This window comes from Megalops cyprinoides, chromosome 12 (genome assembly GCF_013368585.1).
Source record: "Megalops cyprinoides isolate fMegCyp1 chromosome 12, fMegCyp1.pri, whole genome shotgun sequence".
NCBI classification, from domain to species: domain Eukaryota; kingdom Metazoa; phylum Chordata; class Actinopteri; order Elopiformes; family Megalopidae; genus Megalops; species Megalops cyprinoides.
Window position 1 is genome coordinate 10,969,240 of NC_050594.1, and position 70,679 is coordinate 11,039,918.

General features: G+C 42.3%; 6 protein-coding genes across 6 annotated transcripts; 4 read left to right on the forward strand and 2 right to left on the reverse strand.

Annotated features, from left to right (window-relative positions):
* Positions 1 to 6,305: 6,305 nt before the first annotated feature.
* On the reverse strand, positions 6,306 to 8,437 carry LOC118787311 (tribbles homolog 2-like). Its single transcript, XM_036542827.1, has 3 exons — positions 7,995 to 8,437; positions 7,229 to 7,521; positions 6,306 to 6,905 (listed from the first exon to the last, which is right to left on the reverse strand). Exons 1-3 carry the CDS (start codon positions 8,262 to 8,264, stop codon positions 6,434 to 6,436), a joined length of 1,035 nt encoding a protein of 344 aa, XP_036398720.1. The 5' UTR covers positions 8,265 to 8,437; the 3' UTR covers positions 6,306 to 6,433.
* Positions 8,438 to 11,017: 2,580 nt separating this feature from the next.
* napba (N-ethylmaleimide-sensitive factor attachment protein, beta a) lies at positions 11,018 to 18,526 on the reverse strand. Its single transcript, XM_036542961.1, has 11 exons — positions 18,318 to 18,526; positions 16,640 to 16,719; positions 16,279 to 16,395; positions 15,841 to 15,887; positions 15,434 to 15,511; positions 14,963 to 15,018; positions 13,886 to 13,970; positions 13,606 to 13,710; positions 13,435 to 13,503; positions 12,876 to 12,926; positions 11,018 to 12,480 (listed from the first exon to the last, which is right to left on the reverse strand). Exons 1-11 carry the CDS (start codon positions 18,413 to 18,415, stop codon positions 12,379 to 12,381), a joined length of 888 nt encoding a protein of 295 aa, XP_036398854.1. The 5' UTR covers positions 18,416 to 18,526; the 3' UTR covers positions 11,018 to 12,378.
* Positions 18,527 to 19,388: 862 nt separating this feature from the next.
* mcm8 (minichromosome maintenance 8 homologous recombination repair factor) lies at positions 19,389 to 30,294 on the forward strand. Its single transcript, XM_036542207.1, has 18 exons — positions 19,389 to 19,611; positions 19,962 to 20,054; positions 20,413 to 20,495; positions 21,252 to 21,401; positions 21,711 to 21,814; positions 22,133 to 22,331; positions 23,263 to 23,348; positions 23,764 to 23,912; positions 24,900 to 25,098; positions 25,330 to 25,360; positions 25,494 to 25,634; positions 25,768 to 25,909; positions 26,566 to 26,761; positions 27,474 to 27,693; positions 27,951 to 28,160; positions 28,687 to 28,763; positions 29,563 to 29,752; positions 30,091 to 30,294. The coding sequence occupies exons 1-18, from the start codon at positions 19,389 to 19,391 to the stop codon at positions 30,181 to 30,183; spliced, it is 2,586 nt and encodes an 861-aa protein (XP_036398100.1). The 3' UTR covers positions 30,184 to 30,294.
* Positions 30,295 to 31,439: 1,145 nt separating this feature from the next.
* On the forward strand, positions 31,440 to 35,568 carry crls1 (cardiolipin synthase 1). Its single transcript, XM_036542698.1, has 7 exons — positions 31,440 to 32,525; positions 32,869 to 33,006; positions 33,211 to 33,340; positions 33,731 to 33,816; positions 33,971 to 34,039; positions 34,769 to 34,860; positions 35,180 to 35,568. Exons 1-7 carry the CDS (start codon positions 31,848 to 31,850, stop codon positions 35,268 to 35,270), a joined length of 1,284 nt encoding a protein of 427 aa, XP_036398591.1. The 5' UTR covers positions 31,440 to 31,847; the 3' UTR covers positions 35,271 to 35,568.
* A 17,075-nt stretch (positions 35,569 to 52,643) lies between these two features.
* Positions 52,644 to 53,869, forward strand: gdf3 (growth differentiation factor 3). The gene is made up of 2 exons (XM_036543095.1): positions 52,644 to 52,920; positions 53,022 to 53,869. Exons 1-2 carry the CDS (start codon positions 52,644 to 52,646, stop codon positions 53,867 to 53,869), a joined length of 1,125 nt encoding a protein of 374 aa, XP_036398988.1.
* A 1,606-nt stretch (positions 53,870 to 55,475) lies between these two features.
* Positions 55,476 to 60,894, forward strand: bmp2a (bone morphogenetic protein 2a). Its single transcript, XM_036542111.1, has 3 exons — positions 55,476 to 56,239; positions 56,882 to 57,251; positions 60,020 to 60,894. The coding sequence occupies exons 2-3, from the start codon at positions 56,894 to 56,896 to the stop codon at positions 60,862 to 60,864; spliced, it is 1,203 nt and encodes a 400-aa protein (XP_036398004.1). The 5' UTR covers positions 55,476 to 56,239; positions 56,882 to 56,893; the 3' UTR covers positions 60,865 to 60,894.
* Positions 60,895 to 70,679: the final 9,785 nt, after the last annotated feature.

The window sequence follows — 70,679 nt, forward strand, 5'->3', positions numbered from 1 at the left end:
GGATTGGCTGAAACGGAGGACCCAGTGACTGCAGTGCTTTTAGCTGTGGTAGTAATCATCACAGCACATGACCTCTATAGCATATTTTCACAGCCATCAATGTGGATGTCTGACCCACTTCTGTTAGCTCTGCATAAGCGTAGAATTCAAAATACATCAAATATCAGTGAATCTGAAAAGAATCTCTGCATAATCAGTGCAATGTGATCACCTAGAGCACAGTCTCCTCCTCACTGATGGGTTGTTGTTAATGGCCCTGGCCTTTGTCTGTCCTTGACTCACCCTTCAAAACCCTGCTGGGCTTCTATAAGGCCCATTTTCCCCCCTAGCAATCAGCATCACTGCTTCTGAATGGGAGTGCTGGGGTGAACAGCGTTAATAAGCGCCTAGTGTCAATGGTAAGTGTGGAGTCTTGGGTGAGCCCAATTAAGTCTGACGTAGCAGGACTGAAGCAGAGGAAGGTCACGTCACGTTGCACGTTTGTTGGTCTCAATCTGGCTGACGAACAAAGATAAATAACTGTCCTCGCAGCAGCAGGAGGAGGGGAACTTCTGGTTTTCACACCACTCCTGATTTTAATCTCCTCAGCCCTATTTGGATGGCCGGTTTAGGTCTGTTCTGTACTTTAAAAACTCGACCTGCATTCTTATGTGCTCCTAGCAGCACAACGCCAGCCCCCCACACCTCCAAAGTGGGAGACCTGCCTGTGGCGTACATCCTTAAGGTGTTCCACTCTGCATTTAAGATCTCTGAGTTTAAAAAAAGTGTTAAAATACCAAAATTGTCCAAAACAGGCACAAACAGGACATTGGAGCACAGAGCAGGCAGACTCACAAGGACAGAGAGATGGAGAAAATAAACTAAGAAGCATAAATGGCTGGAGAGATTTTAGAAGAAGAGACAATTAACACTGCTGCCTGCTATTGTGGCAGGGCCTTCAGCATAGTCCTAAATTAGCACTGCAAAATTACTCCAAATCTACTCCAGCATCACTGGCAGAAAAATTGCAGTGTTACCATGGTAATACAGAGCTGTCTCTCACTGCTCTAGAAAGAAGAAAGATCCAGGGAACAAAAAATCAAATGAAAATAATGATTAATACTCTTAGCTGTATTTGACAGCTGACAGAAGTGTGATAGATTGCCACATTGCAGTACAGTATGCATGGGGGAGGAAACCATCTCATTTGCTAGGAAAGAAGCGTTTGGATGTTGGTTTGAGATGAATACCCATTTCAAGCAGCAGAGAGACAAAGAGGAGATTGCAGGTTTGAATCCCAGATGAAACACTGTTGATGATCCCATGAGGAAAACAGCTTTACCACAGTAAACATCCAGCAGTGCCTATCAGCAAGAACATAAGCTCTGTAAGTCATCTTGAGCGGACCACATACTAAACTTCATTCATAGTAACAACAATAATGCAATGCTTTTACATTTTTACATTTAAGTATGAGGTGTTTCTCCAGCATTACCAGCCCTACCATATTTCTTTGTCTTTAAAACTGTTGTGTTTTTGTTTGGTTTTTTACATTCATGAGCACCATCTACTGGTAAAAAATGTGTCACTGCAGAGTGGGAGATAGTACAGGCCAAAACACCAGGCCCTTGCTTTACTGCTCTCTCTTATTTTGTGAACAGATTCCCACTTATAAAATTGCCATAAGTCAGCTTGTTGGACCATAAGAATGTCTTTCCCATAGTTAACAGGAACTTTTAAATACTTTATAACATCAATGGTTTGTGAGTCTTACACTGTAGTGTATCAGGTTTTCATCTGAACACTGTCCCTAGCAGACAGGTGGTTTATCTTGGAGAAGGCTGCAGGAACCAGTCATTCATAGCAATATGCACATTAATATGTGCTTTGACAAAAAAAAGTGTTTTTGGCAGTCTGTGTCTTTTACTTTGTCTAATAAAAAAACAAACCATTCTCTTTATTTTTGTTTTAGGTTTGGATATCCTGGCTTCAGAAAGTCTGGGTTACACCATATTGCTCATATTTGCAAAATTGCATATTGCTCAGTTTCTCATGATTGTATAATGTGAAACCATGCAGATCCACTGTCTGTCAGGATTACTTTATTATCATTATCCTAAGTCTAAGGACCCCTACAGCTTGGCATTAGTGCCATTATAATACTATGTCCTTAAGTCCAAAGGTTGCTTTGCACAGGCAGTGCTTCCTAACCAAACAACCTGCATATTTTGAGAAATGCTCCCTGAAACATTTTTTTTCTGTAGCAATAAATCAGCTAGCTAACCAAATATCTGGAAAACCGTAGCTAGAGGCAAGTTAATGGTGTACATATTTATTAAAAGTCATTGACAGCCACCTGTACCAAAGGGTTTTTAGTATTTTTCAGCTTTTGCTGACAGGAAACAAGACAGCCATACTGTAGAACCCTTCAGCTCATATTTTACTAGTATGGTCATTATATTTGTGCCTCAGTCATTTGTGTATTTTTACCTTTAAAAATCCACCAACGGGCAGCACTTAGCCCATAAGGGTTACTTAACATTGATCTCTCTTGCACACACCACTTTACAACTTTTGCCTGGCTGCAGCCATGGAAACCACCATACCAATGTTTTACTGGAGAGAAGGGACACTGGTCAGACATACGGCCACGTGTATGTGCAGACATATGAGTCTAGGATATTACACTCATCTTCCAATGTGCTAGACAACACTGACTCATCCAATAGACCCTGACAAAGGTCTATTCCAGCTAAAGGAAACAGCAGAAAGCACTGAATGTTTCATCGTCTGGATTCTACCTGAAAATCTGTTCAAGTTGGAAACTGTGCACAAGTATGTGCTTTTGTGCTTCATGTGGTTTATCTAGGGCCATTAATGGCAGTACATTCAGCATTTTACAACATGCCTTAAGCGCTCCATACTGCTGTGCAAGGTTGTACCATGTTTGCGTGTTTGCAGACTACAGCATTTCTCCTTACAGGGTCTTTAATCCCTGGCTTCTACAAAGCTGTGATATGGAGGGACAAACATAATCAAAGTCCTTACATTCAGCAAAGTCAGAGGAAATGACCTCAGCTCATAAATCTTTAAGTTTGTATCTGTGGATTAACTGCCACTACTGATTTAGTCAAACTCCTCTCTCACATATTTCACAAAGACCACTTCACTACGCAGACTTTTTTTTTTTTAAACAGCACATTCTACCAGACAAATACGAAGAGAATATATTACATTCCCTTCAGAACACATTGATAAAAGTCCTCGAAGACCTTAATCCAATATTTAAAAGGTGAAGGAACAGAATAAGAGTGATACACAAAGACAGTACATGAAAAAATGTATACAAGCTCTCAAACGTTTCATCTTTTAAATCTAAGACTGGTGTTGTAAAACAAAAAATATCCTGCAAGGCTAAAAAAATGAGACCATGCTTTTCAATGTACTGCTCCCAGTTTATTTACCAGAAGAAAGTTGGTCAAACCATTAAGCCAAACACTTCACAAGCCCAGAGGCTGTCATTTCGTTTCATGCAGGTTCATTCCAAAAATAGAATCAAAATAATACCTTCAACATTAGCAAAAACTTCACACAATCATCAGAGAAAGCAGCTTGCCACATGTGTCTGGGCTGCAATAAAATTCAGTATTTAGTAAAGAGAAATCCACTGAGAACTGAAGCATTTTTTTGCTTAAATATATACTTTTCTCTAGCTTTTCCTGCAGGGCAGGCTGTAGCATCAAGTCCAAGTGCCAAGCTGTACACACAAGCCTCAGACAATAACACACAAATTCAAGTAACACTGAAATACTACAGGATGTCCACATGACCCTGCCCAGTACAACACCAAAACACACACATTGTGCTGGCAAAAGTAGACTAACACGAGCTACATTAAACAGTACAACAATATTGCCCAGACCACATTTTGAACAAATTTCAGAATTTCCAAATCTTGAGATGTAGTAATGTTTTATTTTAAATAATGACGCTATTTTTGAACATTGTTTGGGTCTATATGCACACTAGTCTAGTGCAGATAACAAGTACTGATGTGTGCTTCCATTTTAGTACCGTTTTCGGCTTGATGCTTACTTACTGTGTTACTGACTGCTCTGCACAGTAGCTGTTGCTTATTATTCTTTTCACTACTGTGATATTCAGCTAACATGGCTCCCCATGTTCATCCCGCAGGCCACACTGGATAAGCACATCAGACACATGAGCGAATACATATACTACAACTATCCCTAACTTGAAGGTGTTTTTATTTAGCAAAACAGATGACGGCATGGTTTGTCTTGATAAAAGATCAGTGTTCACACCCAGAAAAGCTAATTGTGTCTCATCATTTCTCTGCCGCTAAACAACTCCGCCTTTTCTGAATTCTCTCGTGTTTACTAAAAGCACAGTATAAGCATATAGTACATTATGAGCCATGTAGTAGTCTGATTCCTGAGGTGTGTGTGTGAGAGAGAGAAGTCCAGCACTTGGTTGCATCAGGACCTTCCCCTGTGTTATGACCGGATTGGGTGACTCAAAGTGCAGAAAAAAAAAAACCCCTTTCCCCTGTTTTCAGCACCCTTTCAAAGGCTCTGAATGAATGCCATGTCAGCTGTGTAATGGCAGCTTATCAAATAACAATCATTTAGTCTGTTAGTCAGTTCCCTGTAGTGTCTGTAATATGAATATGAGCAGCAGGTGTGTCCTTACTGAACATCCAGACAGAAAAGGCTAGGCTGTGGGGGGTGAAATGGTCTCCATGCAGACTGATCAACACTTTCCACGAGAATATGGAATGCCCAATCCACAGTTCCCCCTTTGCATTGCAACTGCATTTTTATGTGGAGAAAAAAAAACATTTAATTATATATAACCCATTCTCTTTTGCATTGTAGGCATTAAATGTATACATTTCTTTGGTCAGGCTGCCAAAACTGGGCTATTTAGTGGCATATTTTCAGCCAACATTATTTTGAGCAAACAGAATGTCGGATGTGATGAACAGGTGATCCCACTGGTGTTCAGTGTGTAAATGCACCATGTGATTCTTCTACATACCAACATTTTAGAGAAATTCTAATATATTTTTAGTTGCTGCTTCTTTCCTATGTTGTGTTTGGTATTGATCCCACAAGCATGTGCACTTAACCACAGATAAACACTACTGATTCTGCCAGAAAACAGATGGTCTTATCAAACATATCTGACAGCCTTTACATCATAACTGATGCCCTTGTCTCATGTTCTGTATGCATGCAAGTAACATATAATAAAAGGAAGAGAACGACCTGTAATTTCTTCAAGTAGATAACTTCCTTTAAAGAAACATACATTTACCTTACCTAAATTATACAAAGCCACACAAAGACTGGGTAGGGAGTGGAACCCTTTATAATCCCATCTGATCAAAGGAAACTGAAGAAACGTTCCCACAGACTTTAGATTATGTTAATGTCTTTACTGCTTCATAGATTGTCATCTGAGCAGCAAGGCTGCCAGATTAATAAATTGCTTCCTGCTTTGGGAGACGATATTTTAAAAAAAATGCTACAAGATGAAAAAATTCAAAAATTCAGAAAATTAGATGTAAATAATGTCATGAATAATGCCTCTTTACTGACAGCTAGAAAATACTGTGCTTTGCAACCACATTTGATGGATCCCAGTGCACCACAAAACACGTCATTTTGCTTAATAATGGCAACAAAAATGAGTCCCTGGGTGGGATCAAACTAAAAGACATAACAGTACAAAGCCACTGTTCATCGTGACTCACCAGCCATTATAACACAAAAAGGAGCCACACGCTGCAGTCTGATTGACAGGTGAAGCCTGCAGGCTTTATTCTGTCCTGCTTGTTAATATGAGGAGCGGCAGCTCGGTCTACCGCCCTCTTTGTCTCTTCTGTATCTCTCCTCTTTTCATCGCCTGACATCAACCTAACCTGAGAGCACCAGTTTGGGAGATTTGCTACATTACACATGCTCCTCATTCACCTGAGGTGAAGGGACAGCGTGGCTCTGCGAAACCCATAATGAGTGGAGTTACCATGTGCTGTCTATCATTGACTTGTATTAACCAATCAGGAGACTTTGGTCTACATTAGACGCATTGACTGGTTCAAGCCAATGAGTCAATGTGTGGATAAGCCTTGTCTGTCGGCGTACCCTGGGCAGGTGGAGTTTGTACTTCTCTACCCATCATGTGTTTCATCAGTTACAAACCCCACACCCACAGTATGCCGGCAAGCAACAAAGTGCACCCACTGACAACAAGTGATAGTGCCCCCCCCCCCCCAACCCCCCTTAGTCTCTCTTCCCTGTGCAAAGAAACTCCCATGTTGAGCTGGCTGGAGTCAGGCTGATCTGGGTTTCATAGAAAGTGCAGGAAGGTATGCCTTCCCACGGTGGACCGTTTTAGCACCAGACTGGGCCAGCCGTTGCCGTGCTGTTCACTGTGAGACCTCATCCAGCTCCTCCATATTCACATCCGGAACGGCCTGGTCCAGCACCTCCCTGTTGTCCGCGTGGTGCCTGAACGCAGACGCGTGGATTTCAGAGGAGAACCAGGGGTGGTCCAGGACGTCGTGGGCCGTGAGGCGGTGGGTGGGGTCCCTTCGCAGCAGGCTGCGGATCAGGCAGCGGGCTTTCGGGGTAAGCGCCTCAGGCAGGCTGAACTGCGCCCGCCGGATCTTGCTGAAGAGCGAGCCAGGGTCCACATCCTGGAAGGGGTAGCGCCCCACCAGCATGGTGTAAAGCATGACGCCCAGGCTCCACACGTCCGCCGCGCAGCCCGAATAGCTGCCACCGCCGCTCACCATCTCCGGGCTCACATAGGCCGGGCAGCCGTGCTTCTCCCCCAGCATGTCGTCCGCTCCCCGCATGACGTGCACTGCCTCCAGGCTCTCCAGCATAATCATGGTCCTGCAACAGCAAAGAGAGGCATTTGCTGTTAGACGATAAAGAGGCCAGAAACTAGCATCTCCCCTAACAGCTCAGAAGGTGCTCAGCCCCACATACTGATTACTTTAAAAATATAATCTTTTGATCTAACAGTTTTCACCGTAACGCAATACAAGTAAGTTTTTTTTTTCTCCTGTAATGTGTAATAAAAAATAAAAAAAATAGCACGCTCAAATATCAACGTAATATTCTTGCAACATTGGAGAGTCCACTGAATTTATGTACTTAACTAAACAGTTCTTTTACTAATCAGATAAAGTCAAGACTGTCTAGGTGCATCTCACCTGTCTTCATTCTTGAAGACGAATTTCCTCAGTTTAAGGTCTCTCAGCACCAGTCCGTTACCGTGGCAGTGTGCGACAGCGGACGCTATCTGGTAGAACAGTCTGGTAGCCTCGTCTTCGCGCAGCTTCTTACAGGAGCGCACGTACGAGTGCATATCCCCATAGCTCTTCGCAAAGAACACGTAGGCTTTCGTGTCCCCAAGAAGGATCTCCACTATTTGGTTTATATTTGTGTGTGCAGCGAGGCAAAAGTAGGCCTGTAAATCTTCCCGATATCGACTGATAGCCAACACCTACAAATGAAAGGAATGGTAGGAAAATTAACAAAATTCGTTGGCCTATATACGTATAATACTCTGTTATAGCTAGATGTTATTATTACCGGTGTTTAGCAGCTAATAAACTTTGCAAGAGTAAAAACGTTCAATATGCATTTCATCAAAAATGACTGACAGTAGGTCGGAACCACGATTGAAAAGTAATTCATACAAGTTATATTGAATATAACTATCTAACAAGGAATGTGAAGGTCTACCTTAATAATGCCCAAATGAAAACACAAGTGCAAATATGTAACGTTTGCTAGCTAACGTATGTTATAGCTACTTGGCAATTGATTGACTTTCAGTAGCGGGTGCTACTAAAAGTATTGCTTTTAGATGAATTCACAGTGCAGTCGAGCAAGTCATCAGTTACGTTAGATGAACGGTTTCTGGCGCTGTTCTTGGGACCATGGCACAGTCCAGTTAAAGGCTTAACAACTCACCTTGCATACGAGCTCTTCTCCACTGTGCAGGTTAGCTGCTCTGAAAACGTGGTCTCCCTCAATTAGCTCCAACAATAGGTACTTCCCAATGCGAGAAATGCAGTGCGAAGAATTGATAGTTTCTGGAGGATTTGGGAATCCTAAATTGGGGCTGAAGCTTTGAATCGATTCGGTGGCCTTCAAAGGAGACACTTCCTCGAGGTCGTGTGATTTATGCCTTGATCTGCCATAACGCGTTATGTAAATAGGATGTGACCTCTGTATGTTCATTGAGTATTCGACAGTAACTCGCTTTTTCCAAGAAACTGGTATTCGTGTGAGAGGACTCCACTTAATCTAACCTAAAGAAGTGAAATGAAACCTGAATTGGTTTCATGTAGGTGTTGCGAGCGACAAAACTAAACCACGCATTAGACTGACTTTGTAGATTCGTTTGCTACCGTATTTTCTTTAACAGTCACGTCGAACGTTATAGCAATTGCAAAAATGGCCAGTTTTAAACAACAATAACACACTGGCATGCAATTCTACACGACCTACCAATACAGCCAAAGGTGAACTGGGCTCGGGGTGATTCAATCATTGAATACTTCAAACTGGGTATAAAAGCATCCCTTTAGTTGCGCTCGTAATGGCAGGTAGATATCGCTAGTAAACCCTTTGTCTCGTAAATAAAGTTTCTGTAAGATTACGAGTGACTTTCATGATAGTTTTTGGTGATAATCAATATTTTGGTGACAGTACAAAATCGATAAGAAACTAGACTACAGCAGCAACGCAATGACGAATGAAGCTCTGGCCGGCGAGCTGTTTAGCTGCCTAGCTGCTACAATAGCTGGTTCATTGATTCACACTGCAAGCTTCACAGAAAAGCCGTTGTTGGAACAAACTAGAAGCTGCAGCCGGTGCATTTGCAAGAAAGATGGATATAGCTAGCGCGAGTCGTCAAAGGACAAACGGTCCGCTTGCATGCTACATAATTTAAATAAACTATAATGACAGGTGCAAACACAGAAAGGATTGGGTTACTCAACCAGCTAAGAATCGTTGACGTTGCTGTATACGGTCGATATTTATGGTGCTGGCGGGCCTCCTACAAATAATGTCGACGCAGCATCACTGGCCCCAAAGCTGACGAAAACTATGTCACTAGCTGCGAGTCCTTTTTGATTTTTAGCATTTCAATCTCGTTCTCTCGAAATTATTACGGCTTTCGCATGTTAGGGAAACTAACTGTATTCAGGTGCGAATAAAGGACGGCCGGTTTTCCCAGGCCTAGCCCCTCATTTCAGCTGGGCATCATTCCTTTCGGCGTAGCTATTTATAGTTGCTACTTACGTGGCTGGGAAACTACTCCATTCACTGTTATGTCAGCAGCGCCTTCACACTGGACCTTGCTGCACGCACTGACTTCATTGCGGCTCTCTCCACCCACTAACCTGATGCTATTGGTCCTGCCTTTTACCGTCACGCAACTACATGAGTGCTATTGGTTTTTCCGCCGGGCGTCAATAAAAAAAAATCAGGTAGATTTTGTTTACCCGGTACAGCAATATTTCTATTACTCTTCTTTAGCCGAATTAAAACCGATTTTTTTTTCTGACACCGAAGGTGCCATTTCTGGATCACCTATAAACGGTGCTTTCTTAACCTTCATTAAAGACCTAATCACTCTTACAGCAAAACCACGAAACTTTAGGGGGAACCGGGAGACGCCCCCAGGATAACAATCAAAAAGCATGATGAAGTCCTTACTAATGCCAGTGTGATCTTCTTTGGTAGGTTCCTGTTTAATTAACCGTAATTGCTTTTGCATCGACGGCACCATGAACCGTAAAAATTCTAGGGAATCCTTCATTGCCACGTTCTTCACTTTGTGACAGTCGAAACAATGACTGAACCTGAAATGCTTCAAGTTAAATAATTCTCAATCCATATAAATGGATATACATATGTTAATTGTAAAATGTTTTATTCAGACGGAGTCCCTTAGAACCTAAGTCTGTAATTACATGCAGACCACCTCTTCCAAAGTTAGTGTAATGTAAGGTCAGAGGTGACATGCTTTACTGGGACTCAGAACTTCCCCTCAGTGAGAAAGTAAAATTTATGTCCATATAAAGTAAGACCACTATTATGGCAAGACCACTTTTTATGGAAGAGGGCTGATAGGAATGGAGATAGGAATGTCAGCTTCCCCTCCTGAGACCTGCTGAACTTTCAGTGCATCTGGACGATCTATAGAGATATGCTGCCATTGAAAGGCAGAGTTAAATGCCGTTTAAATTTTGGTGCTGTAGCTTAGCTTTGAATCCATAGCAACCCCCTTGCCTTGGAGAAGTACCAGACAATGTAATTTTGCAACAAATGTCATTATTTTTATTGCATTTGTCTAACATAATCAACATTGTAAGCCTGATTCTCTTTGCCTCACTGCCACTGCCTGAGGGACAGAGCAAAACACTGACCCTGGATCAGTTTCAGCTTTAAAAATAATGAACGAAGATGATTTTATGGTTAGGGCTGGATAAGCAGATGCTGGATCAGCTAATGGGGATAGGAATAGGGAAAAAAGCTGTCACAGAGCTAAAGCTTCATTCTGGCTAATCACTTTATGATGGAAACACAAATCATTTTCAGTCAAAGCCAGGAATTTTACATACAATAGGGAGAGGGGGAGGCTTTGTGTTCCTTAAACAAAGCTTCAGGTATCCAGCAAATGGAAAAAAAGAAGTTACTTGTACACACATTGTACGGTGCAGGGACCAAGCAAACTGCATGTTTAAACAGAACAGTTGTCTAGAGCAAGCTCCAATTTGTCTGTATAGAATACTGAACAGCAGTCATTGCTATGCAGGAAGGGGACAGTCCATATACAACCAGTAAAATGACTACCCATCCTTTAAAGATGAAAACGATCTCTGAGACAAGTAGAGTGACCTGGTGAACCCAGGTCATGTCAGATGTAGACCCCCCATCTTTACAACATTCACCACAGTGACAGCCTCAGTTGACATGTCCTTTATTACAGTAAAGTTCAGCACAAAATGACACACAACAGATGCACAAAAGACCAGGTCTGTTTTGTTGTTTCTTGACTGGGATTAATCCTGATTTGCAGATTTACGGTCCCTTCCCTGGCCCTGTGAAAATCTGTTAAGACTTCACAATTTACAGTACAGATAACACCATGCTTGCTGGGGTGCACGCGCAGAGCTGACTCGAATAATTAGCACACATTCATAACACAGACATTTAACACAAGAAACATGGTGTACACAACTACAGCTTACAAGATTCAGCACATTGACAACATCAAGGGAATTGTTACTATTGGTAACTGTGCAAAAATACTTCAGAATTCCAAGAACAAAAACTGATTCACTTAGCATAAGCAGAGAATGGAAACAGTAATATACAACCATGACACAGCCAAACGACTCAAATTACTTCAAATGATTAGTGGAAAACCGTACCAAATACAGCTGGACGAAACATGAATTAAGGACTAATGAATCAGAACTGCCAAAAGTCAAACTGGGAAGTAACGAATCAGAAGTAGATGCCTTAAGTGTTACCATTAGCACTATAAACTCAGACACAATATCCAATAATCAATTCAACATCATCAAATATAACTGATCCAGTAGCCATTTTCCCATCTAAGGGCCACATTTTGACAGGGAAATTTTAATTGAAAAGCCCATTTCCTAATTGCATATAAAAGTTCTCTAACCAATCAACCATGTGCTGTGGTTTTTATGAAAACACAGAACGATACCTCATTTCGGCTTCATTCCTTGCCATCAGCCATAAGAGGGTACAAACAAAGCCCCAGGAATTGACAGAATGAGAACAGAAACAAACCAACCGCCTTTATCAACAGGCTGCTGGCCAACAGAGACAAAAAGAATAAAATCTTTGCTTTAAAAATAAATTTATAAATAAAAATACTGAATATGTGCTCTCTGCCTACTGAATAATTACAACTGTACACCACGCAAGACCTGCACTAGAACCATATAAAAAGTGATCACAATTTGTGAAAATCCTCCATATCTATCAGTCTTCTGGAATGTCCTTGGCCTTTATTTCTATAAACCTCCTGACACCTCCTAACCTAGAAACTGAATTTTAAACCTATTATAAGTCCCCAAAAAGGTCATGTATTAGAGATGCAGCCTATGGGGAAAAGTATATGAAGGGCAAACTGGGGAATAGCACACCCGATCCTGACTTCATTTAAACAACCAAAAATTCAAGTTGTTGCTTATAATATATTGATATATGCGTATAATATTGTAGCTATTTGTACTGAAAATATGAAGAAATCTAAACCGGGACTTTGCACAAAAACAGTACAGAGAGAGTCTGGCAATACAGGTCACTTCAGATCCCCAGCATCACCCTGGATGGTCTTTTTGATGCGCAGAAGCATTGTGGTCAGCCACTGGTCCAGACGGGAGATAGAGTCAAACTCCTTCACCTGATGGACAACAATAAAAAAAAAAAAAAAAAAAAGACATACCGGTCAGGTGATCAGCTCATCATCGCTCTAGGAATACTTCAAATGACTGCGACTCTGTGACAGAGTGTGGACAGGTTCAGAACCATTTCAAACCATATTCGGAAAAGGTGGGTGTATGGAGTTCTGCCAGAATTAATGTTATGGTCACCAATGTTGACATTATGTCTTATGCTTTACCATCCAAACTGCTGGTGTTAATGTTATAACCCACATTTGTCAATGTCAGTGTTCCTGTTGTGATCCACAGTGATTATGTTAATCAGAGCTGACCCTGTATTCCATTGTGCTGATGTTAGTGTTAATGCTAGTGCTGCCATTAGGATGAGGTGTTTCCATGGACGGAGACCACTCACAGCCTCAGTAAAGGCTTCACTGTTCTGCTCCTCGTGAGCTTCCAGAAGTTTCTGAGGACAGAAGAGAGGAGAATCAGACCCAAACAAATAAATAAAAACACAGGACCTTTAAGTTCTGCATTTTTCAGTCCTTCACAGCAAATGACAAATACATAGTTCCCAAAAGATGCAGTCAATAAATGAAATCTTGATGACTCATCCTTGATGTCTGTATGATATCAACTGAAACGCATATGTGGGCCTAAGGGGAGAAATACCGCAAAGCTCTTTACTACAGTGCTGATCATTAGATATTCTGCACTTGTACTCCAGCACGCATCAGGACAGCCCATGTACATATACTCAAACATTCACACTTCTGCCATGAAAAACATTAAGTCTCTTTTCTAAAACCGTGTGTACCAAAGTACTGTAAAGCAACACATTTCAAATGAATAATAGGAAAAAATGAGACTAGGATCCAAGGCTGTTACCAGCTTTTGTGGGTCTGCAATGACTCGTCCATCAAAAATTGCACCATTAACAAACCACCAGAAGATACTCTCCTTCCTCCACTTACCTTAAGCAGCTTGCATTCTCTGGAGTCTGAAAAGGCGGGGAACATCTCCTCATACTTCTCAACAGCCAGCTATGAAACACAAAGAGACGCTGAGCTGCGAAGGGGGCCTTTCCTCCTCTCTCTTATAGCCAAGGAGAATCTCTCATCCAGTCTAATAAAATTAGCTCTTACCTTTGCATTCAGTTCATCAACAATGAAGTGGCAGAGTGAAGCCTTGAAGAAGTACTCCTTGGCACTGTATTTCAGCAAGGGGTTATCCATAGTGTTGGTGCCGACCTGAGAGGGGAAAAAAAAAAAAAATATATATATTTTTATATCAGGGCAGGAATGGTGATTTCAGCTGGAATGTGTGCAAAGTGTTAGAGTGCTGGTGGAGGCTGCAGAATCTGATAATATATTTCTATGGCTTTCTGCCAGAGTGTGTTGAGAGTGTTGGGTGGAGGATGCTGACCTGCTCATATATTTCGATGGCTTTCTGGTACTGCTCCAGCTGGGCACTATAGGATGCCACCTTCAGCAGGCACTTGTTAGCAGAGCTTTTGTGAGGAGGAGGAGGAGAAAACAGCCAATGTCACATTCAAACCAACACCAGGTTAATTCCTGTAGAACTTGTCACATGCTGTTCCCATTTAGGGGAATTTAATAAGGTTGTTCTCTGTTGATTCAGATTTTCTGGAGTCCCCAGGGTCATTCCATGTGAAATCAACCTCACTATAGCATGAACGGCTTACATTTGGCACACAGAATTGTCCAGCTAGACCTGCATACTCATTTCAATAACTTGACCTGATGGTATTTTTATGATACCTGAGGAGCACAGTTTGAGAATTTCCAGCCCCTTTACCAGTAAGGGAAGAAGGTATCATGTCAGAAGACAACATGGGCAAAACCTCATAAACATGCAATTACACAACACCAAGACAATGTGTGTGCTCAGGAATCCTGCATTATACCCTTTTTGTCCAAAGACACCCATTTAGGTAATGGATTGAGATTTTTGTATGTACATTCAGAATCTCATATCCCTTACTGAACCCCCATCACATATTGATCATAGTTTTTACACTGGAGTGGGATCTGTATTCATTATTCAAAATTTTAAAAATCCAATATTGTCTTTTAGAAAAATGCATATTCATATTACTAAAAAGGGGAGACCACTGTATATATATTAACTATTATGGTGTTAACTATTAGTATTTGTCCAATGCTAATAATCCTTTCATTACAGCACTGGGGCACACAATGATGTTTAAATAGTATGTCTGCAGCATGCACGGACTTTACAATGTTTTCAAAGAAGCCAAGGCAGGCACAAAAATGGCAAAAAAATCATATCTCAGACCTATTTGAGGTATTAATGAAAAATTCCCTCAAACCCAAGATAACTGCTGTCCCAAATCTGAGGAACATTTTAGAGGGTCGGGTTAATTTCACCCAGAATGCACTCATGTCGTTTCATGAATGGGGGTAATTGGGGGGTAATTAGCGACCGTCCTCACGGCAGAATGTAGCAGAAATCCTTTACCTGTTTGACTCCTCCCCTTTGTAGTAGTCTGCGGCCTGTTCATAGTGTGCAATGGCCTAAGGACACAACCCCAGACAGAAGATTCATAAGAGGGAAAACCATGGCACACAGGTGTAGAAGAAAGCATTGACACTTCACACTGCAAATCAAGGGACGTACCCATGCTATTTACCCTCAATATGCTGCATACACTTATGCAAGACCAAAATCAGGACTGAACATGCACTGTGGGCATGTGTGTAATGCACCCTTGCACAACTGACTGGTTAAATGTAGAAATCACACAGGTCACTGGTATACAGGTTTAAAAAATGAGGAAAAAAAAAAAACACAAGAGGTTTTGATTGGTTATAGAATTTTAAAGAGGACACAAGTGCAGATTCCACGAAGTGAGCTGTCACATTCAGTATGCCAGATATTAAATTCCCTGTGGAAGTGTTTCTTCATTAAAGAAATTAATATAATCCATACCTTCTCTATGTCGACCAGCTCCGACTCGTAAACCTCGGCAATGGTGATGTGGTGCTTGGCAGCGATGGTGAACCTTCCCTGAGACCAGAGAAGACAAGAAATTCATTAACAAAAGGTTCACACACAAAACTGTACACCGCTACTTTTAACTCATTTCAAAACATGAAAATTTTTCCCTATTTATTACTGTAAACATCATAATGCACCTTAGTTTTGGAAAAAAAAAAGAACAAACATGGCAACAGTCCCATGTTAAGTTGCAGTTACCTTAACTTCCCCCAGAGTGATTGGCTCACTGCACAGCACAAGAGTAACAATTGCAATAAAATATGAGGTAACAGAGCCGTGAAGTGGTACCCCAAAAAATGGTTTTCCATCCCCTTGGACTAAATAGATTTGTTTCTTACCATGTCTGTATAAATATCGATGGCTGCATTTAAACAGTTGATAGCCTCTATTGCGTGCATTAGAAAAGAGGAGGGAAGAGATAAAGAAGTTGAAAGACAGGTTAGCACTACCACAGACGGGTGACCAACAGAGCAGGTCTAGAGGTGCGAGTGTTCCTCTCCACTGGAGAGAGGCATAATGATGTAAAATAATACCACAAAGATTTGTAAGTGGCAATCTGTGAGGTGGTTACACTCACACCTATGATTTGCATTTCAAATCTACCCATCATTCTGAAACCGTTAATCCTCTGAATGGGCAGAACGTGCCTCCTGAATGATATGCGTTTAAGGTGAGAAACGCTAAAGGAAGGAGGAAACAGATCTGTGTCTGAACAGAAGGCCGCTAAAGGCGGGAAGGTGCGGGTGCTCTACTCCCACTGCCTGTCCTGCGCATACCTTGCGGGTCGGCCTTCTTGTAGGCGTTGCCAGCATCCACAAAGCTGGTGGCAGCGTCGTGTTTGCTTTGCAACTGCATGTGCAGACGGGCTGCTTGGCAGAAGGCGCTTCCCGCAGCTGGGGGAGAGAAGGGCGCAATGCACTGGCCTCAATTAACAACATACCTGCTTATTACTGTGCTTACAGTGACATGGGTACGGCAGCATAGGGAGAATTCAGTACAATGCCATACACTTAAACTGGGGATGATAACACAAGTCTACGGTTCTGACATTCCGGGTACAGGAAGAACTCCTTTTTTGAGAGACACGTGTTGCCAGGCCGAGGCAAACAGACACCTCTGAATACAGCGACGACGTACCGCTCCAGTTCTTGGCCATCTTGAACATGTTGGCTGCGCGGGCATACATCTCACACGCCTCCTCTACCTTGTGGTTCCCCCTAAAGACAACAGGAACCGTGAAACTCAAATCCAGAAGTCTGTTACAGTCCACCATCGTTTAAGAGTGTGCTCACAAAAGTCTTAGACACAATAACGCACACATGTTCAAGTGTGCACAACCAGACACGCACCCTACAGGACCAAGGCTGAGGAGTCCTGCTGATACATGCGGTGTTTTAACAGCAGCCTTAAAAATGTACAATGTTGAACACAAAGCAAGCAGAGTTTCATAGTCTATAATACTAAGGAGCCATGTGTGGATTGCAAGCACTATTTTCCACATGATAGAGATATATATAGTTTATATATTTAATTTTTTGACTGAAGATGAGTTCTCTGAACACACAGGTCATCACACAAAAAACAACAGGAATGACTTGCAGTGGCCATATCTGACTGAATCAAAGACTTTGACACATCTGTGCTGCACCAGCATCGGTAAAGCTAGGTTTAATTTACTCTGTAACACAGCATGAACTGTCCCCAATCTGAAGTCAGCTCACAGAGACTGGGCAACAGGCTGCTCTGTCTACCTGACAATAAGATCATGGCCACTGTGAAATCATCATCTACTGATTATTTGTAGCAATAGATACATCTCTGTGTTGTAAGCTGCACCAGTAAGAGCAGGACATTTGGTGTCTTCGGACATCTCTCTAGTGTACACCGTAAGGGACAAAGTGACACTGCAGCAGGCTATAAGCCAAAGGAAACGGTGCATTCCCCCATCTTTGCCAAATCCACAAACCTCACTGACCTGCATTGCAGTTCAAGACCTGAATTTCCATAATTGATTTCACTGTCATCTGGTGGGAGAGAAGACTGATCGGTTTTGTTGTTCAGATGGATACCGAACCATGCTCTGTATGAACCAATGATGTCTTCAAACAGACCAAGACTTCCCATCTGCTGGGGTCAGGACCCGCCTTGAAAGCTACACCAGCGGAACGTAGGGGAGGTACACACTAGTGTGATGTCCGATAAAGCACCGACAAAACATCAAGTGCGTTTGTAAAATAACGGAAATCGCCCACAATGCAGCTGCATCTTTAGAGATAAATGTCATACTGGGTTAGTCGAACAATTGCCAACGTAATGTCCAGAATGCCAACCGCATCACTGTTAAACTGAATCGTGACAGTCATTCGGCGACAGTGAGCTAAAACTATATATCAGCAATAACAATGTGGAAAACTGTGAATTGCTAACGTTAGGTAGCAAACAGCACAAATAGTATGTCTTCTGGTTTGCGGCAATGGTTCTGTTAAAGATGAAGAAGCACGTCCAATAATATCGCATCACTGTCAGATTTTCACTGAGGCCGCGAGGCCTGTTGCGGAAAGTACTGGCTACCTGGCTACTGTAGCTAGCCGAATCTGATAGCTAGCTGCAGCCTAGGTACCTATGCTGTCATTTCGGTTTCAAAATATTAGAAAGCTAAATAAACAAATATATACGATAGCCAGCTAACTACCCAGTTAAATACATCACAGCCATTTGAGAATTAGATATTGATAGTACAACCAGCTACCAATATAATGTTTTCGGTTTCAAATAGGGCTCTGCGATAAAGCAGTTTACCGCATATAGATCTTACCCAAACATTCCACCCAAGAACGACCCTGACGACTTTACTTTCTTGTCTGCTTCTGCCATAAGCTGAATAGCTTCCTTCTCTTTACCGGAGTTATCCATTTTTTCAGAAGCCTCACGTTATTGCCAATACAATATAAAAACGGTTCGCTAGCTGACTGCTTACAACCGATATATCCTATCTGACGTCCCGGTCCCAGCGACTGTACATCGCATCACAGCATAACATATAGCTGCACCCACTTTGACCACCGCGAATCACCTTAAACTCAAATTATAATTGGTCCTTTTCACATCAACCGCAGATTTTAATTGGTTAGAAAATAATGAGGCGGGGCGCGGTGTCACTAAATCAGTGGGAGTAAGTTACTTTTCTCTCCGTACCTTTAGCGTTTTCTCTGTGATTGGTCTAATTTCTAACACTAAGAATATAGACAAATCAAACGTCAGTGCGCTTTGCAGTGTCGTGTCAGGATTTGCGGAAACGGTAGTGACGCAATTACCGCGCGATGCCTGAAAAATGTCTGCAGAACATCTCTTCTGAAGGGTTCAGGTTGTAGAATAACTTCATGTTTAACTTATCCTGTCACTTATTCGATATATGTTACCGCTGTCATCAGTACTGTAATATGTTAATGTGATCAGCGGACACTGTTTAATGCAATTAAATTAATTGTACAACTAGTTAGCGACAAAATACGAGTTGTTGTCAGACAGCAAGCTTACTGGTAAATTCCAACTGTATCTGGCTAGCCAACACTTCTCCTTTGACTCAAACATGCCATCTGTGTAGCCATCAAGGTGTTAATAATTAACGTTAAATAGTCATTTAGATCATTGCACCAAACCGAGGATAAAACATATTTCCTTTACAAATAAAGTCGTTTCATGGTATTATAGCGACTAAGGAGAGCTGTCAAGAAAATAGTATTTGACTGTTGTCACTTTAACTGAATGACAGTTGATATATCATGAGCAAAGACTGGCTTTGTAAGCTGGGTGATATTTAAGACTTAATATCCGTAATCATGGCTGTGTTTCTTCCTTCACAGGAGTCAGAAGTCAGAAGGAGAAGATGAGTGGAGAGCATTGCAGTAGGGGGTCATGGAGGGGGGGTGGTGGGAGAGGAGGAGGTTGGAGGGGTGGGAGTCGGGGAGGATGGAGGGGTGGGAGTCAGGGAGGATGGAGGGGTGGTAGTGGTGGAGGTTGGAGAGGGGGCGGCGGGAGGGGCTGGAGTGGACGACCCTGGAGAGGACGTGGTGCTAACCCCCAGCCCCAACCCAGCACTGCAGGCCGAGGTGAAGCTCATTTTCACTCGCTTACCAACCTACTTTAATGCACAAACACGGGTTCATCGGGGTAGGCACCGAGGGCAGGAGGCCAGGGGGTGGGGTATAATGACCTTACTACTGTACCACCTTACAAAGAACTAATGTATTGAAATACATGAAATATGTGAAGCTGTAACATCAAATAGAGCAATGGGGCTACACAGTGGGCTTACTAAACTCTTCCAGTCAGAATTCATCACAACATTTCTGTAAAAATGAAGACAGCAGCAGTTGACCTCCATCACAATACAGAATGCTGAGATATCAGTACACATCAAGCAGAGTTTATAAAGTCATTGGGTTTGTCATAAATTCAGGACCAAGAGTTGGATCACAGCACCCTAAAACGTCACAGGCAACACTGGACCATATGTGCCAGTATAAAGGCTGGAGCCTCTACTTCTCTGAAGGTACTGAATGACTTAATAATATTTTACAAAAATGAGTGAATTATTAATGAATATTGCTTTGCTTTGTTGGGATTTATATTCATTTATTACTGCATTGTGTGGAGTTTATGTAGTGTGCGTGTTGAATTGTGTAACGAAGTAAGATGTGCTACTTGCTGCTCAGCCAGAATTCTTACCATATATTTAGGCTTGCATTTCAAATTACATGAATACATTCAAGTAGGGACCTAACTTTACTGTGCAGAAATATTACAATGTACCATATTGTCAGTATTAGTTCGATGTTTGATTTTGAAGAGTGAGTTTCTGAGTGATTATCCATTGTAATTGTTGTTGTTTTTTTTTTCTTTTTTACCAGGTTTCTTTGAAAGTTCACCACATATCCAAAAGGTTCAGGCCTTTGAAAAGTTCTTCACATCTCGAATTGACCTTTATGACAAAGTATGTCAATTACTTTTGTAATGAAAGAGGCATTTTTATGCTAAATCCGTTTTTATTCAAATGTAGTGCTTTTTGAAAGTTCATCAGAACTTTGCACACTCATTCTTCAGTTTTAGTCAGCTGATCTTTGTCAGGGTGATGCAATAACTGTGCCCTTGTAAAGTAACTGAAGGTGTATAAATGTCTTAAGGGGTTCCTTTTATTTATAATTTAACTGACCTAAATCTCAGGTTCACTTATACCTATAAGATAAGTTGATTGAGAGTTATACTAAATTGCACCTTACATTTGAAGTAGCAATGCACATCATTTTGTAATTCTACAAGTAAAACTCTGGTTCCAGAAGATTGGTAATGATGATAGAAATGTGACTTAATCACATTCGATTAACCCTAATAAATTAATTTGCTTGAGAGCAATAATCAATTCAGAATTTAGACTTATTTGGTGAACAACAACGCTTACAGTTTTTTGTCACATTTGAATATTTTAACTAATAAGACACACATTTCAATTTATCATTCTATTTGTATAATGAATCATGATTGAAATGTATTTTTGGCTAAATAACACATATTTGAATACATAAAACAAATATTTGAAGACTAAAAGGAGCACACCAAAAAGAACAATAGGCATAGCTACAGAATTTTCTTCAAGAGAGATCTATGCTGTTTGAATTAACACTGATCAACAGAGAGACTATGTTTATGATGTAGTCAAAGCAATGTATGGAGGTGTGGGGTTTGTTCTCAGGATGAGATTGAGAGGAAAGGCAGTATCCTGGTGGACTATAAAGATCTCATCCAAGACAAACAGCTCTCCCGAGCCCTGCCTGACCTGCCAGCAGAGCTCAGAGACATGCCAGAGAGGATTCTGGACTGTCTTGGACTAGCCATTCACCAGGTAGGATGCCTTCCCACTGGCAACTGTCTCCCTCTGATCACTCTTAAATGGTAGCGAACCCTGAATGTGCCCTAACATCTAGGGTCAGCATGATCCATACATACATAGGACCTTATCATATGCTCATAATGATGTATACATATGTACAATCTTATTATATGCTATTATTGATGCATACATACATAGGACCTTATTATATACTCTTAATGGTGTATAGATACATGCTTATTATATGCTGTTATATAGCTTTGCGTTGATACTTTGATGTTGTGTATGTACAGCATTGCTTTTCCTCATGGTGTGGCTCAGGTATTGACGAAAGATCTGGAGAGACATGCTGCCGAGCTCCAGGACCAAGAGGGCCTGTCCAGCAGTGCCACCCCCATCGTCAATATACCCTACATCAACGCAAGGTGTGTTACATCAGTGTCAAGTAACACATCCACTCATCATGTGTCCATAACTCCAGGTAACACATCTATACATCAACAGCAGGTGTTGTTTTATAAGGTGGAATTATAATCGGACACAATATTCTGACAAACGAGTCGCACTTTTATATAAGAGACAAATGCAGTGCAAACAGGTTAATGTCCAACGCTGAGAATAAACCCATGGATTTCATGGTATCACTGCATATTTGTTTATTTATATTTGTTGCCCACGGTGTAGTTTATATGATTGATTTGCTTATTCGATTGTAGGGTATGAGTCTGTTGATGTGTCTGCAGGGTGTATAACTATGAGCCGCTGACGCCGCTGAAGATGCTGCGGGCGAATCTGTACGGGAAGTACGTGGCTCTCAGGGGCACTGTGGTGAGGGTCAGCAACATCAAGCCTGTCTGCGTCAGGATGGCCTTTGACTGCAACCGCTGTGGAGATACACAGTCCCTGCCCCTACAGGATGGCAAGTTCACCACTCCCACCAAGGTGTGTTACCACAATCTTCATTCTGTACAGGAAGTGCATTGCATCTCCAATCTGCACAGGAAATATACAGGAAGTAAATCTCATTTACACTCTGCACAGGAAGGTACATCTCATCTACACACTGTGTAGTATTCAGAGGAAGTGAAGTATACTGAAAACACATCTCGTTTACACTGTACAGGAAGTGCATCTCATCTGCACTCTGTAGAGTAAGTGTGCAGGAAGTTCACCTCATCTATACTCTGTACAGGAAGTGTACTTAAGTATATCTGTACTTTAAGTATATTGCAATTACATTTCATCTGTACAAAAGTGATTCGGATAGCAAGAGGGAAATATTTTTAATGGTAATGTCCTTTATGGTGTCACTTGATAGCAAGGAGTGCAGACATCAAATTCCACAATGCAAGTGAATGGCATGTGTGCCTTTAGCTCACAGCATTCATTGACCTTTACTGTCATTTTTTTTCTTTCAAAATACACTCATTTACTAAAACTCACATTGCAGCAAAGCATTTCAGTGTGTAGTATGATGAAATTGGATAATTTTAAAAACTAGCATGACTTTGAAAATTCAACATCATGAATATTCATAAAGGGGATATGTTCCACCATTCGTCTCAGTCAGAAAGAAGGAAGGCATTTCAGACCTATTCTACAAGGGCTACTTTCTATCATCGGTAAAGAAAAATTGAATTATGTCATGATATTGTGTTTGTTATAAGCTAATAACTAGCCAGCTAATTATTTCCTTGACATTTAATTGTAAGGGGTTTTTCCTCTCAGGCAAAAGTCATTTAGACAAGTTGTGTGTAGTAGTTACTGCAGTCTTCAACTATTCATGGGTATATGGGAAGAGTGTCTGCTGCCATCACTGACTGGAAGGGAAGAAGTGTCTTCTCTGCGTTGAAACGTAGTATTTGTTTTCCAGTGTTTGCAGGCGGAATGCCACGGTCGTTCATTTACACCCAACAGAAGTTCACCCCTGACGCAAACTGTGGACTGGCAATCTATTAAGTAAGCATTTCCTGTATTTACTGTTACTGTTTGACATGTAAAGTGTAATAACTAGCAGTCAACATCTAATGGCAGACATTTTGCTTCAAGTGTTTTGAATGGTTTGCACAATGCAAATATTTGTCTAAACGAATACACTTATCTTTCCCTGTTTCTATGGCAGCAGAAAACACTGTCAGTTTTTCAGATGTCATTCTTCCTTTTATTCTGCAGACTGCAATATTGATTCATCAGATAAATGGTTGTACTATTGGAATATTCTGTTCCTATGTTTATATGGACGTCTGAATATTTACTGTGGCCCAAGAATATTCCTATAGCTACTCACAATTCCTCCCTACTCCTCAATTTTGTAATTGTGAATATGAATTCATCAGTAGGGTTTATTGAATTATGTTTGTGTGGCATTCCTCAGGATTCAGGAGCTGATATCGGATGACCAGAGGGAAGCAGGACGAATCCCCCGGACCATCGAGTGCGAGCTCACTGAGGACCTGGTGGACAGCAGCGTCCCAGGAGACATGGTCACCATCACCGGGGTCGTCAAAGTCTCCAACGAGGAAGGTCTGCTGTCTCTCTCTGACCACTCTGCTCTTCTCTTAAACGCTCTATGACCTCTGTCCTCCTAATCACTCTGCTCTGATCCACTCTCTGACCACTCTTCTCTTAACCTTGGTGCAACCAATTTCTCTATGCCATAATTTGTCTGCAAGATCTTTAAATTTACATATATTTGTATTTGCCTTATAATGAATAATCTTCTGATGCTGGTAAACTCTTCAATCCATCCTTCAACTCTTTCCTTTCACTGCTAAATCTAAGGGTAACATTTCAAAATCAGCTTGGTATTAAGGCTTTGAAAATGAATCTGCAGTGCTGTACTACACCCTCTATACAAACAGAACATTATATGTGATCAGAATATTGCTGGACAGTCATTTCTGGATTGTATGTTGGTGGAATATGGACGTATTTCCCTTTCCTTTAGAGGGGCTACACGTCAATAAATATGTTCAGCTGTGTAGAATCTAAAGACATATACAGACTGCTGTGATAGCAGGTCTTTAAGGTCATCTGTCTCTATTTTAAGAGCAGAACATTAACTGAAGTCATTATTACACGACAGGGCCAGGTGGACCATAGGGTTCATCTCCAGCCACCAGGGGGCAGAAGATCTCTTCTTTCTTCACCCCTTTGTAGGATCTCATTCTGCTGTCCCCGTCTATTCATGGGCTCCATCCAGAGGACTGCGGTTCTGTTCTGATAAACATATCCCCTGGGGCAGCAGGCTGGAGTAGCCTTTGTTATGGGGTTTCACACCTATTAAAACTCTTTAGCAAGTTATATACTGATGAATGGGAATACGCTTGAGTCACATATTACTTTTTTGTGTAGAAAAATTTCACTTTTTACATTCAATGTATAAAAACATAAAGTGTAGATGTACATTTATAATTTTCAATTGCGTGGCCTTGAATATATATGTAGTTTTGAACAGGCTTGTACTGTTAAAGAGGACGGAATCTCTGAGTCTGAATCCTCCCTCTTCAGGAAATGCCAGAAACAAGAAGGACAGGTGCATGTTTCTGCTGTATGTGGAGGCCAATTCGGTCAGCAACTCCAAGGGGCAGAAATGCAAGGAGGCAATGGAAGCAGAGACTCAGGGTGCATCTGTGGAATTCTCCCTCAAAGACCTGTACGCCATTCAGGAGATCCAGGCGCAGGAGGACCTCCTCAAATTAATAGTCAAGTGAGAAAGAGAACGCTGCTTGTGTCCATATGCATGTCTGTCGGTCACTTTAAAGACCACCGACAGTTCTGTTGATGCTGGCCGTCCAGGGCGCCACATTTTTACCCATTTCACAGTGTTTCCTTCACATAGTGCAGCTGGATGGCAGTTGTTTTGTTAAAGCAGACTACTGTCTTGGGCTTTGCTGCTAAAAGCCTCTTACAGTTACTTTGTGTTTTCCTTCTCTTACAGTTCACTTTGTCCAGCCATCTACGGCCATTTGGTAAGAACAACCAGTGCTTCTGCAGAGTTTTTAGATAAGTGATATGCACAGTTGTAGTCACTCTGGATATCACTCTTGGATGTCACTCTGTACAAGCATAGGCGTGACATGATTTGCATCTCTTGGTCTCCAGCTGGTGAAGGCGGGGTTGGCGTTAGCACTGTTCGGAGGCTGTCAGAAATATGCGGATGATAAGAACCGCATTCCCATCAGAGGTGACCCTCATATGCTGCTTGTAGGGGACCCAGGACTGGGCAAGAGTCAGATGCTACAGGTATTAAAAGGTTCAGTTCGATTCAAAACATGCTTAGAAGGATGCAGGCTGTTTTCAAAGTGAGAAACAAACACATACTGTACGTCCCTGAAGCTGCTCCATGTGAGGACTGTTCTCTGTTGCTTTGTGTCAGGCGGTGTGTAACATTGCACCACGAGGAATCTATGTGTGTGGGAACACCACCACCACCTCAGGGCTGACTGTGACCCTGTCCCGGGACGGTGGCTCTGGGGACTACGCTCTGGAGGCTGGAGCCTTAGTACTGGGGGATCAAGGTAAATGGCAAGTGTTCATATGCCAGACCACATACTCCTCATATGCTGCGCTGTAAACCCTACTCAATACCATTATTTATATCCAGGAATTCTGCAATAGAGAGTTTTGTGTGAGTAGAATGGGACAGGTCATGAATCACAGTGTTACTGCTGGTGATTCTGTGCTGGAAAGGACAGGTACTGTAGATAGGCATCTAGGGCTGTCATGTCTTTTTGTCCCGAGAGTAGTCTGAAGCCCCTCTCTTGACTAAACAAGTATAAACTTTCATGGTCGGCACCCTGAAGGCAAACTTTTTCAGCTCGCACTCATATCTCCTTGCTAATTTGATAAAGTAAGCTTTAAAAAACCAAAGTGTTTGCAACATAAATTACAAGACCACAATAAAAGGTTTGCAAAAATGTTTAGACTGCTTTATTTAGTGTGTGTATTTAAAAAAGTAGTGAAAATGGATGAAAAAAGAGATGTAAAGTAATGGTGTGTAGATAACCACATTAAATCATTTTGCACGGTAACTCACTGTAAATGAATAGTGGTGTCATGCTGGAGGAAAGCAGTCACTTGCTACCCAAAGTTGAGGCCTGTTTTGGCTGATTGGTGGTGTGTGGTTGGTGGTGCACATATTCCTGCACTGATTGGTGGCGTGTGCTGGCTGTAGGCGTCTGCTGTATTGATGAGTTCGATAAGATGGGCAGTCAGCACCAGGCCCTGCTGGAAGCCATGGAGCAGCAGAGCATCAGCCTGGCCAAGGCTGGCATTGTCTGCACCCTGCCTGCCCGCACCTCCATCATCGCTGCTGCCAATCCCGCGGGGGGGCACTACAACAAGGGCAAGACCGTCTCCGAGAACCTCAAGTAGGCTGCTCTAATATTTTAATACAATATTTTTCTACTCCAGTATTCAGCCGTTATAGTGTTCCACTGCTCCAATGTTCAGCTGTTATAGAATTCCACTGCTGTAATATTCAGCCATTATAGTATTCGACCTCTCCAGCATTCAACTGTTGTACTGTCCGTCAATATTTTGACTCTTCCTGTATACCTGTACCTCTTCCTGTATATCTGACTATTCCACTACTCAATAGTTCCACTAGTTGAATGGGCTGCTGTTAACAGTATGCCACTGAATTTATAAAATAGAGTTTTATCATTTTTTCGTTATGAAATCTCAAGGGCTTTATATATGTGTAAAAAAAAATCATCAAACTTTCTGTCTGAAAGTGACAACTCTTAGACTGGAGTTTCATACAGTAGTTGGAGAAAAGTTGGGTCTGATTATTTGAACATTCAATTCCAAGTGCTCCTCTAGGAGATGAGCCTCTTTGATCTCACTTAAATATATAATAATGTTTATAATTTTTCATGTGTATTGCTTACTTTGAGTGATTGTTAGCACAAGTAGTGGTGTGAATCTCAGGTCTGTATCCTTCTTTTTCTCATGGCTGTGTGGCTTTGCTGCAGTCCTGCTGGTCTATCCTGTCAAAAGGCTGGCAGAATGCCACTGATACAGGTATAAAGACCTGTCTCTGTTTGCTGTGGCTCAGTTGCGTATTATGTGACCTCACAGGATGGGCAGTGCTCTGCTGTCCAGGTTTGACCTGGTGTTCATCCTGCTGGACACCCCAAATGAGGACCATGACCACCTGCTGTCTGAGCACGTGATGGCCATGCGCTTGGGGCATAAGGGGACACTGACCAGCGCCACCGTCACCAGGACCCCCGCGCGGGAATCCAACATCTCCCTACTGGAAGTCCCCTCGGACCAGCCTTTGTCTGAGCGGCTGAAGGTGACAGCTTCGATCAGAAATGGTCTAAACGGAGGAAATTTACCTTTCCCGCTCGAGAACTGGAACCGGGCTGACTCATTTTACTCCTTTCCCACCAAATTCTTTGTAATATTCTAAGGTTTTAATATTTGTTCGCATGGTATTCCCATGTATATGTGCAAAGACAGTTTTCTTTCTGAACTAAACCCAGTGCTAACTTAGTATGCAGACTTCTACCTCAATGGGCTGATAATAAAATGAGAAATTTATCTTGACAGGTTGCCCCTGGGGAGGCCCTAGATCCCATCCCTCACCAGCTGCTGAGGAAGTACGTGGGCTACGCCCGGCACTACGTCCACCCCACGCTGTCTGCAGAGGCCGCGCATGTGCTGCAGGAGTTCTATCTGGAGCTGCGCAGACAGAACCAGGCTGCTGACAGCACACCGATCACCACACGACAGCTGGAGTCTCTCATACGCCTCACCGAGGTAATGCACGCACACAGGGCAGATCGGGTGAGCGGTGAGGTACTGCTTGGGACACATTACAGAAATAGCTGCCATGCAGAGGGTGGCATGCCTCATACATGCACTGTGTACGTCCTGCTCACCCCTCCCCCAGACTCTGCCGCTACCCTCAGCTTATCTCTGCATATTTCTGAACTGACTCAGGCCTGACACTCTTTCTGCCAGGGTGCTTGAGGAATCTACCCCTCCCTTGAAATAAATTTTCCTCCCTTTTTCTTCCAGCTTTGGTCAGGACTCATTCATTCTTGGTGGCTGTCTTCACTGGTGTGACAGAGTGCTGGAGATCCAAGTGTTTCCGGTCTTTGCCCCAGTCTTAATTACTTAATTTGATCCCCAATTGGATTAGAACTTGAATCACTCGATGCAGGTGTCCAATCAGCTGGAGGCTGAAAGGCATGACATCACTGGCCAAGTCAGCAGCTGTCTCTTAACTACTCAGATAACAATGTGTTTTGACCTGCTGTGTGTGCATTTGTGTGTTTTCAAGGCTAGGGCAAGACTTGAGCTACGAGAGAAAGCCACAAAAACGGATGCAGAAGAGGTTGTGGAAATTATGAAACACAGGTAGTGACTGAATTCACCATTCATTTGAGTGGTATAAGGTTCCATTTTATGTTTTCCTTATTATCATCTCATAATAATGCATTACTACATTTCTCTTGTTCCCCTAAGATTTTTGTGAGCCAACAGATTGTAGGGCCTTAGAACATACCATCTAGCAAAAACTAGCAGAAAAATTTTCAGTTAGTCAGAGAGTTAGCTAACTAGCCACATGTTTCTTTTGTCGATTACATTAACAACATAGCAAAGTGATGAATGAGTTTAAGCTTCTGTGATCATGATTATTCATAATTGACTATTTATTGGTTTGAGATTAAAAGTAGAAGTAAAAACAGAAAACTAAAAAAAAAACATGCTTCCTTGTCAGTGAACTAGCACTACACAGGTTTTCATGTAGGTTAGTGAGTGACTTGTGAGTGTATTTTTCAGCTATAACCGTGAAATATTAACTACAACTACAATTACATTTACAACTTTATTTTTACAATGTTTATTTCATTATTATCTAAAATGAAATTGAGTGGTCGGTTTTCAGCTGCGCCCTGAAACCGCACAGCTTCTCACTTTCCAGATGGGTGAGGATCTTCTGTTGATTAACATTATCGATTCCCTGCGTCTCAGTCCCCCGGGGCAACACCCTTTGCACGCACGCAGCAAATTTCGAGCTGACCGGATCCAGTGTGGTGGAGAGCTTTAGCTAGTGCCCCTTATCTGATTAGAGATGTTCTCCGGGAATGAAAACATTGCATAGTTTCCCATGGTCAGTTTTACGCTGCAGTAACCCTGTGTTTATCTCCGGCAGTTTGCTGGACACCTACCTGGATGAATTTGGGCGGCTGGATTTCGACCGCTCCCTAATGGGGTCAGGAATGAGCAACAGGTCACAAGTAAAGAAGTTTGTGGCTGCGCTGAACCAAATCGCTGAGCGCACATACAAGACCACGTTCGAGCTTCAGCAGCTGCGGCAGCTCGGCAGAGAGCTAAACATACAGGTGGATTGTTAACCACAGGCTGTGGCTAACTGTGATATGATGAGGTGATGCAGTATGCATGCCGGAAGAACTCTGGCACAGAATGTATTTATTACAGTTGGCATTGACTATTTGAATATTTGACCATGAGGTAGCTAATCTTAGACTCAGATGAGACTGACATCAGATAGTGATTAAAAGGCCACGTCTTCCAGCAGTAGTTTTGAAGGCTCATTCATCACAATAAAGAATCTTTATTGAAATGAATTTTTACACATGGCAAGTTTATATTGAAATACAACGTGGATTTTCTTATGGTAAGGTATTACATATGTTGTGTTCTACTTTTCTTTTGTCAGGTGGTCGATTTTGAGGGGTTTGTCAGTGCTTTGAATGAGCAGGGCTACCTTCTGAAGAGAGGGCCAAAGATGTACCAGCTTCAGACCATCTGAACAAACACGACCACAGTCAGCACCTGCGTTGGACTATCTGAACAGACACTGCCATTATCAGCACTTGAATGAGACCATCTGAACGGACATGACGACGATCACTACCTTCAGTTCCCGCTAATTTTTATAAACATGTTCTCCCAGTTCTTCTATTAATTGTATTTATTTATAAGCAAAATGTAACAGAGGGTCACACATTTAATTCACGGTTATATCAACTTATAATAACTAATTTGATTTTCTTATTGATTGATTTTTTTTTACTACATATTTTAGAAATTTGTTTAAGCAAATGTTAGAATGGATACTGCTCTTTAATTAAAGAATCAGTTTGTTTAAGCACTCTTATTTACTTTTACTTATTTATGTTTATACCAAAATGTTTTTCTGACTGATCCAGAATCTGATAAAATGCCTGATTTCAATGTGGATCACCACCTGCTAGAGCATTTTAGTAAAATATATGGGTTTGGGTTTTGTGTAGAACACAGTGATTTTTAGGTAAAAGCTATTTGGTTAGCATGTTTTTAACTTTGGTAGACGTCACTCTAGCCGTAGACTTAGTACATTGTTACTCCTGCCACTTCGCTGCCGCTATAAAAAGTAATCTATTATCATGGGCCATACCATGGGCCTATGTATACCAATATACACAGATGGATGTGAAACCCTTCATCTGGTATTCTTGAATTTTAAATGTCACTGTGCAATATTGCAACATGTTAAATATTGGAAGACATTATTTACATTTACATTTATTTATTTAGCAGACGCTTTTATCCAAAGCGACTTACAAAAGTGCATACAGTAAGTATAGCGACAGTACGCGGACAGGATGTGTACAGTTCCACGATGAGACAGTTCTCAGCTGAGAGCAAGGTCTGTTTGACGACACAGTACTATTAAGGTCTGTTTGAGGACAGAGAACAGTACACAGTACTATTATCAGACAGTAAACAGTACTATTATCAGACATTAGGTTGGCTCTGCAATGGGTTTATGAATTTATCCTTGATCGACTAGTAATTTGTACTGTAGCTCTAACTGGATCGACGACGTATTCGTACTGTCGCCCGGAATTGATCTAAGAAATCCTGTCACATTTCATGTTAACACTCTTTAATCTAAGTTCTGTTTTTCCACGCTCCAGCTCACTAGGTGGCGGTACCCAGCGTAAGTTTGGTAAACGCAGCCAATGATGTCAACAAAGAAGAAAATTTTGAACGTGTCAAAGACTCTCAGATCATGCATATTTAAGCGTGTATGACCGGGGGAATCTTTGATGGACTACCGTTTCGTAATGGAGTCACCCCTTCATATCACTGTCTGTTGTCTGAGACGAGAAAACAATCATCTGCAATCGGTGAAGCAGTAGGAGCGTGTTTATTAACACGAAAATTGGGCGGAAGTGTGCACTCATAACCAACAGGTTTATGGAGCGGTGCCTTACTGTCGCAAAGTTATAGATGAATCGGAATGCGGCAATGTGGTAGCACACGTTGAGAAGTGGGACAGCACCTCGGGATTATAGACAGAAATGTGAGGTGAAAAAGAAAAAAAAAACCAAAACAAATGCTGATCCCGGGGACCCAGGGCGTCAGTAGCAGCAGACTATTTTAAGTATTCGGAAAGCTAGGTAGCTAACCGTTAGATTGGTGGTTGCGATGTTCCTAGCAGTTTGCAAAAACAACTTGGTAACTTGTGCGAAAGGGCACGTACTCACTTTTACCCAGAGTTGCGCTACGTCTACTTCACTTGCTCGGTGCTCAAATGTTTGTAAGGGAGTGCCGAGTTCGTGGGTCCAGAAAACATCACTAAAGACCGTAAGAACAGAGAAGAAATGGTTCCAAAGATTGAAAAATTCGCTGTCTTCTTTAGGGCAGTGGCCCAGCTTCATGCACTTTCCTGCGAGCAAATTGCATACTCGCAGATCAACTTTTAACGCTGGGTTTCTTAGTGAATTCGAAAAGGACGGTTCAACACGCGTCGTGTCCACAGCTGTACAACGAACGCCGCAAGGGAGTATTTGTGAGACTCAGGAGAAAACGAACCATTTACATAACATTAACGTCACCGCTGTCCCCAGGTCGAGGGCACGAGGTTTTAACTATTCAGCGCTTCCGCTCGATTTGACACCTGTCCTCCGTGTCAGTGTTACACCTGTATATTCAGGTGCACGTCAACAAGAACGCAGGGGCTACAGTAGCCTTTCCTCGGGAAACCCGAAGTCTGACGGAAAGGAGGTTCAGCCGAAACAGGATTCCACAAGGGACACTAGCGCACCCACGCAAGGTGACTCTCTAAAGGCTGCTAATGAAGGCTCGTTTCACTTTAAAGAGCTGGTAAGTGCCTAGCGTTCGGTGCAACACTGTATTCACGCTCGCTACAGCGTGTTTGACTGCGAGATGGAACGCATCACCCCACGAGCAAACGAATAATGTTAAAACTGTTTCCCGCAAGGTCATTTACTTTAGATAGCCAGCTAGCTGCTGCTGACTGAAGATCAATCATGTATTTTGACTGTCAGTTGGCTGACCGTTTTTGAAACTGCCGCTAATTTAATGCTGCAGAACTGTCAAGGTCAAGAGAATGTGTGTGATGATTTACGGTGATGAAACTACTGGTATTTATTGATAGGAATCAGAAGCTTGCGGATATGAACACCTTTGTATTTTGTTTTTCCAGTATGAAAATCCATGGACAATTCCAAACTACCTGTGCATGGCCAGGATAGCGCTGGCTCCGGTGCTGGGATATCTGATCGTGGAACAGTATTTCCATGCCTCTCTTGGTCTTTTTGCTCTTGCTGGAGCCACCGATTTGGTAAGTTCTTGTGAAATACTGAAATATGTTTTGCTCAAAGAGGGTGACAGGAATCTGTAGAAGTGACAGGTTGCAATAGTCATTACAGCAGTGCTGTGTAGTTATGCCCCATCTTAATTTCAAATCACTCCTTCTGTTCCCAGTCTTTGAGAGTGGCATTAATGGAAAAGTTCTTATATATTGTCCGATGTGTTTTGTTCACAGCTGGACGGCTACATTGCACGCAACTGGGCCAATCAAAAGTCTGCTTTAGGCAGCGCTCTTGATCCATTGGCTGATAAAATCCTTATCAGCGTCCTGTACATCAGCCTGACCTACGCTCAACTAATCCCAGGTAAGAAAGGATTAGGTTCAAATTCGTAATAACTCATTACAGGCAAGAAGGGATTGAGTTCAAATCCCTAATGCACTCATACCAGACAATTAAGGATTGGGTTCAAATCCCTAAGGAGTGTTCACCTGTTTGAGCTTTCCATCTTTAGAACATTTGAAAAGTGCCCATTTCCAACATGTGATGACTGTTCCAGTACACATACCTCAGTCAACATTCCCTGACCAATCCAACTGAATCTCTTTGGTTTGAGAGAAAAGAAAGTATGGAGTCTGTAGGCTCCATAACCAATACCATTCTCATGCCCATGGCAGCGCACTTAACATTCATGTAGACGTTACAGCACGCTTACATGTCATGTGCACATGCTTAACATTCGCGTGTGTTTTCCAGCTCCACTCACTGCGTTAATCATTTCACGGGATGTGGCTCTGATTGCGGCCGTCTTCTATGTCCGCTACAAAACGGTTCCACCTCCGGTGAGTATGTAGCGCAGGTATAGGTTTGGTGGACTTGGATCCCAACTGTAGGGGTGGCGTGCACGTACAATGTGTGTGAATCCATGCAAGGCTGTTGGCACTGTGGCATTTGATGCAATGTAGTGAAAGTGTAAATGCTTTTTCTTACCTACAGATAACTCTCAGCAAGTTCTTCAACCCATGTTACGCCACAGCTCAGCTAAAGCCAACACTAATCAGCAAGGTACTCTTCTTTCAGATTGCAGCATTTTGTGTAGTAGAATTAAACCTTGGACTGGATTGGCTGGACATACATGAGAATATTCATCAACTAAACATGCCTGTTGACTCAGTTTTTAGTGAGAATTTAAAATAATGCCAAGCTCTTATTGGATGCACATGTAATGGTTGGGTACTGATATATTTATTAAAATAACCATAAGAGTTTTAAGATTATTTTATAATATGATCTCCCACACTGGAACTTAACATACTTACAAATTGTTCAGTTTATTTAAATCTAAAATGAAATGAACATGTTGTTCATTAACAGTTACAGCATTAAATACCTCTTTAATACCTCTTAATTATTCTGACTTGGGGCTAGATCTGGTTCAGCCACATTGTGGTTTGTTCTTAAGTCAGTTATAAATTAAGGTGAAAGTGCTGTGGCTTAGATGGCCCACTGTCACACATAGCATTCCCCTCTGAAGTACTTTGTAACTCTAGAGGTAAAATATTTTCGAAGGGAAATGAGTTATTTATTTATCAGAAAGTGTAGGGCTAAACCTCAGTAATTATGATGGGTTTGTTTGTTAAAGTCATGTTGCATGTAATATGTAGAGGAGTTGCAGCAGTAATTGCTTATGATGTTTAAGATAAAATTTTGTGAAAGGTACTCATGCTTATTGATAACTAAATGACACGTAAAAGCCTCCTCTGAGCCTGACTCCTGCGGGTTTCGTGTTGCCAGGTGAACACAGCGATTCAGCTGGTCCTGGTAGCAGCGTCGTTGGCAGCGCCCGTGTTTCACTACACAGACAGCCTGTTCCTGCAGTCCCTGTGGTGAGTATAGACATGGTACATGATGCCATGTGGTGATCTCATTGAACAGATAGGCTCCCACCTGCACAGGCTTGTGATGGCAGGTCACTTGTCGCATGGAGACTTTGTGACTTTGCCCCTTTGGTCTCTCATTTGTGACACCTTCCACTTAATCTGGATGGTCCACTTCTGCTCACTGTGTGTTTCTGCATCACAGAGGAACTGCTGCCCATTACCTGTCTGTAATTTATGAATGGAGCAGGGGTGTGTGTAATGAAATGAGGAAGTGCAGCAGTGCAGATCAGTTGTGTGAGATGAGCTCTGTCTCTGCTGTTTGCAGGTATGTCACTGCACTGACGACTGCAGCCTCGGGATACAGCTACTATCACTACGGGAAAAAGACAGTTGAAGTTCTGAACAACAGAAAGTGATGCCATGGAAACGGCAGCACTTCACGTGGCCGCAGGAACACCATTTGGGAACTCTTTTGGATAATCATGCCGTGTAAATACTCAAACTGGCCTGGAAACGAATTCCAAGCCATCATCATTAAATATCCGAATGTCTTTTTTTGTAGTGTAAATTGGACTTCCACATCTTGGGGTGTAGAAGAAGGTATTTTGCTAATCATAGACGTGATACCTCTGTGGACATGGCAGAGGCACTATACCAGTGACAGTTTTATATCCCAATGATACAAATTCTCAAACTCATCAGAATAAAGAGATCTGTCGACAATCATGCGATTTGTTTTTTTTTTTTTTTTCCCAACAAAATATTTGAATGTGCTGTCACATTTAATACTGAGAATGGGCATTTGATATGCTGTTCATTTTACACTGTTTATTTCTCATTTTTCCATAAGGGACCAGTATATTTCTGCTGTTAATGGTTAATGTTCAGTGAGGGAGGGGACTCTCACAGTGTGTTCAGTAAGGGAGAGGATTGTAAGTGTGTTCAGTCTGGGAAAAGAGTCTCTCACTGTGTTGTCAGGAAGAGGAGTCTCATCGCATGTTCATTTACAGAGAGGAGTTTCAGCCTGGTGATTCTTGTATTGCTTGCTTTTGCACTATTTTTACAGAAATATTAATATGCAAAATAATTTTTGTGTTGGTTTATGAATTTTTTTTTAGATTCATATTAATAGAAGAAACGGGGAATCCACATAATAAAAACAAAATTTGTGATTTTTTATTGTGATCTTGGTATAAGAATCATGATCATATTTGATTGAAACTGTAAAAATAAAAAACATACATAAGTATGGCACAGTTTCAATGTACAGATGCTATATGACAAAAATGATTTTGGCCATTAAACTTTTCATAGAAGATTTTTGCAGGATGACCTTCACAACTTGTATTTTTGCATCCTGTTCATTTATACTGATGGATGTTTACTGAAGCATACAGTGGTGCTGCCATACCCATTTTCAAATTTACAACCTTCTGGTTACAAGACTAATTCACTAATCACTATAGCATACCATTGCACCCCCCCCCCCCCCCCCCTGCAAATCATAGTTGCTTTATGTGTCCTTCATGGGCCCTGTTTCTTACTCCTTAATAGGTGTGGCTGACCTCAGATCAGTCCAGTTTGAACCCAGGTGAGGAAGTGTAGGCTAGGGAGTGTCCTTGAGCTGTGGGGTCACAGTCGTGTGGCTGTTGTCTCAGTCTATATCTTGAAGATGTTGGTGTTGGATGCCACCCTGTCCTGCGGGTGGCAGTATGCTGGGTTGGGGATGGAGATGAGACTGGTCAGACGCGGGTTCTCCAGTGTGCGTTTCTGGCGCTGTTTGTACAGGCAGACCCCCAGCACTGATGTCGCCAGTAAAAAGGCAGCGGCCACGCCCGCGAGAGTGCAGATGTAGATCATGCTGTTATCCTTGGTCGTGAACGCCGTACAGGTCGGCTGGGAAAAGCCGGCACGGTTCCTGGAACTCACGCATATCAGGTGTGCTTGGCTTTCCAGCAGCCCAGAGAGGCGGAATCTCCTGAGCGTGGAGTTGAGGGTGTGGTTCGTCGTCGCCCCGTCCCCTTCCTCCCGCACCTCCAGCAGGTACTCTGAGATGGAGGAATACGGCGCGCACCACCTCACCAGCGCAGAGTGTTGCGTGACCTCCTCCACAACCACGGCCGTGGGGGGCTCAGGGGTGGTGGTTTCCGGGGACAGGCCGGGACACAGGCAGGTGGAGAACTGGGAGCAAGGCGCCTGGAGGGGTGCACAGAGGTCGTACCTGCATTCAAGATTGTCCCCTCTGCTTTCCGTCACTGCTGCCTTGGTGCTCGCCGTGTCACCGTCATCCACGCTCTCGAATCTGGGTTGTTTCAGACATGGCCTGGTGGAGACTTCTGGAGGTGTTATAACCATGGTGGCCTCGGCCACTGTGGGTGGAGTATTTACTCCTTTGTCGATGGATTTGTTGATGTTCACTCTGGCCACTGTGAAGGCGTTCTTATGGGATGCTGCAGAGGTCAGTGCTGCATTTGTATGTGACGCCACAGTGGTTGCTTCAACATTCATATTTGATGCGTCAGAGGCCAGTGCCGCATTTGTATGTGATGCTGCAGAGGTCGGTTCAGCATTGGTGTGTGACGCTGCAGTCGGAGTGGTAGCCCGGTCTGATGTGGCCGATGACGGTAGGAGTGTAGCCAAAGGTGTGCGGAGTGTGCTGTTAGGTATATCTTCACCACTGTAAACAGAGCACACCTGTTTATTCACACGCGTGTGAAATATTGAAAACGCATATCCTGGTTCTTGTTATCTGCCTCTATGAATTAAAACACTATATTTTTATTTCATGTCCAAGACCTGCGCTCACACCTCAGCTGCTTATTATGTCAGTCTCCATTCCTGTGATCTCTGCCTTTCCAGTGGCAGGTTGATCATAGGGTCAGGGGTTAGGGCGGAGTGGCCAATGGAGGACTTATCACACACACGAAGTCACACTGTTCTTTGATTTGAACAGAAATGCAGTTCCGTTGGTTTTAAAGCTGTGTGTGTAACCATAACAGTAATCTCACCAGTATGCAGATTTAAATAACTGAACCAAGAGGTGTGGGGGCAGGCCTTTCAGAACTGAACGTGGTACATTTGTGATTTGGGTCAGCCAAAAGATGGCACAGTATAAAAGCAGAAATGCATGCTGATTTGGAAATGTAATGGAAGCAAACTGCTCAAAAAGGGCAGCAAACTGCGGTTCAGCATCCTTCTGAGTTCGGACTTCTCTTGACTGATAGTCGAGGCCCTTCAAAGAGATATTTCACATTCTTAATACATCAGGTCTTACCTCACTGCTGCAGCAGAGGCAGTCCAGTTATCTCCTTCTGTAAATGGAGTGTTTAGCTCAGCACTGGGAGTATCTCCATCCTCTGTGACTGTCATAGATCAGAAATTATTTAACTTTAATCCAGTACTTAAAACTGCCATATGTCAAGCTTAAACAGTGGATAAAAAACGAACTACTGCAATAAAACTCTGCAAACCATTCAAGTTCAAACGAATGGAGCTGGTGTCACCACAACAGTCACTGTAAAAATGACCTCAAATAATAGCAATAACCATTACTGGAACCATATTCAGATTAATTTTTTTGGCATCCTTCCAGAATCATGGATCTAACGAATAAAAGAGTCATAAACATTATGAGTGAGGTCATGACAGAATAACATCTACCTTGAACTGACCGGTGCTCTGAAGGAAAATAACTTTCTCATACTAGTAAAAATATGTCATTAACATTATGGTTTAAAGGTATCCTCGTCATTATCAGGGTGACCAGGCCTTGAGAGCTAATGTTTATAGTTACTGTTACCATGACCTCTCTTCAGAGCTATGGTTTGTACTTTTTGTTATCATTGCCTTGGGTTAGGTTTATACGGTAGCTATGGTTACTGGTGAGGCTGTGCCTTAAGATTTATGGTCTGTAGTTATCTTGATTAGACCTGCATAGATAGCCAAGCTGGATAGCTGATGTGTAGATATTATCATTATAGTCGTCAGTTTGGCCTAAGGGTTGTGGTCTGTAATTATGTTTATCAGCATGGCCGGGCATTAAGAATTATGGTCTGCAGTTATCGTTATCAGCATGGCTTAAGAGTTATGGTGTGTAGTGGAAGTTTTCAGCATCGTTATCAGCATGGCTGGGTAATAAGAGTTATGGTCGGTAGTTATAGTTATCAGCACAGCTGGGCATTACGTGTGCCCTTAAGCCAAAGTTTCCTGTCAGTGTTGATCTCACTAAGGAAGACCAGGAGAGGGAGGAGCACCTGGCAGCCCGTTGGTGTTGCTTGAGAGGGTGATGGAAGTTTCGGCTGAGGCTGGTAGCGTCATTGTCTGACACCCCACCTCCCACATGGCATTGAGGATCAGAGTGTAGCCCACGAGCAGGAATGCCGTACCCCTCTGCCTGGGGAGGAGAAGACACAAGCACAGGAGCTGCAGCTGGTTCATTCGGAATTGATACTTAATATTAAAGTTCAAGGCTCACCCATTTCACCATTGTGGCATGTTGCGTCTACAAATATATATTTAAAAAGAGCGAATTTAGATTTTAGAAAAATTCAAAATATAGATGAGCAGCAGTCTAGTAAAACAATAACCAAAACAGAAGTTGGCAAAAACAAACCACTTCCCCTGAACTCTTGGTAGTATTACATTTTAGCTACTTGATGCAATCTGGGCAATATAGATATATTACACAAACTTAAATGCTTAGTAAACAGGAGAAGCATTGAAAACATTTCAATGTTCTTTGGCAGGCAAACCTGAGAGACATACCAACAATTCTGTATAACAGCTGAATTGAAGTCAAGTTTTTTACTCTCTGTATACCAAAATTTAACTCCTCTTTTTAATTCTCTGAATATCAGAATATTTTAAATCCTCAAACTAACACGAACATAAGATTAATTTAATAGTTCTTTTTCACTGTTGCTCCTTGCTCTCATCACATAAGGAGTAGGAGACATTACATTGTTTTGTGCTGTCTTGACTGCTTGCCGCAATTGTTTGTTGGGATGAAAAGCTTCTGGATGTGAAGACTTGTATCTGGAATAAAAAAAAAAAACAGAATTGGAAAAAACACATCACTGGTGATTTTAGCACAGTAACCTGTTTAGTAGTCCTGATTTCATTTCATAAAGCATACTGAAGCTGTGATATGTTCAAAAATACATAAAGTCTAAACTCATTCCAAATAGCAATAGCTAATTTATACATGTAGAATTATTCTGTAGGATCCTTTCTAAAGATGTCACTGAATTCTGATAGTCGGTATCTGTCAGCTGTCTCTCACTTTTTCTGTCTCTGCCTCTCTCCCAACTACACTCTCTCTTTCTCTTGTCTGCCTCTCTCATGCTCTCCCTTTCTTTCTGTAACTGTCTGTCTGTCTCTGTCTTACTCTTTCTTTCTCTCTCTCTCTCTCTCTCTCTCTCTGTCCTTGTGCAGCTGCTTTGTGGCTTCATGTCCTGTGATTAGCATATATGATGTGGCCTGCACATGCATGCAGTACTCACCGTGGGTGCGCTCCACAGGTGTCTGTGTTGGAGTGTCTGCCCTGCACCCTGTCCTTCGTGCTGGTTTATACCAGTCGGGGAGTCACTGTGGAATGTGGAACGTGCGGGGGGGGGAAGCACTTTTGGAGGTTGGTTAATGTTGGTGGGAGTTTCACTCATTCTCATCACAGTGGAGGTTTCTGAAAGAGTGCTCAGCTTTGCTACTGGGAAACATGATTGTATTGTTGGCACCACATGCCGAGTACTTCAAGGTAAATGAGAAATTGGCATAGTGAGGTATGAAGATTACTAACTAGGTGAGAACACTCATCAAAGTATTTTCTTGAAAATTTGTCTACATTTAAAAAGTATACATTAAGGTATACATCTAATATATACACTGTAGGGAAAATGCACCATTTCTGTAGAGAATACTGCTATCCCCTGAAAGGCAGCATTCATTTGTTGAGGATAGTTAAATTCCACAAGGAATATCAGATTTTATTACAGTGAGATGACTGTAAGACAAGTTGCTAGGTAGGGCTGTAAGATGAGTTTGAAGGTAGGACAGCATGATTTTCTCCTTTTAAATATACTAAGTAACTTTGCCCCCACCAACAGAATTCCTACCAAAGAAATTATGTTTGAAGCTGAATGACCCAATGGTCATTCTTCTGTCAGCCTCCTCTAAGCCATCTGTTTAAACAGATATATTCAATATGGCCAAAAACAGTGACACTGATTCTTCATACATAAAGTTATTATCTGAGCAAAACAAGGGAATTCAGATATTTTATTTATTGGGATACATGATATGTGCAATAAAAATATTGGTTCATGATGGAAATATTATTCGAAAATGAACTCTTTAAACTGTAGTGTCATTAGTTGTCCATCAGGGGGTGTTGTGGACCGTGTTTTAAGAGTACTGGGGGAAACCCTGCCTCTAATCCACATATCCCTTGGCTATTTAAACGTGATCCCACCTCTATATTTTATTATTGTTTCATTCTTCAAATGGAAATGGATTTCACAGTTCAGTCTAACTTCTAGGTATTGTCTTTCTCATTAGATTTAAGCTCTGTAAATGCATGGCCTTTCCATAGCTGTGTCCTTAGTCTACACTAATGGGAGCAAAGAGTAATACATTTTACATATACATTATTGTCATTTGGCAGATGCTTTTATCCAGAGTGACTTATATAGGTAACAATTTTATCAGTTTATACTGCTGGATATTAGCTGAGGTCATTCTGGGTTAAGTACCTCTCCCAAGGGTACAGCAGCAGTGCCCAAGCGGGGAATCGAACCTGCAAACTTGTGGTTACAAGCCCTGCTCCTTACCACTACCCCACATTTTTTCTTTAGAAAAAGAAAATAGTATAATCTTTGGTCAAACAGGCCACCTCACCATAATAATTTCCAGGTATTTGAAAGTAGGACTGGATAGGCCAGGAATCTTAAGGCTTTCTACTGGCAGCAGTGCTCAGCTGTGTCCAGACTCCCCTGCGTCAGGGTACTGTGATGCTTGTTTCAGTCATGCTGCAGGTTTGAACTGAAGGTTTACAATGAGCAGCTGAGAACAGCTGCCGAAGACAGCCGACTGTTATCTACCGTGACGGAGGGGCGCAAAGCAAACAGCAGGAATTACTGTGGCTGAGGGGATTATCTCTCCGTCTGATCAATCATCCATTTAGTCTATGAGGGGAAGCCCCTGGAGATCCAAGCTGAAGCTCTGGAATTAGGCTCACTCTGGGGTTCCCCGTCCCCCCCACCTTTCACGACCCACTCTGGGGGATTTCAGCTGAGAGCATGGCTGTTAAAAGTGTGTACATGCCAAAAGTGACACTTCTTTACATTTATATCAATTTTAATGAATAAATAAATAAATGGATGACTTGCCAGTGTGATAACAGATATGAAAACACTTACTGCAGTGAACCTAAAAAAAATCACTTATGTGCATGATAAGGTGTACATTTCATTAATTTTTTAAAATTACAGGATCGGAGCTAATCCTCAGTAGTGACAGATTTAAACAAACATAACTATATTAATACTTCCCCAAAAATTCCCTACAGGGTAGATCCTTTAATTCTCATTCCTCTTCATGCAACCCTTTTTGGAATCACCACCTGTACATTAAGCTTGTTTCCCAATCGCTCACAACACAACAACCTCTGTACTTACACAGGAGCACCGAAGGGAGACAAATGCAATCTTCTGCATGTGCTCGCAAGCAGCCAATGGGTATTCAAATTATAAGTCACACAGCCCACTACAGTTGAGTCGATGCTGGAATATAGGCGCTATTCTACTGCCATCATACGAGCAACTAACAGACACCTGAAAAATCGCAGGACACCTGGGGGCAGTGAGATGAGGAAATCCTGGCTGACCTATCCACCACTGGGGGATCATGGTCATTGTAGGCAGATGGCATGGCTGATAAGATGACAAGCACCTACAAGCCAGGTGATCACTTTAGAGCCCCCACCAGGGAAGATTCTTTGAACATACAACCACCAAATTATTCTTTTGATCAAGAATGAAGTACCAAGAGGAAATTGTTGAAAAGTATACTTGAACTTAAATGCATCAAAATTCTTCAACTGAAAATGGTCCCCTAATGCTGTAATATTAAAGAGTATTTTACATGTACACACACAGTGATAACTTGATTTACAAAATCAACTTCCTGGTACTTTTTTATGATGTCAGAAGCACAACACACTGACCTCAATGGAAGACAAGTGGACAGAGATTTATACTTATATTACATTATTGTAATTTGGCAGATGCTCTTTTCCAGAGTGGCTTACAATTTTATCCATTTATACAGCTGTGTATTTACTGAGGCAATCATGGTTTAAGCATCTTGCCCAAGGGTACAACAGCAGTGAATCGAAACAACAACCCTTCAGTTCTGAGCCCTGCTCCTCACCATTATGCAATACTGCTGCTGTAGTGTCAGACATCCTTCTCACTTTGCACTGAGAGCCACTGTCCTTACTCTGCTGCTCTCCTTCTAAATACCCCAGGCAGGGCTGGACGGATGTGGGACACTTCTGTGCCCTACATTTCTCCAAGCTGGACAATGACTTCCCTTCCCTGTGGCCTGAGGAGGTAAAGTGGAGGACTTCCATGTCTGTCCTCCATGTCTGTCTGCTTTGCTGTTTCTGCTTTTACAAACAAAAGAAAGTTTTGGCTAAAGTTTTGAGGCACTAAACAGAGAAATATATGTCTGTCACAGAGGAACGATTAACCCAATACAATTGGTAATATTGAGATGGGAGGAGGTGGTGGTCAGGTCATGGTCATGATGTTAATTAGTCCCAAATGTTTGGTCACCGTCCTTCATTCCTCTCCTTTACAGTGTCCTGTCAAAGTTTCTTTTTCCTCATTGTTGCCTAGGGCCATGTTAAACACCCAAGAATGCTATTCTGACCTAGCAGCAGGCAGATTGACACAGATACCCAGGGAGTGTGACAATGCAGATTGAAATGATGGCATACAAATGACAAATGGTGTGCATTCTTCCAGCACAACCAATGTGGTGAAGTATGGATCCACAGCATAGACTGCTCTGTTTACATGGTATACTCACTCAGCCCCACTGAGATATCTCCTGCATGTTAGACTCAGTCAATCACTCAATCAATTAAACAATCAATCAAATGTTATTTAAGTTAGTGTCCTTACAGCATAGTGTCACCCTTTTCATCAGTGTAATATTTTGTGCGGGTTGTGGCTCTCTGGTTGGTATATGAGGTGAAGAGGTACAGAGCTCTTGTCTCATTCTTTGCTGACAGACAAGCGGGATGTGCACACTGATCCTAGATCAGAGAGTAGTGCGTTTCTCCCCAGGGCAACCTGTCTTCTGATTGTTTCATTTGTACACCTGAGTCTCATATTCCATCTCCACCTGCACCTTCACAAGGCTCAAAATTATGCTGGGGAAGTGCAATTTTTTTCACGTCTTTACCTGATACTTGCATGATCAAACAGTTGGATTTCCTCACACACATAAAAAAAAAGGCTTTTTTGTACAAATTCACCAATATCCAGCGAGCTCCTGGTATGGGGCTTCAAAGAGATTTTTGTTGAACATCAGAATACCAATCCTTTTGTGTTGCGTTCCGGTACGGTATTTCCCTGGTTCTTTATCTCATTATCCAAGCCTTGAACTCTAGAGTTACAGTCGGGGGGGAATTCACCTGGCAAATCAGATGTGAATTTCAACAGCAATGAACGAGCTGAGAAACAGATATCCCAATGAATAGATATACCAACCTGAGCTTACTCATCACGTTGTGCCTGGCCCCTAGTTTTACTGCATTTTTGATATGACATTACAAGGTTACAAGTTTATTTTTCAGCAACACGTTTACCACTCATGATCATGCTCACCCATAAATCCACTAAACACAGGTTCATCTGGAGGAATTCCACTCAGTAAATAATAACCAATTTATTGCTTACACACACACACACACACACACAAACACACACACACAAATTCACAAATACGTGTGCTCACAAACATAAGCACATGCTTTGCTTTATGCAGCTTTACTCACAACTGTATCCAAGTTTTGTAATCGTCACTTTATGGTAGTCGCAGTCATCTCTATGGTTTGACAGAATGGTGTTTTGAGCTGTTCTTAGGCGCAATCCCCAAGATTTATAAAGAGTATAGAAAATTTATCAAATTATCAATTAATCATCAATTAATCAACCAACCAAACAACAAATCAAGCTGTGACCAAGTATGAATCATAAATCTAGCCTTTGTAGTGTGTCATGTTTCTTACTTCCTGGGTGACAGTAAAATAACATTATTAATGGGCAGCGTTGACAAACTAAAGCTGTAGTGATACACTAAATCCATAGTGACACAGTTATGATGACCATCCCTAAATCCCTGTCAGTTGGGGTTATTTGGGTGGATATTCACTTTTAAGGACTCTGAATGCTTCTATTTTTTAATTTTTTTTTTTAAATGGTCCTTGCCCATGGACATGAACCTCTCTTTTCCTCTCTGGTGTTTTGCTGTATAGTGTACATGTGGAATTGATCAAGAATAAATACAAATTATAAAAATTAAGATGTGATTAAAGAGTTTGGTTCAAAAAAAATATTAAAGAATCATCAGATCTATCAGGTTTCATTTCTGATATGTGTACATTTTGGATCACCCTTTTAAACAAACATTAATTTAGTGATTAGTTTGTTACTGTAATGACAAGAACAACTGACCAATTTGCCATATTATTTTTGTTAACTCAACACTGGGTACAAATTCCTTCTTACATGGAACAGATTCTGTAAAGTTATCATGTGTATCATTACATTACTGTCATTTGGCAGAAGCTCTTATCCAGAGCAATTTGCATAGGTTAAAAATCTTCATGTGATACATTCATACAGCTAAGTATCTACTGAGGCAGTTCTGGGTTTAGTTCAGTGTGGACTTAAAGTTACCTTTCAGTTACAAGCCCTGCTTCTTATCACTGTGCTACCCTGCTTTCAGTCGACAGTTTGCCTTTAAACTTTTTGCGATAGACTCCAAGAAAGTCAAGATAGACCTAAATCGGAATTTTAAATATCAAAACGATATTCTGCATTGGCCGGCGAATTCTACCACTGAACCACCAATATGTTCGATATTGTACAGTTACTAGTCCTGTTTTGGTAAGAAGTTAGGTGAGAAGCCGGTGTAGCGAAAAGTATTACAGATTAGTACCCATATAGCATGGCCGGCTTCACAGTAATCAGCCCGTTTCCAGCATGAAACCATTGCGAGTCAAACCATTATCAGAGCTGTAGAACTTGAACTCTTTTAGCACGACAAACAGTTTATGCAGCGTGCTGCGGTGGAAAGGCAGGGCAGAATTCCAACGGTCGGATTACACGAGCAAACAAAAGAGAGACGTGTGTTCTACAGATATCCGATACGTTTTATCATTTGTACGGTAATTATCCGTGAACAAAGCAGTGTTTACCAGACACTCCCAGGTGGGCTTTTGAATTTTTACCGCAATTTCTTGCATGCAATAGCGCCGTTACTACCGAAGAGTCTGTATGTTTGCAGTGATTACTTAAAAGTGATTATGACATCTGCTAAAACAGTAATCAGCTAGACGTTACATTATCTGTGTCTGTTCAGCTATAATGTTGACACCCCCGGCTTTCCAAACCTTGAAACAAAAACATTGCACAAACAACCTGTATTACCACAGTTAAAAGGAATTGGTTCTTTGGAATATTGCTGTTTACGAGGCAGGTGTTGCATACAGGTCCTGGAGGTGCCGCAAGAGCAGGCATCCAAACTTTCAGAGGTGGAACTGTCTCCTTCTCCGTGGGTCTGATGTTACTGGGAAGTGGCAGGTTTGGTTCAATCACAGCAAAGGAAAACAATGGAACTGAAAGAAGGCTGGCCCTGTTCTTTGATGCTGTGATCTGGAAAGATAACACACACAGATGTGCAGTTGTACATATGTACACAAATGTATTTTTACATATACACATGCAGGTATCTATGAATGTATGTTCTATGTATGTGTTTCTGTGAACATATGTACACTCATGCATGTCTGTGCAGATGCCCTGCAAGACCACAGGCCTCTGTTATTTCAGGGGGTTTCAACTTTTATTCACTCCCCACCCCACACAGCTCCCCTGTTATTGGAACTATGATAATGGTGTCTTTACCCAAAAAGCCTCCTGCTCTTGGAACTACAGTAATGTTGTCTATTTAATTTTGCAATGCATTGTCATTTATCGCAAACACCAATAAACCTGCAAAGAGTGAGTTCATTAGCATGGGAGTTTTTGCTGATGTGCTCTTGCCTAAAGCATCTCGGCCCTGTGTAACAGCCTTATAAGCGAGCGGCACAAAGGACCATGCAGGAAAGAGAGAAAGAAGCACAAAATAAGAATAAATTGTCAGACAAAACCCTGTTGACATGCCCACACCTATCCCTGGCAGAATGAAGCTCTACTGCTGTGGATCAACCACCTGTGAGCACACCTCGACCACTGTGCAACCTGAGAGCCCCATCTGACTCTGTACATCTACGAACGTGCAAAATCATTAATGCTGAGTGAAACAGATTGCTTGCTGATTACGGTCAGATGTTTCTGTCTGGTACATTGATGCTGTTTAGCCCAGGAGAGCCACGGAGTCATGTGAAAAATGTACAAATGTCCAAGAAAGATCTTTCATAAGTGCAACATGACTTAATCATGAACGCAAGGGACCACCCTGGAACAGGATAGAGCCAGAGACACTTCAGACCATGCTCATTTCTTGGTTCCCCTCACTCCACACTTAGTTTACCCCAACACCCTCAGCTCCTGCCCTGGTTACCCTGCTCCAGCTAGATCTCTCAAGAACAAATGCAGAAGAGCAAAACTATTTCTAAAGCATCTTTCATACAATACAGCCCAAAGTTCTTCACAGAAAATGTCAGATAAGCATAACATCTAATAATATTAACAAAAAAAAAAATACAATAAGTAAGTATAACAATCGTATATCATCCCCACATTTGGAAATAAATATGCAAAATAAGTTATCACTCTGCTGTCACCAGTATAGTTTGCCTGTAAGCACTGTAGAACATTGTCCTGGGGAAGAGACATTAACAAACTGGCAGGGCCCAGCAAAGTGACTCTGAATGAGAATGTTTATTCATATTAGTCAAAGGATAACTGATGACACGTAGATGACTCCCAGCTATATGTATCAATGAAACCAGATGAAATGTGAGCAGTCGTCAAATGAAGTAACAGCCATGAGCCATGATGGGTTGGATGATTAAATTGCTTTGCGATGTCTTTGTTCAAAGGATCATCTTGATTCTGGTGACAGATTATTTCATATTTTGACTACATTTTGTATTGTAAAAACAGAGCAGGAAGAAGGTGTGATTAAACTTTACCACGCAAACTTGAACATCTGTTTGTGGGTCATAAATTATAATGCAGAGTGAAGCATGAGCATGTTTGTTTTTTTGGTGTGGGATTGCAACAAAATTGTCCATCCAACTGTTCATTGTCTTTGTGAAAGGGGATCTGTAGCCAAAACCTTACTGTGGCAATGGGTTCCATCATTGCATAAATAAAGGCATGATTGTGTTACACACAGTCTTGTTTAAAATGAATAATACCAGTTTATCGTCAAATCAAAATATGCCTGTTTACGTGAAAAATGTATCAAGTTCCACTCCATTATGCTGGAGGAAGAGCAGTGTAAAGGGCTTGATCTTATCAGAGGCACATGTGTGGTTTGCAAAACAATAGTTTGTTTCAGAGTGATTCTTCTAATATGTTTGGTGGTAGGTCCTCTATTGACAGTAATCTGAGGGAGGATATGATTCTCAAATTAGTGCGAGTACTCTCCCGCATGTTACAACACAGAGATAACTCTGGAAACTTTGCCCATGTGGTCATTTTGAATGCAAAGCATTATAGGATGTTGTTTCATTGGGTAACATTATCTTTATTGCTCAATGACACTAGTGTTAGTGTTGTATTGTTGCTTGTAACGTTTGGTGACCTTTATCTCCATGGCAACTGCTGATTCAGTGTGACGTCTTCATTTAGCATAAAATTCCACAACATCAGTTTGTGGAGTACTTCACAGTTCTGTATGCTGATCACCTCATATTGTCACTTCACAAATTATGTTGTGGAGAAAAAAAAAACCAAGAGCTGGAAACATTTGTGGCTCCCACTTTTTCATCCTTGATGGGCTTACTTTTAGAAACAAATAAAAATCTCATTTGCCCTTGAAATGAATAAATAATGCCTTGAAGACATTCTCTTTGGAGTGAAAAGTAGAGGTGTTATGTAGGATTTCTTGAAATATTGCAGCAAATGTCCCCAACGCTCTGTGTGGACCTGCTCTTTGGCTTCTAAATGCGGCCTCAAGAGGATGTGTAGCAAGAATCAGAATCAGAAGCTCTCATACAGAGCGACTAACAGAGAGCATCTAATACAGTGGCATGAAAAGTTGCACAAACAGGACACCACCAACCTCGTATGAAGAAGCATCAGTACCAAACATTGTGATGAAGTTCCATGGTGTTCCATGGAACCTCAGTCAAAATCAACATCAGTCGTTTCATGCTGCAGCTTCCTCCACTCTTTAATTTCAGGACATGATAAACACCCTGTCACCTGGCCTCTTGTTGTCTTCTGCATTCAGGCACAACGTCTGAGAGTAGCTCTCCCCTCCTACCTCTCCGATGCTGAATTTGCTTACCTCCTACACCTGCTCCAGATACCTGAAATTTCAGTGGGATTCGTGGGAATGATGCAAGTGTTGAATCCCCTCCTGGTTTCCTTTGAGGAGCAATAAAAGCCCATGTGGAAAAAGTACCAATGATCAACACGTGTTTTAGATGATAGTGGGAGGAAGTCAGGCAAACACCAGGCAGAGCACAGGAGGAGGCTCAGTGTTTTCGACCCTCCTGACAGCCAGCTGGAAAAGCAGGTGGAAAATACAGAAGTGATCGCTCAGCCAAAGAAGAGCCCTGCTTCTGTCATCAGGCTCTCAGTAATCCCAGGGTGGGGAAACAGAGGCCGACTCAATGCCACTGTCCAACATGTGGGATCACTGGCAGGAGTGAGGAATGTATGGGAGGTGTTCGCTGCTCTAATGTTTTTCTGTTTTCTCTCTGCCCTTTTCCCACACAGAAACATTAATAGGTACAAAAATGTTCCTCTTTATTATAAACATGAGGCTTATACCATAGGGATGGACAACAGTTTTCTTTTAGGATTCTGTGGGCCAATGCATCACATATTTTCATAGATGTTGCCCTTAGCCAGAGTGACTCATGTTGCTTACATTTTTAGATGTTTTCCATTTATGCAGCTGGATATTTACTGAAATAGCTCTGGCTGCTCAAGAGTACAACACCTGGAGGTTGAACCTGCAAGACCACAAGATGTACCTGCAAGATATAAAAACAATTATTGCATTTGATTCAAATGACATTCAAAATAAAATTCTTCCTCCTTTGTCCTTGAGGGAATTTATTACTGAATTATTGAATTACTGAGCTTTTAGCACAGAAGATATGGAATGTGACACATGTATGGGGGCTTACATATGAAATCCTTGGAGAATGTTTCTACATGAAGATACATCTATGCATCCTTCGTCTGAAGAGACAAACTTAGTAATGTCTTGCTTTCCTCATATATCCCCCATGACAGTGGAGTGGTCCATAAGATGGCGACCAGTCAATTTCCCTGCCACCAAGGATGCAAGAATGAAGCAGTTTTGGAAGTCAACCAATCACTTCATCTCTCACTGAGTGCCTCATTTGTTCAAAAAGTCCAAAAACAGGAAGAGGCAGTTTCTCAGTTTGCCACTAGAGGCTCAGAATGCCACCTCCTAATAACCGTGATTTCCCTGATGTAAAAAAGAAATTCAAAGAACACTGCATTTTAACTCATAAAATATTTTTTTTAAAAAACAAGCATTAAAGGAAATAACAGTAACAAATGTTACAGCACCACATGTCTAGATGCAATTATGGAGCAGGGAATGATGCTTGATGGGTGATCCTTACTGAAACCGCTAAGCTTGTTCATGATGAAAAACAGTGATGGCCAGGCTCAGGGCAATTTATAGTTAAAAGGGAAGTGTCTGGTCCTTATTTGTAGCTCACCTGCCACCACTATCCTGGCATTTACTTCAGGAATAAAGCAAACATACTGGAAAAACCAAAGAACAATAGACTTCCTTTGAAAGAGGCATATTTCTGCTAGCATCCAAAACCCCCTGAAAACAAAGTGCAGGCCTGAGTATTGTTCTCGGATACCTGTTGCAGCTGTATTTAATCACCTAAATCCCAGCAGAGGGCACTCACAGGTGGTTGATCCTCAGATGTTAATTGCTGGATTCCTCCTTTGGATTATCGGTGTAGGTTGAGAAAGCTCCCTTTTTGGAAACTGAGGGAAGAATCATGCTGGCTTTTCCTTAACAAAGAGGGGGGGTAATACATTTATTTTGCTCTGTAGATTGAATAAACATTTAAAAGAGAACATAAGGTCCCATTGTGTTGTGAGTGATTGTTTTTGTCATGACACATTTGTTTTCATTGTGGATTTTGTGTTATTGAAATCCAGCCAACGTGTGCCAGGTTTCATTGTAGTTACTTGCTCATTGACGTAAGTTTGGAAATGATTTTATAATGTTATTCTTAGTGGTAGACTATTTCTCATGTGGTCATAACTGACTCTTCTTGTGTCCAGTTGCCAGTATTTTTACAAGGGGTGCTTAATATAGTTTAGAAAATGTTTTGGTGTCATTTTTTCAACCTCAAAAATCCATAATGTCTCAGCAGTTAGCCACATAGAGGAGATTTCCACTGTGGGTGGACTGTGGATGTGTCACAAGCTCCTTCACATTGCTGTTAGGGGAGTACATATATTATCTTTCTCATGGGTGCGATTTATCATTAGAACAAAGTGTAAATGTTCTAGGAAATTTTCAAACATAATTAGCCATGTCTACAGTGACAGGATGTGGCTGTTCAGCACTGATGCTCAGATGTTAGTCCTGGGGCAGGTCTGCCATGCCAGGAAAATCCTGACTTAACTTGACATATTCTGTCTCTAACCCAACATGTAGCACCGAGGCATCAGTTAACATGACTTTGTGACAAATGAAATACTACTCATAAGATTATCTGGGTTGCATTGTTCCCTTTGTCATGTTATGCATCCTGTACCCAAATTAAACCATGGGAAGCACTGCCTTGAGGTTGATGTTTTTGCAAATCTGGCACAACTGAGAGTGACCACATTGAAGATCATTGCCAAGAGCACTGAATTTCTTCACTCATTCTTCATCCATGCAAGGAGCTGAAATTACAAAATGTACAGACCTGTCCTGAAGTATTTATCTCTCTGTGCCATGTGCAAATGATCCATCATCTGCTTAAGTAGCAAGCACCAATGTTCATAAGCTAAATTTAAATCATAAATGAGCAATTTTGTATTTGAACAGACTTCCAGTATGAAGGAGATATGGTGTACAAAAACATTAGAATTCAGAATACATTTGACATAGTAAGTAATTCTGTTCTCAGTAAAGAAAGGTTTTCACAGCCAATTGCCAGTTAGCAGTAATCAAAAGAGGAGGAGTCATTAACCCAGCAATTAACATCTAAGGATCAATCACCTGTGAATGGCCCTGTGCTGGGATTTAAGTGATTAAACACAGCTGGGGCAGGTATCCAAGAGTACTTCTCAGGCCTGTACCTTTGGTTTGGGATCCTAGCAGAAATGTTCATTTTAAATGCTCAAGTCTTTACTCTTTTATTTTTAAGTGTATCTTGCATTGACAAAAAAGAAAACTTGAAGACGCAGGAGCGTCTGTTTTTAAGTTCACTGGGTCTCTCGAGTCGACCTAAACCAGCGGCCCGTTTCCCCGTGCCTTCTCTGCTCTGGAAAATCTTCAGGAAAACCAACGTGGAGGAGTCCCCTGCTCGTGAAAGCGATCCCTGTACTGTGTCTGAGTTTGGTGTCCGAGGAAATATTGTAAGATTTGTCCAAGATCAAGGTAGCTTGTTTCCATATGGGATGTTTGCTAACTGTACTGAGGGCGTCTCAAATGCAACGTCATGCCTTGTTTGGCTCATGGTAATGTCTTTGTCTTTAAAGGTAGAGTCATTTCTGGATCCAGCAGTCAGTGTCCAGAGTGTGTGGAGAAACTCCTCTTCTTTAACATGTCTGTGCTAGAGGAGGCTGAGCAGCTAACGTTTGCACAGCTGGAAATAAAATTCAAGCAGGACCTATACCACCTGTCGCCACGGGCAGGGCCGGAGGTGTTTAGCCTGTCCCTCTACAAGGTCATAAAGGCCACGTTGAAGGGCATCTCTCCTGAGTCGAGCCGGAAGCTCCTACTGTCTCAGTCGGTGCGGCTGGTGCCGGGGTCCATCTCATTGAACCTGACGGACATCGTCTCGGCCTGGAGGAAACCAGGCCGAAACTACGGCCTGCTGCTGATGCTGCATCCCAGCATGGCGAGCGTGAACAGCGACCCTATGACCCACTTTCTGGAGAATGCCATATCCCCGCCCCATGTCACCGTGCTCCCGGAGATCCACACGTCTCTGGTCCTGGTTTCTCTGAACCCCCAGCAGTGCCGGTCGAGACGCAGGAGAAGCGCCTACTATCTCCCAGTGACCCCCAGCAACGTGTGCAAGCCCCGGCGACTCTACATCGACTTCAAGGACGTGGGGTGGCAGGACTGGATCATCGCCCCTCAGGGCTACATGGCTAACTACTGTCATGGGGAGTGTCCCTTCCCACTCAGCGAGAGCCTAAACGGAACGAACCATGCCATTCTGCAGACCCTTGTGCACTCCTTCGATGCTGCAGGGACACCCCAGCCCTGCTGTGTTCCCATCAAACTGTCCCCTATTTCTATGCTGTACTACGACAACAATGACAACGTTGTCCTCCGCCATTATGAGGACATGATAGTGGATGAATGTGGATGCAGATGAATTTAATATGTAAGAAAAATGGATTCTTGTTTCTAATTTTTTTTTTTTTTTTTTTTATTAAGCAAAATAAACTTTGTTTTAAAATGTTTACATTTCACTATATCCTTTTTTTGGTCTGCAGAAGGTCCCTCCAAAATATGCCATAAATGGGTTGAAAATGCAAATTTTACTGATCTTCAGTTTACTTTCCTGATTCTGACCTTTTATGGGGCTTTCAGTGTCTTATTCACTAAATGGTGAGGGAGAAAAATCTGATCTTGGATTTGTTGTAAAGCAGATTAATCAGTCATTATTGGCTGCCCATTATAAATTATTCCAACACATGACAGTAAAAATGTTGTGTGTCTTACATTACTGTTTTTTGAGCCACATCTGAACTTAAACAGTAAAAGGTGTAAAATATCTATTTATGCTATGTGGCCAATTGAAATCCTGTCCAGTATTGTAGTTCAAATGGTTTGTTATGCTAACTTCAGTGTGTCTGTGTTTTTTTTTTTTTTTTTCATGCGTTTGATGCAGACAGATTCCTTGTTATCCAGTAAAACAGTGAGCATGCTTAACACTTTTGTTATAGGCTTATTTGCAGCAGAATTGTCCCCCAATCCCAAACATACCATTAGCCCCTTCCCCTACACCCTATTGTCTCCTGACAGATGGCATGCATTGTACACTGGTAAGGACAAGGATTTTTTTTTTTTTGTCATTCCAGAGCATGCTGTACATGAAAGGGAATGAAATTAGGTACTCAGTTGGTGAGCTGTGAGAGTTTGTGAAACCTGTGTAAATTTTTAATTTTCTGCTTTGCTCAATTCAAATCTGCCAGTTTCTGCACTCATACAATAATAATCATAACACTAACATGCAAAGTAATATCACAGTGGTTTCTAAATATCACTACTGTAGGAGTTGCTGACAAAAGATTTACTATTTGCAATATATAGGGGAAGTGCAATGACTATTGTAGCAGTAACTATTTACTATGGGATAAACTGAAGCTGAACTACTTTTTTCCTGTGAACGCGTTAACTCTGAGACAGGTCACTGAGGGCACTGCACTCTGTTGGGAAACACTGGCTAAGCCCTTCTTAATTTCCACTCCAAAGGTCTGAAACGATTGGATAGATATAAGCAATATGGTAACAGCTCCTTCTAGCCCTCTGGTAGGCTTTCTGCTGTATTGCTTACACTTATACAGTCTTTTCAGATCTGTGAGAGAGGATCAAGAGGGGCCTGTGGGACGAGGCTATGGGGGGTGGTTCTGGACTCACGCCTGAGAATCACGTTTAATAAACCCTCCACACGGTGGCGCACTGCTTCCAGTTTTGTCTATTTTGTCTTGAACATAAGTTCTGGCCCCAGAGTAATCAGACCAACCTTTTGTCACAGAATTCCTTCTTTTGTTAACACTATCAGCTCTGTTAAAAAAGAGCAAAGGCTCAAAAGACAAAATAGGCGTGACAATGGAGCTGGAGTTATTTAAACTGACGTACAGTAGCTAAGCCTGACAGTACCGGAGCTGCCGTTGCCTCAACGTATGATTGACATCTGCGTCCGTGACATCACAGGACAACAAAAAAGCGCATTAGAAAAAAGAGGAGGCTTCTATTGTATCAATCGCACTGATACCCCATACGCAGAGTTAAGGAGACGCACCAGTCTGCTCAAGGTGCTGGATCTGCAGCGGACAGTAACGTGCTGGTAGCGCTCAGAATCTCAGGTTTACTTAGGTTTTCTTTGACATACCTACTGGAGACAATTTACACGCAGACCGTTCTGTACATATTTCCCTCCGGGCAAACTAAAGTGATATTTACAGCTAAGCCTTGCTCAGTAGCCTGTTGCCTGCTCACCGCCCAGCTGCTGTGAATATGTGCAAGAAGAGACTGGGGGGAATGCGGATACTTTCTGTTTTCTGCAGAAATGATGCGTGGATTCACTCTGACTAACGTGGACAGAACGGGACTGCAGAGCAGGAACTGCAGCGAACGGGAAAACCGCTTCCTTATAGCTAGGTAACAGCAGACGCAAAACACATTGGTCGCTGGTCCACTAACTCGGCTCCCGAATGGAAATACGCGAGACGCGCGACCATCTACAGCTTCCAGCCTAACGGAGCGTGAGCTTGGTTCACCTGGACTTTATACTGAAACCTTGCACTTACACTGAAGTCAGCCTACGAGGAAGGCTGCAAACGGCATTCGAAGCAGACGCTGAAAATGCTCCCACAGTATCCTGACATGGCCCTTTAGGTTGGTTTCTTCAAGGAGCACTTTGTGGATATACAAATACCGATTATCCCTTTTTCCATGCAGAACATTTCGATGGACCCTTTGGAAAGCGTTTCTTAGTCGATCGACCCTTTCTTGAAAGGTAGCTGTTTTTTCTGTTGATTTCTGTTTGCCAGTGGGGCACGTTCGATCTAACACCTGTTTGACTCTCCGTAGTAGTTTTATGATCTCAGCTTTGTGGAAACAGCATCGAATCTTAAAACCTTCAACAACTTAACGGTGCAGCTCTCACTGACTGTCGGGGACGGGGAAACGTGCGTCTTTTGCACAATGATTTGTCATATTTGAGTTTTATGACTCAGACTATAACTAATTTTTCAACATCCACCACATTTTTTTTTCGCATTTGGACCTTTGTGTTTGTTGTCTCTTCTCCAGACAAAGCCTTTTGATGTTTCTGCTCTCTTGGTTGTTTCTTTATTTTCAGTCCCGTATTGTTGCGCGCGTAATTTATCATTTTTAATTTTGTATTCGTCTGTGTATCGCTGCAGTTATAGTAACCGGAGGGAATGCATTTTCCAAACCTTGCTTGGTTCTTTACTACAAAGTGCAACGTATCCCATTTGACCCCGTTGCATTAAATCCTTCTGCTGGAAAGAAAGACGCAGAATATTTTACAGCACTCATGGCTATAACTTGCGGTAAACATCCTATACTTCAGCGGTCAGTACGCCGAATGTGACCGCAGCTCTCCAGTACTGACGCCCAGCTCTTCTTTCTCCAGCACAGATTGACCATGGTCTCCGGCGTCCGCGCTCTTATGGTCCTGCTGCTCTGTCAGGTGCTGCTGGAAGGTTCGATCGGGCTTATTCCCGAAGTTGGCCGACGGAAATACAGCGAGTCTGGGCGACAAAGCCCACCGCTCTCGGACTCTATTCTCAACGATTTTGAACTTCGCCTGCTCAACATGTTTGGACTGAAGCGGAGACCGAACCCAAGCAAGTCTGCCGTGGTTCCGCAGTACATGTTAGAACTCTACAACATGCATGCGGGGACTGGGGACCATAACCCCAGCCGAACCAGAACCCCGGCGGGGAAACACTCCGAACGCGCTGCGAGCAGAGCGAACACGGTTAGGAGTTTTCATCATGAAGGTAAGCGCCGGACGGATTTGAAAGTACAGTTGCTACACTATTGTTTCACATGCAATAATACGTATTTTTTCCAAGTTCAAAAACTTCGAAGATGTAGTATGACACGCACACACATCCGCTCGCATACACAGGCACATTCCTAAGTAGACTCAGCGGCAGACAATTTGGTCACATTGTGTTCATATTTTCATGGTAAGAGATAAGATTATGTAAATATTCTGCCTCCGTATTTCGACAGGAGCTGTGTGACTTCCGTACACAGGTGACTTCACCTGGACAAGTCTCAACTCTGTCACAATAATTCATACTTTTAAATATGGGGCTGGAATTCTGTCTGTACGTGTGTGTGCCGGCGCGCACGCACTCACGCACACACACGACTATAAATGTGTTTGTATTTATCTTACAAGATAAAGTGTTTAAATAAATATGAATTACTAATCGACATTTACTGTGGATTACTGTGGACACTGTGGGAGTGTCAGTTGGCGTCCGAGTTGTAAGGACAGTTCTTGCTTCGCATGGAACGGTGTAGCAGACATGGCACCTTGCCAGTTGTTTTATAATCATAATTGCCCTTATGTTGAACAATTGGCTGCGATAGTTGGTAGAGCACCGCCCTGTTCAAGGGTAACAACCCTCTGCAATTACCTGCAATCTGAAAATAGCTGCCGTGTGTTAACATTAGGTTAACGTTAGTTTAACGTTAGGCCCAGGGGTATTGCGTTGGGTGAATCATCCAGCAGATGCGTCAGTTTGAAAGGAATTTGTAGCAACCTAAATAGGGCAATTAAATCACGAGGGAAGTATGTTTTGGATATTACGACAGTTTTGTAGTAGTGAAGAAACCACTCGAGGACTGATCTGAAGTCAGTTTTGTTTCTTGGAATTTGCATTTGGAATGGGCACTTTGAAAGTTTAGTGGGTGTTTCTAGATTCTGTTTACAGAGCAAAAGTCATCAAAAATAGGCATTGAATACATGCAGAAGCTGTCCATGAAATTCACATCATCAATGCACTGCTTAATACATCCCTGCAAGTACATTTGTTCCCAAGTTTTTTGTAAGTTTGTACAGCAACAAAGGGTCTTAAAATAAGTAAATGACACCAGCAACTACAGTACACTCTACAGTACAGTACAGTGGACACATGACAAACTCATGAAGTTTGCTATAATTGCTGGTAGATAGGGCTATATATCACTATTCTGTGTAATGCAAGCAAACCTGAGAACACTGAAAAAACAGCTCCTACGCGAAGGCCAAGGCTATAAATTATGTGAGATGAGCTGTTGGTGCACTCAACTACCATCTACTATGTGAAGGCCAAAACTCTAAAGCGTGTCAGATGAGCTATGAGTACAGCCAGAGAACAGTTCCTATGTGAAGGCTGTTGGTTTAAAGCATGTTAGATGAGCTGTTGGTACACTCAAAGAGCAGCTCATGTTTGAAAGCCAGGGCTTTAAAGCATGTGAAAAGAGCTGTTGGTGCATTCAGAGACCAGGAGATTCTGCTTCCAGATGAGTGACAGCCAGGCTGCTCAGTGGTGAGGGTAGGCATGCAACACTGGGGAAGACTTTGAAAATGTGTTTCTTTCTGAAGTGAAATTAAAATATGTCGCTGAACTGAAAATGACCGGGTCTGCTAAAAGTGGCCTGGTGTGATCTGTCATTGTCATCAGAGAGCTTTAGCCGTGCGAGACCTCTGAAACAGCGGGTGCATCAAAGACATGGGCTTTGGCGGTGTGTTTGATACAGTTTTACTCAGTCTCTATTTTTGGTGTGTTTGATGTTGATTTTACGGAGTTTATGCCTAAAGATGGAGAATTACAGGCAAACCACCGCTGTATTAAAGGCTGAGACAAAAATGAAGATGACCCAGATAAAGGATATAGAACATGTTCCTTTCTCCTATCTTAGTGGAACTGGTAAGATCCCGGTGTTAAGTGGGGCCGTTCAAGCACGCCTGGCCAAACTGGTGCTTCTGTTTTCCAGGAGTAGTGCTTTGGCTTGTTAGTCTAAATAATAGATAGATAGATAGATAGATAGGTAGATAGATAGATAAATAGATAGATAGATAGATAGGTAGTACTTTATTGATCCCCAGGTGGGGAAATTTGGGTGTTACCAGCAGCAGAAGGGACAGGCGAAGAGGTAAGGTAACAGTATATTAAAAACATATACAACAGAATACAATAAAAGTACAGTACAATAAATATGATATACTATGATGTGTGATATTATCTATCTATATTATCTATGTGTGATATTATCTATCTATCTATCTATCTATCTATTATTTAGACTTAATTAATATACACAGCCATCAGAGCCAGAAAATGAATTCACACCTGTATATTCATTAGAAGGTACCTTGCATTACCACAATCATTAACATACTCATCCTGCAAGAATGAAGTAGAGTAAACTTCCGCCATGTTATGGAATTACTGTGGCTGATATCAATATCCAGAGCCTGTTACAAATCATAGTTATCATTTTGTCCTGCTTATTTACTGAAGCCATTCAATTCAAGCACCTAGGGTACAGTACTCTAGGATACAGTAACAGTGCCCCAATAAGGAACCTGCAACCTTCTGTCCACAGTCCCAGCCCCCTAACTATGGCATCACATGATAATATACAAGGTACATATATTATGATGCATACAGCCATTTGTGAGAGGTGTTATGGGTAACTATGACATGAAGCCATTACTGAGGCATTGATCCAGGCTGACTGTAATCTAACTCCACTCTTTTCTTGTCAGAATCCATGGAGCGTCTGAGCAGCCATGGTGGGAAGACCATGCAGCATTTCCTCTTCAATCTCACCTCCGTCCCCAGCGAGGAGCTGGTCACGTCCGCAGAGCTCAGGATTTTCCGGGACCAGGTGATGATGGACACCATCACCAATGGCACCGCCGGCCATCACCGCATCAACGTCTATGAAATCTTCAAGCCCGCCCTCCACTCTGAGGAGCCAATCGCACGGCTTCTGGACACGCGGCTGGTGCATCCCAGCCTGAGCAAGTGGGAGAGCTTCGACGTGAGCCCGGCAGTGTCTGGGTGGACTGCTGAGGGGCGCGAGAACCACGGCTTCATGGTGGAGGTGCTGCACCCGGACGGAGCGGGGCAGGACGACAGGAGACACGTGCGGGTCAGCAGGTCCCTGCACGCGGACGAGGACACCTGGCCCCAGCTGCGGCCGCTGCTGGTGACTTTCAGCCACGACGGCAAGGGCCACGCCCTCCACCGGCGAGAGAAGCGGCAGGCCCGGGCCAAGCAGAGGAAGAAGCAGAGGGCCAGCTGCCGCCGGCACTCGCTGTACGTGGACTTCAGCGACGTGGGCTGGAACGACTGGATTGTTGCCCCGCCCGGGTACCACGCCTTCTACTGCCACGGGGAGTGCCCCTTCCCTCTGGCGGACCACCTCAACTCCACCAATCACGCCATCGTCCAGACGCTGGTCAACTCCGTCAACAGCAACATCCCCCGTGCCTGCTGCGTCCCCACAGACCTCAGCCCCATATCGCTGCTCTACCTGGACGAGCATGAAAAGGTGATTCTGAAGAACTACCAGGACATGGTGGTGGAGGGCTGTGGCTGCCGCTGAACACTGAAACACATGGACACTTTATTTCCCAATGAAGACTATTTATAATGAAGAAAAAAAAGATATTTGTCTACCATAAAGTTGGGAAAATAAATATTTTAAACAGAGTTATTCATTTTAAATGTATGTCTGATGTACATTTTTAATTGGTACAATCCTGCACATGAAGTATAATGCTCAGATTCATATTTTGTATTTATTTCTAATATAACCACTGTTTTAGTAAATAGCAAATATCTATTTATGTGTAACCATGACAAAAATATAGGGTATGTACATAACGCCAGTGTGTGAAGTATAGATGGTTAATCTGTGTGTTTTTTTTTTAATGGAATTGATTTGGGAAAACTGTGACCAGTTCTCACCCGTTCACTTCTTCAGTCACAACCGAGATTTTGTTCTAAAACCTCTTTTGCAAAATACACATTTCCAAGCTTAGTTAAAAGGAGCAGATTGAAGTGTATTTGTGTTGTAGCTTTTGAAAAACGAAAAACAGTGAAAGGGTTCATGAGAGAGGATCTCTCAGGACAGTGCAGATAGCACAGAGCTCTGAAAGCTCTGCTTATGATAGGTGTTAATGTGAATGCTTTTACCCAGAAGCAATGTGAGTGGTAGATCACACTGAGCACTCAGGAAAATAGCTGGGAAACTCTGGCTTCTGTGTGTGGGTACAGAAGTTGTAAGGTGCCAGTTGAAATGTTGCATGCCTAAAAAATGGATTCACATCTGTGTGTGTGCATGTGCTTGTGTGCGTGTGTGTGTGTGTGTGTGTGTGTGTGTGTGCGCACACACATGCATGTGTGGTGTGTATATTTGTGTATCTTTGTATGTGTATGTGTGTTTGTGTGTGCATGTGCTTGTATGTGTGTGTGTGTGTGTGTGTGTGCGTGTGTCTGTGTCTGTGTGTGGTGTGCATGTTCTCTCCTGTTTAACCCCTGTGAACTCTACCCTGTGTAAGTCCCACATAGCCCTAGCAACATAAGGACTCATTATCTTCCCTGAGGTTCCTATAAGGCCCCCTGGATATGTGAGGCCTTTTTCAGCAAAGACTGAATAGATATGTAATCCAAAAGGTAACACACACTTTGTTGTAATGATAAACTGGCTCTCTGAAAATGCTGCGCTTACCCGGGTGAGAACTTCACACCAGTGTCCTCCAGGTTGTAATGGATATGAAATACCAAGCTGCTGCTGCTAGTCCACCATAATACCAGCCTTTCAGACATGCAGTTACAGGGATCTCACAAATAACCTTTTTTTTCTCTTTGATAGTTTGCTTGTTGAAATTGTTGGTCACTTAAAAAAAAGCATATGGAAGTTGCTATCTTTCAGTGTCGTCTTTATATTCTTTTATACTTGAAGTCCAATGTTAAATGACACCAGAGTAAAACGGAAACTATAATAAACTGCTATTGTGACTTAGAGTTATAAGTTAAAGTAAATGTATTTATAAGTCCAGACATATACAGCTGCTGCTTGCATTCATTCTGAGACACATTCTACAGCGTTGACTATTGTTTCTTGTCCTTTAATCCTGTAGTGTTGTAATTTGTGCCCGGCTCTGTCGTAGCCGCCAGATAATTAGATGACATTTCTGAGGCCTGCTCTGAGCTCTGCAAAGTGTAACACAGCTTATCAGAGATTACTGCGTATTCAGTGTCTGCCAAAGGCAGAATGAATCTCATTTTCACTCGGAGTGAATTCAAGCGCAAACATCAGATTAATTTCACCATGCTACTTTTAACAAGGCAACGTAATTGTTGAACATGGGAGTAAAAAGGAGGTGCACACAGGCAAAGACTGGTCTTCATGAGTTTAACCAGTAAGAGGAACTACACAGAGTTTTATTTATTTCAGGATTTGACACATTTTGTATTAATACAAAAAAAAAACTGTTTGAAAAAGACTTTGTCTCCAAATAGAAGTTTGTTTGATTTGTGTTAACTGCAGTCTTGGAATGCTGATTGCTACATCGGCATGCATGCATGTGCTTGCAAAGAAATGCTCTGAAGTCTCCGTTTTCTGTTATGAAAAGGGTTTTACATAGCAAAAACATTTGCACAAGGTTTTACAACTATTTCCATAATGAATCTGTCATTTTATTTGAACCAAAACTGTTTGTTAGTGCCCTGGTAGATGAAAATGATCTCCATGTGGTTGCTGAGCAACTCTGTCAGAAGTGGTAACATTGTCAGTTCACAAAGGAGTTGATCTAGCTGCAAGCCTCCTGTTTCTTAGCACATTAGCACATCTGTGCTGTGTTCACGTTCACAGTGTAACTTGTAGAATTGCATTTTCAAGCCTTTAGTTGTTGTGCGTCGAGCTGAAAAATTCTTGAAAATGCTGAATTCATGTGAAGATGTGAGCGGAATAGCCATCCGCATGGCGCTCGCGTGCTTCTCTGTGTACCATATGGACGGCATGAATAAGATCTCCTTCAAACAAACTGAACTCTATGGCTTACAGATGTTCCACAAAACAGGAAGTGGCACGCCCTGCCAGCAGAAAGATCCGTTTAGGGGGTTACGCACATTCCAAAAGTGGGCCCGATTCCTGGCCACACTGCAGCTAGCGATCAGTGTTATTGTGTGCAGTAAAGATAACGTCTTAACTGACCTGTAAACCTCAGGTATGCTCATGTAAATATTCTCCTGGAAAAGACTACTCGTTCCTGTGCAATGCTTGGTACAGCTGATCAGTGCCTCCATTTTTACTGGTTTATGATTTGTACCCAAACCAGGTTGAAGGCAGAGATAAAGCTGCACAGCTGAGCTCTCCATCAGAGCAGAACCCACAGAGTGTCTCATAACGGTGAGATGAGAGAACACTTGTTTTGTTTACTTCACACACAAAAGCCCTATGGGAACGCTTAGTGTAGCTATTAATTACATTCCCTCACGGCTAAAGCCGAATTTAAATTCCGTATAATTATCCTCTTTATCTGCCCATCTCCTCTGGTCAGTAATGACAGCTTTGAGAAAATGCTCATCTCAAACTAATTAGTGTCCTTGACTCTGTTCCAGGCTGAGTTGCCGTCTTGCAGTTGTACAGCCTATTAAAAAGGGTTCCACTCAATGACCTTTGGCCTCCATTTTATACCACTGTTCAATGTGGTAAGCATATTTGCGGTAACATTTCTCCGATGGCTTTGGGTTTATCGACCTCATTAGGGTTCTGAGCCTGAGCAACAGTGTCACTCTCTGGTCCTCGTCGTTTTGGGGAGTGACCAGGTCAGCACACTGCACCTCCCCCTCCACCCAGTGTAGCTTTCCTTCTGACTGTGTGCAGAGCCTCATCTGGTCTGCATTTGCACTGCAGGGTCCCGACCGCCAGCGCTTGGGGGACACGCCCTGAACCACTACGCTGCCCAGCCCAGTGGCCAATCAGAGGGCTTCAAATGGCTGCACTACTGCCTGTGGATGTCAGAGACCTAGCCCTGCTGGAAGAGAGAGAGAGAGAGAGACAGAGGGTTCTATAGGCAGCTGGGGTCCAGAGGAAGAGAGAGAGAACATGACTTTCAGCTTCCTGAGTGCGCTGGGTGGCTGGGAGTTTAATTATTTGTTTTTATTGTCGAAGTGTGTAAACCTTCCATTAGAGGCCTTGTGTGTGGAAACTGTGCTCTCATCCTGCATTACACCCCCTCAGCCTCACAGCGATCTGCTCCTGTGTGTTTCAGGCCCTGCCCATAGAGGAACACTGAAAGATATTTGTCACAGTCCATAACTAACAGACTCTGGCCTGCTCCCTTGCCTTCTGACTCCCCCCCCCCCCCCCCCCCCCCCATCTCTGTTTTATGGCCTGCTTTTGGGTTTGTATCGTTTCCAAGGAAACAGACCAAATCTGACGGGAGGAGGAAAAAAAGATTCCTAAATCATTGTGGGAAAGGAAAAGATCACGGCCACACTGCTTTCTGAGCAATCTCTTTGACCTAAAGTAGGATATATCCCAGAATCCTTTGTAGCACGTGCCCCATTGGAGCTGGAGAGGCCCAGCTGCCTGCAAGAGGACATCATCTCTGATGCCTCGTCACAGAGACATGTAAATGACTGTGATTGTAAGGGGTCATGAATGTTTATGCAATTACAAACTGCACAAATATGCATTTTTTCTGTCTAGTCTGTGAAGATTGCAGATGTGTAATCAGTTTAATTCAACAGCGGTCTCTTTGATAAGAAAGGATATTGCTGTAAAATTACATTATAATCCAACTATTTGATAGTGAAAATTGTGTTTGTGGTCGAATCCATTTTGATCCATTTTGCCTTTCCCTCTTTTTCTGTGTTAGATTCATACTGAAAAGAGCAGGATCATATGCAGTTTGTTCTAAAATGAACCCTGGGAACACAAACCTAACTTGAACAGTACTATCCTACTCTGTCCCTCAGGGCCTCAAAAGCATAGAAACTGCATATTGTCAATAAGTGAGCAGGAAACTTCAAAGAGCAAAATGACATTGTTCTCGACCATACATAAGTTAAAGCTCATCAAAGCACCTGACTCCTGGCCACAGAGGTAAAGTGGGTTTGGAAGTGAGTGTGTGGGGGGGGAGCAGGGGGCCGGTGTGGAATCCCAGCTGCGGCCATTGCTCTTCTGGAGATTGCTGTTGGTTAACATCCCCTCTTGGTTCCTCCCGAGTGAGTCGTGTGCTGTCTGAGAGTTCCAGGGAAGACTTAAGTGGGCACTTGTTTACATTCCAGGAGCGGTGATGTTGCCGCCTGTTTTGTTAACGTCGTCCCCAGCTGCAGCGACTGGCTTGGGTAATTACTATGGATCGTCCTGCTGTGACACAGCCTGTATGATAGTCTCTCTCTCTCTCTCTCCCTGAGATTTATTTATCTTAATACGTAACCTCTGAAATAGCATCCCTTAAACACTAGCTAACCATTAATCAGTCTGAGCTGAGGATGGTGAGTCAAAGTCATTTCCACAGACACGTTTTCTTCTGTGCCTCGCTTTGAGCTCTTCGCATGATCGACAAAAAAAATCATGTAAGTTGCCCTTATAAATGCACAGTTAGACACATGAATCGTGAAAGGGTGAGACATGTAAAGGGGTTTTCTGTGCTGTCTGCTCTTCCTGCTGTGCTCTGCCTAAGGGCCTTTCCCTCTCTGGCCAGGAGCCCACTGCCCTCTGACAGCTCTGCTCCAGTAAGGACTGCCACGTACCGCCTGTTCCTCCCAAAACAGAGAAATCCCCTTCAGCCTTCACACCACTCAGCTGCTTCACCTGCGCTCAAGTATTGGCCAATGACATTCTGCGATGGTGACATCAGCCCTTTGGGTCACTCATTGTGCCTTACGCTCTAGGGGCGTCTGAGAGCTGCAGGCTTTTGTTCTGGTGAATTTGTGAGGAGTTGTCGCTGCTCAGTTGTTGCCGTGTTCATACTCCTGGTCTCATTTCTCTCCTTGTCGTCTCCTCCTAACGCTCTCTACATTGCAGCACTTTGCCTGTTTCTGCTTAAGAAACAGGTGTGGTGTAACACAAAGCTGTGTTGACAGACAGCTGTCTTCGATAAAGAAGATCTTGGAGAGGGTACTTAAGGCACACAATAAAATAACGTCCAAAAATAGGTTTCGAATAAACGCCTGTGTGAAAATCAAGATCATTTTTACGGAGACTAACTTGCGGTGTGCTTTTTATAAAGGAAGCTGTAACTACATATTATTGGAGTGGTGGTTGTAGTTGTCCTGATTATTCTATTTCAGTTGACATTCTGAAAAAAAATCAAAGCTTTGCAGTATGTCTGAATAACAGTGTGGTGCAGTGGTTAAGGAGCTGATTTTGTAACCAAGGAGCTGCTGGTTCACTTCCCTGGAGGGGCATTGCTGTTGTACCCTTGAGGAAGCTGCTTAACCCGAATAGCTTCAGTACAAGAACAGTTAAAACTGGTGCTGTGTAAGTCACCCTGTAAACGGGTGGCGAAAACCTAAACGCTCTGTCTTGGAAAATGCACAACCAGTGATCACCAGGCATGATGTCACCCTGAGGAACAGCAAAGCGGGAGTCCCCCAAACAGGAAGCAGCCACGCTCAAAATGGCGGGGGATAAAGTATCCATCTCCACCTACATCCAGCCCTGCCCTCCCCCAAAACAAACACATCCAGAGCCCGTCCAGCACGTCTTTGCCTCGCATACCAAGCAACCTGTAATTTCACCTGCCGCAGGGATGCACTCTTTAAATACACCCTTTATTTCCACTGCCCCTCACCAGCAGATGGCAACAATTAGTCCATCTGACAATATACAAAACACACATTAGTATAAAAAAAAAATTTCCAGGCCACCTCAATGCGTGCGTGATCACGCCCCAGCTCAGCAAGACAGCGCACTCCCTGAACCATCAGGAGAACATGATGTGTGGTTCACCGATCTCTCCCTCCACGTCAGGAAATGTTGACTTTTGCTTTTGCAATCTGCTCAACACTGCTCATACTAGAATAACTGCTGGATTTTCTTACTCCAAAACACAAAAATGCTGAATTGAAGTTTTAGGCTATCACAGAACCAGGTCAGAGCTAACATTGTTCTTCTTTTGTTCTCAGGCTATGGACACAGGAAGAAATGACATGTTCAGTTGAATGTTAACTGGAACATTCTACAGGTTCACTTATAACTGACGCTAAGTGTACTTCTTCAGTGTCTCTCTTTGGATGTAAAACAGCAAACATCTGTCTTCATATCCAGTTCCTTAAGCTCCATACTGCCTCCCTGCTAAATACTAATATAACCTCAAACATGTCACTGAAGAATGTTTGAATTCCAGCATTAGAATGAAGCAAAGCATCCTGGGTATGAAGCAAAACGTCTTGGGTGATCAAGGGGAGGAGCACATGCTGGAGTTGAGGAGAGCTTTTCCCCTCCTTTCTCTCAATAGGAGTGGATGGAAAACGGTGGTGTTTATAAGCATTGTTTCAATGGTGCACAGGGGAGAATTCTGTCATGTGCTCTGACTGATGAGTCATTATCTTCTGGGTGGAAATCCATGCGCTGAGCTATGAGGAGATTTAATGTGGGGTTCCGTTGGCAGCAAGCTCAGCTGCAGTATTGTGGGTCATGAATGCATGGCTGGGTGCAATCATGGGAACAAACTCTGCTCCTCATTGCAACCCTTAGTGATTACTGTGGTTCCTGATCAGTGGCTCCTGGAATTTCATGATCACCAAAAACACACACACACACACACACACTCTCTCTGACACACACACACACACACACACACACACACATATATGCTATCTCTCTCTCTCTCTCTCTCTCTCATTTATATACACACATGCTCCCATTGGTAAAAATAAATAAATAAATAAAACAGGCCATTTTGTAATCTTCCACCGATTTATGTCTCAAGGACATAACTTTGCTCCCTGCTGAGAATCCTATAGCCATGCATGGACAAAATAAATAGGCTGTTTTCTGTTGAAATGTTTGGTCTAAAACCCTGGCTTAAGGCTGGGAGGGTCTCACTGGCCTAACTTTAAAGGTAAATAGAGTCAGCTGTCTTAAACTGTTTGCCACAGACATCCCCCTTGTGCCTTCCCTCTGTGTGTGCTCTCTCACTGTTAGAGCCAGGCCATGAAGTATTGCGGTTCATTGCAAAATCTCTCTCACAATAACAATAAAGCAATGCGTGGACAGGATTAGATTAACTAAGCAACAATGGAAAGCATGGGCAGGTCTTTTGAAATTATCAGTCTTGCACGCACAGACTGCTCTTATAGCTAATGGCAGGGCTGGTAATCACTCTCTAGTTGTTCTCCATGGAATGAGTTATCACATTAAATAAAATTCTGTAAAATACATGCAAAATATGCATTCAGTGTGTATTACACACTTTCGTGTTAATATTTCACTTATTTTCACATTCCTTCTTTGGGTTTATCAGCAAAGCTTTCCTAACAAAAACCCATGTGGCACGAAGCCAAGCTTGACATGCTGATGGTGAGAAATGAGAGGATACCTTGTCAGTATGTATTCCAATGCACTGTCATGGGACCAAGGGCTATGTAATGCTGTGTCCTTATTGATAGAGAACATGAGAGCTTTCACATAGTCATAAAACTATCTTTTTTCAAGCTGTGCAAATACTACTAAGGTTGCACCTTGTCAAATCCACTCAGTGTAAACACTTAGAAAAGCATGGCAGAAAAAAAAACTCTTGTGCAACTCAAGGCAACTAAGACTAAGCAAAAACGTCAGCATTCAAACCTGTTACCGAAAGGCGTGATTTGTTCGATATAATATACAAGGTTTATCTGGAGCTTCCCAGAAGTCATGTTCTTGTCGCTGTGAATATGACTTAATTATCTTCAAGAGTCAGAACATTGTCATTTCCTTTGGAAGCCAGTCGTTACACTTCTAAACGCTTCCAGAAGTGTCTTGTTTTTTGGTGGTTTTATGGCGTTCTTTAATGAGTTATAGACCCTCCATCTGGCCGTGCTGTTTTATTGGCTTTTGCTTGGCACAGTTAATTGTATCTGTCTCTGGGGTGTCCCCTCGGTGGAGGCCACACGGCACTTAGTGTTTGTTACACTTCATATAAGATAATTGATGGCAGACTTTATCGAGGTGCTCATTGGTGCTACCCGATACTTCCTTGACTGTTTAATGCCATGTTGTGGAGGAGAAAAAAAGGGGGGGGGGAATGCTGAATGCAACTCGCACACTTTATGAGATGACATTACTTGTTATGGATGGAATAGTGTTTTAAGAGCCCAGGGATGCATAACTGTATTTGTGATGCCAAGCAATGAGCTGGAGCAATAATACAATATTTTAGATTTTAGAGGCAGGACAGGAGGCAGCGAGGAACATAGTTACTGTCTTGAATCACCCAGAGGTGCAAAATCAGTGGAACTTTTTTTCGCCTTTTTTACAGAATTCCTGTGGTGTAAAGGGCTGTTTGCAGTGTCTTTTACACACTTTGGTTCAGGCCTAAACAGGACCTTGCTGGATTTATTAGTGTGTATTTCTGTTTGTTTAAGCACACAGTGTTTGTCACTCCTGCAGTTGTTCTAATGTCTAAACACTGTCCTTACTTTGCCAGTGCTTGCTCTGTGGAGACGATCCTTTAATATGAAGGTATTTATAGGTATTACATGTCATTGTATGTTAATAAATATTCTGAAAGGGTATCTATAAGTGACCTGATACTGTGTTGAAGAATGTTCAGATAGACAGATAGCCTGAAAAGATGAATATAAGGTATTTGCCAGTGGTCTGATGAGGTATTTATGAGATTTTAATAAAATGATATGAAGGGACTTTCTCCTTGGTGATTGTTTAATGTGTATATGTTTTGCCCTCAGAAATAGTGTGATATGGGTAAGAATGTGCATCGTACTTAGCCCTTTACCAATCATGATTTTCCCTGCAGATTAACGTGTTTGGAGAGGAAAGCACATTGAATCCAAAGACCATAATATAATCTACATAAACAAATGAATTATTATTATTAACTTTTTTTTTATTAACCACTACAGCACATACAGTTTTACCTGTTCCCATTTCATGTTTAAATTCATACGAGGAGCAAACAATGTCTCCATTTGTTATATTCTTGGAGAGCTGGTTGTTCGGGAGGACATCGTAAAGATGGAGGCCGGTCATATGAAAGCATTTGGCTTTAATTAACACGAAAATGTTTTCCTTTGAGGGGGCAACTGTGATGTCACACACAAGATAATGTCAGCAAATGAAGCCATATGGGATCGTGTTGAACTCCAAAGATTCCAATAGGCTTATAGTATCTCTGTAGAAAATGTTTTAGGTACTATACATACCAAATATTATTGTACAGTGTCCAAACAGACAATGTT

Bases quoted from the DNA above. Each gene is read 5' to 3' on its own strand.
- mcm8 (XM_036542207.1), top strand. From the start codon at position 19,389: ATGAGTGGAGAGCATTGCAGTAGGGGGTCATGGAGGGGGGGTGGTGGG. The intron at 20,496-21,251 runs GTATGTCAATTA...GTTTGTTCTCAG, and splicing joins GAATTGACCTTTATGACAAA to GATGAGATTGAGAGGAAAGG. The intron at 28,161-28,686 runs GTAATGCACGCA...TGTGTTTTCAAG, and splicing joins CTCTCATACGCCTCACCGAG to GCTAGGGCAAGACTTGAGCT.
- napba (XM_036542961.1), bottom strand. From the start codon at position 18,415: ATGGATAACTCCGGTAAAGAGAAGGAAGCTATTCAGCTTATGGCAGAA. The intron at 13,971-14,962 runs GTAAAGGATTTC...TCCTCACAAAAG, and splicing joins AAAGGGGAGGAGTCAAACAG to CTCTGCTAACAAGTGCCTGC. The intron at 13,504-13,605 runs GTAAGAGCTAAT...TGTGTTTCATAG, and splicing joins TTGATGAACTGAATGCAAAG to CTGGCTGTTGAGAAGTATGA.
- crls1 (XM_036542698.1), top strand. From the start codon at position 31,848: ATGTTCCTAGCAGTTTGCAAAAACAACTTGGTAACTTGTGCGAAAGGG. The intron at 33,341-33,730 runs GTAAGAAAGGAT...TGTGTTTTCCAG, and splicing joins CTACGCTCAACTAATCCCAG to CTCCACTCACTGCGTTAATC. The intron at 33,817-33,970 runs GTGAGTATGTAG...TCTTACCTACAG, and splicing joins ACAAAACGGTTCCACCTCCG to ATAACTCTCAGCAAGTTCTT.
- gdf3 (XM_036543095.1), top strand. From the start codon at position 52,644: ATGTTCATTTTAAATGCTCAAGTCTTTACTCTTTTATTTTTAAGTGTA. The intron at 52,921-53,021 runs GTAGCTTGTTTC...TTGTCTTTAAAG, and splicing joins AAGATTTGTCCAAGATCAAG to GTAGAGTCATTTCTGGATCC.
- LOC118787311 (XM_036542827.1), bottom strand. From the start codon at position 8,264: ATGAACATACAGAGGTCACATCCTATTTACATAACGCGTTATGGCAGA. The intron at 7,522-7,994 runs GTGAGTTGTTAA...TTTCATTTGTAG, and splicing joins GAGAAGAGCTCGTATGCAAG to GTGTTGGCTATCAGTCGATA. The intron at 6,906-7,228 runs GTGAGATGCACC...TTGCTGTTGCAG, and splicing joins GTCTTCAAGAATGAAGACAG to GACCATGATTATGCTGGAGA.
- bmp2a (XM_036542111.1), top strand. From the start codon at position 56,894: ATGGTCTCCGGCGTCCGCGCTCTTATGGTCCTGCTGCTCTGTCAGGTG. The intron at 57,252-60,019 runs GTAAGCGCCGGA...TTTTCTTGTCAG, and splicing joins TAGGAGTTTTCATCATGAAG to AATCCATGGAGCGTCTGAGC.